Genomic DNA, 72,089 nt, shown 5'->3' with positions numbered 1-72,089 from the left:
TATCTGCCATCATCGTTACTCTCGTAAAGACCGAATGCTAACTAGGAGACTGTAAATGTTGGAGGCAATTTGAAAACCCATTTTCTCCAAACCATTATCTGCAACACTTGCCATAAATGGCGCACTCAAACCTTTCTAATTCAGCACTGTGATCAGAGAGATGTCAAGTTTGAAAAAAAAAAAAAAAGAAACAAGACGATGTCCTCCAGCCAATCAGTAACAAGTGCTTACTCAGGCCTCAGTAATTACACAGATATTTGCATTTCGGTTCAAAAAAACGTATGTAGCCTAACGAGCGACGGGGCCTTTCGCTGACTGGACTGACGGCTGTTGATGCTTTCCTGCCGGAGGACGAGTCTGAGAAGTGCAGCGGTGTCTGACAGACGCCAACGTGTCAATTCCAGGAGTGAAGGAGGAAAGATAAGCAGCGAGAGGACGGTGAAAATGAGCACGCCCATGAAAAGGTAGCGTAATTAGCCTCTCATACAGCACAGGCGTTTTATAACTCAGACAGAGCAGCTGATGCTGGTTTTATTTTTTTATTTTTATGATTAATAACAAAATATGACCTCTTTAATGTTCAACATTTGGGTTTTATAACCACTGATCATTTCTGTGGTTTAACCTCCTTTCAGTGATGATTTTTGTCTGGTTTATGAGACATTCAGTCCACGTTCTCCTTAGGGGTCCAACAAATCCTGATGTCTTGTAAAATATTGTAAAATATTGTCATAATTCTTCAGGTTTGCCTCACGAAGCTTCATTCAGTTGTTGGCGGCTTGTGACTGAGTCTGCTGAAGTAAACCTGGGGTTTCGTTGTGACACTCGGTTCGAAACCGCGTCGTATCTCCATCTGAGACGCGTACGTTGAAAGAAGAAAGGAAGCGAATCCCGATTCGCCCTGTTGTGGTGATAAAACTTTGTTACGTTAGCAATGAAGAAGGCACCGTTTTTGTTTGTTCCTTTTTCGAAGTATTGCGTGGCAAGATTTCACATCCATTGTGCAATTAATTGTAACAGCGCGATAAGAAAAGATGAATAATGACGATTTGTAGGAGCTTCAAATTCCAAACTGTTAGCTGCTAACGAGGCTAAAGTTAGCATCTGTTTCAGTTCCTCACTAATGTGGAATTAAAGGGGCTGCATTTGTTCATCTTTGCTTCAAGATCTCAAAAGGGAGAAGACAATTTCATTCTGTTTGTGCAGAATTATTCATCCTTTTTTTACTACAGTGAAATCAAATGACTTTGGACCCTCAAAGACGCTTTACACGAAGTCAGTCCGTCAGTCAGTCCTTCCCATGAATGCCAAAAATCTTGCAAAAAAAATAAAAAATAAAAATCTTCCTAATTTCCACTTGTGCCTCACCCGAACAGTTGAATTTGTCTTTGCTGAGATCCGTCAGTCAGCTCGGAGCGCCAATCATCAGTTTTGCTGTCAGTATTTGAAAAGGAACCCAAAAGAAATCAATGGCAGCACAGAAAGAAAATGCAACTTGGGACGCAGAAATACCACGGTGCAATTCTACTTGACAGGCTACAGCCAATCGAGGAGCGCCTTTCATTTTCCTTGCCGCTGATTGGCTGTTCCCCTAAGAGCAGAGACGAGGAAGACTGTAGATATGGGCTTATGCCGTAGTGATAAGACAGTTTCCTTGTCCGTATTAAGGCATATTAAGGTATATTTGGTGTGTGAGCTACATTAAAATAGACAGAAGTCTAAATATTTTTAGAGTGGCTCTCAAATACTCATATACTGAACACTGTATGCAGCTGTTTGAATGAAAAAGAAAAACCCTGCTGCCACCGTCCGAGCGCCAGTGACCAGCCTCTATTAGCCCAGTTTGGTTTAATTACGGAAAATGTTACCCCAGAACTAATGTGAAAATATGTAAGCCTTTTCAATAATCAATTGAGAGAAGGCGACCCGCTGTTCATCAAAGGATAATTGAAGGCGCTGTGTAATGTGATAAACGTAATTTGGTAAAACATTTCTATTTATGTAGCGGCTAAGTCGAGCTACACCGGCCGGTGAGGCTCTCCTCCGCGTCGCCTCCTCTCTTTTGATGTCAGCGGGTTTCAGTCATTCTCGAGCGCTGCCTCCCGCTGTCGCTCTGTTCCACCACGAAATAAAAGAACCAATCCTTTAAGTAAAATATACATACCTATTCAGGCTCTGATTTTTCATTTTTTCTCCCCCCCTCTCAGGGTTTGGCGTACTTTTGCTGGAATGCAGCTCTGGTGGAAGCCTCCTCTTCTAAATTAGGATGCAGGGACATTATGTTGCACGCCCCTACCTTTAATTACTCTGGGGGGTTGTCACGATTCTGAGCCAGGTTCAGTCATTTCATTTTTTTGGTGGGTGTGTGTTTACCTCTGGCTACTTTCCGCTGCATGTTTGCACCTCCGCTGTGTCAAATTACCAATCTTTCGCTTCACATGTTCAAGCATACGAGGTATTTCCTGTGTTTTTGGGTTTTTTTCCTTTCCTTCCTGCTGTTTGACCGTCTTCGGGGCCAGGTTTCTCTTTCATCTCATCCTCTATATGCTTGTTATGCTTGAGATGTTTTTGAATTTTTGCGACGTTTCTGCTCTTTTCCATCTGCCTGGTCAATGGCTGCTCTGGTGGCCGTTGTCATGAAACAAACTCTCATTAAACCATCGTAGAATCTGGACTTGTCGTTTAAATACAGAATTTTTAAAGCTATTTTTGTAGTGTATGCTAAAGAGGAAGAATACAGTTTTTTTTTTTTTTTACTTTAATGCAAACAAATAATAGGAGGGAACAACATGGCTATGCATGCTGTTCTTTCATTTTTGTGCTGTGACGATACGTTTTGCCAGTGATGGAAATCAGCCAGTTGTCAACAGGTCAAGATGCTGAAAAATCTGATTTTCTTCCTGTTCATTAAACGTGACACGGTTAAAACCCCGTATTTTGCTCAGATTGCCAGTGCATCAACAAACATCCCCTCCAATGCACTTTATTGTGAGATCAATGATTATATCATTTACTGTAGGATATAAAATTACAGTCCCATTAGTGTCTTGCACCATATTATTATGACTACTGTTTGTTACATTGCATAGATGCATTCAAATCAATTTACAAAAATTACCTATTATATTCCAATTTTCTTTATACAGCTGTGGAAAACCTGAAGAGCCCACTGCACTGAACCATAGAAAACCTCATAATTATTATTCAACCAAACATTGATGTCTGAACTCTTCCTGAGTTAAAATATTAGTTTTGTTGTTTCTAAATGAATATAAACTTGTTTACTCTGCATTATTTGAGTTCTGAAAGCACTACATCTTTTTAGTTATTTCGACCATTTCTCATTTTCTGCAAATAAATACTACATTTTTGGGTAACACTTTATTTGAAGGGGTGTGCATAAGACCAAAATGAGACTGTCGTAAACATGACATGTGAACATGAAGGAGTCTCCATGAATGTTTCTGACTGATGTCATGAAGTTTCATTCAGTAAATAATGACACTTTAAATGCAAAGTTGCTTTAAAAGTCAATAAAAAAAATGCCAACTTTGCATTAAAGTGCCATTATTTACAAAAAGTTGGCACTTTTAATGGACTTTTAACACAAGTTTTAATTGAACTTTATGTGAAAAGTGTCATTAATTAGTGAATAACACAAAGTTTACACTTCTAATGATAATTTACTGCAACTTTTAGAACAACATTGCATTAAAAGAGTCATTATTTACCGAATGACACTTCAGGACAAGAGTCATTCATACTCAGAACAGGTGTTATGTCATGTTTATGACCCTCAAAATAAAGTGTTACCGATTTCTGCTTGGTCAGTAGTTCATAGAATAAAAAAATATTTTACTCAAACATATACCAATAAAAAGTAAAATCTGAGAAACTGATCATTTTAAGTGGTCTCTTAATTTTTTTAATTCTGGTTATTATTCTGGTTATTATATATATATAATATTCTAGTTCTTCAGAGGGGAAAATGGAATCAGGTAAGACAGGAATCATCAGGATATTGACGATGGGCCGTCCTGATCAGTTTCTTATTTGTACTGTCTGGAAAATGAAACATCAAAAAGCCATTTATCCTCTTTGACAGGAAGCTTTATAATAACTTAACACCTGAGTAACACAACTCAGTAGCAGATGAAAAAACAAAAAGGTCCTAAAAATGTAACATATTCTAGCACGGCAGTCTAAGTCTATGAGAAAGAAGTCAAAATCAACCAACTATTATTAATCACCCATTTAAGTTATTGTTTTCAACAGTTTTAAACGTGGAAATAAAACCGCTCGAGTCGTCTGAAGGCGACTTCACACGTCCCTCCGTAGATATTTTCTTAGGCTTTGAAGCTGTGGGACTTCTGGGCAAACATTTGCATTTTTCCCACTTTGCTCTGCTGTTTAAGGTCAGGAACTGTAGCAGATATGAAAAGCAACAGTGTGTATTGCTTTATTAAAGCGAAGTTGCTAATAAGCTGTTGCATATTCATGCGCATAACGCAGCTTATTTAAATCCGCTGTTAATAATCCTTCACTCATATACCTTATTAGTCACAATTCAATGGCCCTTCGCCTCCGGTGGCCCGGCCTCCACACTCGAGGCGAGTTAATCTGTTGAATGTGTTGCGGGTTCGGCGCCTCAAACAGTTTGTTATTTGGCAGCCGTTCTCGGGAGCTCTGTCAGAGCTGTCACACAATTTATTTAAAGTTCTAAAAAATAAAAAAAAAGAATCTGTTTACGGAGAAAAGTCTAAATTACTTTTCCCCCATATACCTGTCAATTTTATTATTACATAGTCATGGGTTTTCTGAGGCCCGGTTTGTATAAACCTGAATTATTTGTCAAAGTGTGTGGATTTTTTTTTGGTCCTTTTTCATCAAAACAAAACAAAATCGTATAGATCAGAAAAGAAAGAGACGTGTAAGATGTTCTTATTTAGCTCAGCTCATATTGCCGTTACTTTGACGATTAGCATTTTCGCCAACTTAAAGAACTTGAGTTTGGTGAACAGTTCTTTGAACAGTCTCAGTCGAGTTGGTGACCCATCAGACGCGACATCTCTTAAACAAGTCTGAGCAATCATCAGAACCCCTGACCTGGACCGTAAATAAAGTGAAACTCGACCCGAGGCACGCATTAAAAGGCTCAGGATTTATGAGTCAAGGTTCTGATAAAAGGTCATCCACCTTTTTCCTATTATTACCCAGAATGCTTCAAGTGAATTACATGGCATTGAGATCAGCATCCGTGGTGTATGTAAATAAAACGGTCTATTGCTGAGTTAATAAAATGTTTAGGGATGTGATATAAACAATGACTGCAGCTACAGCTTCATCTTTCACAGATAGGGAAGGATGAATAAATGGCGACAGGTTGCCGCGTGCATGCTAGCGTATTTAGCTGCTATGAGATGCTAGTATTCTCTAACACAGATAAAGATGTTCCAACTGCTTACGAACAAGGGCCATAATACGTTTTCAACATGTCAATTTCAATGAAATGTAAATAAAAACAAACATTTTCTCAACACCAAGAATAAACAGACAATAAAATCTGTTGTTTATGTTTCATTTCACGTCATAAAGATACTTCTTGGTTAACTTAAAAAAAAATGTAAATCATCCAGCAGTGTGAGCAAATTTGGAGTTGAGATTCTTGGTGCATGTTTTACAGAGGAAAGATCGTCCGTGGTTCACCGCCTCCTACCTCCACCCCCGATATGAATTATCTTTAGCTTTCTTTTTATAAGTCGATGTGATGCAGATGTAGCAACGGTCTAAATGTTGTTAGCACAAACACTGATTTTGTTTTAACATCGAAGTGGTCTTCAGAATGCTAAAATCCACTTTGGTCCTTTTCAGACTAGCAGTTAGCTTTAGCCTCCTGAATACGCGCTAAACGAAGACGCCCAGGTACTTCCTTCCAGATAAGATATTGCTCTTCATCGAAATGATATTTTGCCAATATTTAATGTCTCTTTTTTAAGGTTTTTTTTGGTTCTAGTGGCCTTTATTTGAAAGTAGTCTGACAGGAAAGAGGCTAACAAGAGAGAGGGAAAACATGCGGAAAACGTCGCTAGGCCGGGAACCGAACCTGTGACCAACGCCACAAAAACTAAGGCCTCCATACGTGGGTCAGGCGTCACCACAGCACCCCAATCTCTTTGACTTGAATCTGAGCCACCCTACATCTAGATTCCCATATCTACTCCTGTATAATTTTAGTAGAGTTCATACTTTTTCCCCATCTTCATGTTGCAGCAGCCTTTTTAACTTTAGCTTGAATGTAGATGTAATTTAATTCCTAGTTTTCCTTTACTATAATTATTTGATTTCAGAATCTCTTCAGCACCAGCTGCTCATGGCCGGGTTCTTCTGCCTCAGCGCTCGGCTCTTTAATCTAATCACTTCATTCAGATCTTACCTGGGCTTTTATTAAATCCACACTACATTCACCTCCTACCGCACTTCTTTGTGTGTCTTGGATGCTTTAATCCTCAGACACATTCGGCTCTGAAAATGATACTAATTGCCAAAAAAAAAAAAAAAGTTTGCGGCTCCAGATGGCAGATGTGGCAAAGTCGCCCGTTATGCGAGCGTTACTTGTGACCATGCAGGGCTGTCAGCAGTAAACTCTGGCTGAACTACACTTTATCTTTTTACTGCTACCGCTCCGCTCTGTTCTTACTGTGCGCTGTCATCAGTTCGGCATGTTGATGTTTTCCCGGGTTTGTCAGCAGGTGCGTCTGCTGCTCGAAGATCCCCGCAGCTTCCCCCAAGGGAGGTGTCACAGTTGGACATACAGACGTGCATACACACACACACACACACACACGCACACACACACACACGCACACACACACACACACACACACACACACACACGCGCATACATGCACGCACACCCACAAGGTGTCCAGACACCGTGAAAACGTGGCGCAAACAGATTTTAGGCCTCTTTCATTCTTTCTTAATCTGTTGTGCCCTCTGTCTATTTTTCCCCCACACACCTGCAAACACACGCGTGTGCGTGTGTTTGCAAGTGTGTGTGTGTGTTACACACACACACACACACGCACACAGGTAGCAACTAAATTGACTTGTCAGCTTCAATCAGATGGGGAACAAAAGGATTCCTGCCAATTTGAAGCTGACATCATTAATGGGTTTGGGAGGGGGGGACAAACTCTGAAGACAAAAGGGACAGCGAGGTCGGTCCGACTTAAAATGTGCTTTCATTTTTTGGCAGGGATGCCGGCTTTTTGATTCCAGCCGGCATCTCTTTTTTTTTTTTTTTTTTTTTTTTCCACGAGTGGCTCTAACTTTCATTATCACTGGAAACACAGGGAGCGGGGGGCGTGGGAGACTTTGTTGTGCTGATGGAAAGAAATGTGACATCCATAATGCATTTCCCATTAGAGGACGGCACGCATGGACACACCTGGTCGTGTGTCACAACGAGATGGACAGGAAGAGGATGAGAATGAATAGGCTGGAGAGAGAGAGGGAGAGAAATACAGAACGGCAGTGCAGATGAGGAGAGGTATGCGCTGCTTTGCATAGTATTCAAGCCCCCGTGAAAATTTTGTCATGTTTTGATCACAAACCGCTGCGTTTTTCGTTGGGTTTCTGGGCGATGGGCAGCGGCAGTAGATAATTGTGAAGTAGAGGGAAAATCGAGAAGTGTTTTTTCACAAAATAAGTCTGAAACGTGTCCACTCGAATCGGTGCGTGGCGGTGGGATTACGACAGCATGTATTTCCACGTCTTTTGCCAGGTTTTGCTACAGCAAAAGATAGCAGATTGGATGGAGAGCGCCTGTGGGGAGCAGTTTTCAAACGTTGCCACGGATCCTCAATTAGATTTTTGTATTTTTTTCCAGAGTCGCCCTGTATTTATTTTTATCCATGTTCCAGTCAACTGGAACCAGTTTACCTGTTTCACGAGAAGAAAAGCATTTCCCACAGCAAGCTGCTGCCATGACCGTGCTCTACAGCCGACATGTGTGATGTGCAGTGTTAGTTTTCCCCTAAACAAAGCAACACCAGACTCTCTAGGCCAGGCCTGTCCAAACCTTTTGTCACACAGAAATTGTCAAGTCAAAGGAAAAGAAAAAATAAAACTTAAAAATTAAAAAAAAAAAAAAAAATCAAAAAAATTACGTCAACCAGTTTTTTGTAATATGGGCATGTTAGTTCTTGTAAAAAAAGGTTTTTGTTGTAGCTTTTTAATTCTTTAGAAAATTTTACTCTGACATAGGAATGGGATTTGTGTCGCTCTCTTTCAAAATGCTTTCATGACTTCAACAAAAGCTGATTTGTGTGCAGCAAAGTCAGCTTTTCAGTAAAAGTCTCCAGATCCTCGAGGTTCTGCTTATTGTAAAAGTTTGATTATAAAAAAGACAAACACTTTTTGTCACACGTAACGTTTTCTATTGTAATTTCACCCTAATAAAAAATAAAAAGTCTTCATCTGCATCAAACACCCACCCTGGACCGGTCAGCTTTATGTCACTGTTGAACTGCAGATCAGTCCAGGGGTCACAAATGGGCTCCAGGACATGAGGGACATCAGAATAACCCACTCAAAAGAACAACTTTTTATCTTTTAAAAAAACACCTAAAACACAGACACACCAGTCGTCATAAATATGGGCATTGGTTCGCTTTCCAGGCCTGATCCAATGTGTGAAGTTATCCCTCATACCCAAATAATGATTTAAATTTCTCTACAGTGTTGACCATGACCCGTCTGCTGTGTTCATCGGTTCTTCTGATGCTGTTCGATTAAAAAAAAAAAAAATTCTCAAACAAACCTGTCAGGCCTTCACTAAACAACTACAGCAGAGCGATGAAGGCCGCACTCCAGACCAAACACGTTTTACATTTTTTCTTTTAAACCATGCATTCTTCTTCTTCCACTTTGCTATTATGTACATCTTTGTGATGGTCAATCGCAAAAAAAAAAAAAAAAGAAAAAAAAAAATTCCAGTAAGACACGTAGAAGATTTTGGTGCAAAAGAAAGACAGTGTGAAAAGTTGATAAGAGATGAATCCTTAAGCATGAGGGAGGAGCGCCTCACGAGAACATGTTAAAGTTTGCAGAGCGGTGTGACGTACGTCACGCGACGTATGAAATCCGAGCATAAACCAGCTTTCCTGGTGCACCGTTGCAGAAAAGCCAAGTGCTTTGAACATTCAAATCCCCCTTTTCACTCCTGTCACTTCATCCGTCCCAGTGCAGTTCTCATCTGAACATCCCCCTTCTCTCTCTTTCTCTCTCTCTCTCTCTCTCTCTCTGCCGCTGCTGTCGACATTTTTGGGGCTTTTTCCCTCCGAACCCCCCCGGATGAGGCTGGAGCTCCTCATGCTAAACGGTAATAGCTTTTCTGCATATGCACGCAGCCATCACAAATTGATTAGCACGTAATGCTGCGGGCCCTCCCAGCTCCCTTCACAGTCTCACCTGCCTCACGTCGCTGGATTTTACTTCCAGGCTTACCGCACGTCTGTCCGTCCGGCCTGCCGGTCGTTAAACTGCACCCCCCCCCCGGGGAGAGACACAAACAGACGCATCTTAGAAACCTCTACCTCTTCTCCAGTGTCGGTGTCAGTCTCAGCGCTCTAAATGTCCGTCTTACAGTCGAAGCCAGCTTCTCCTTCACCTGTTTTAACCTCTGCTGCTCATTTTCCTTTATTCTCATTCTAATTATACCATTACATTACCATTTCTATTCTCACATTTGCATTTCTTGCTCTGCCTGTCTCTTATTCTTTCCATCTTTAATTCTCTCTTCTTATTCTTTTTTCCACCCCCCTCCACCTCTCTCTCTCTCTCTCTCTCTCTCTCGTCCTGTGTCACCCCTTTCTCTTCTCAGCGACTGAATTTGTTCCACCTTTTTTGCGGCACATAAACAGACAGTGCCCTTGGGGATGGGTTGGAGAGCTCGGCTTTTGTTTGTGTGCTCCTCTAACTAACTCTCCATCTGCAGGGAGCCCAGCCAAACCCAGCAGCGCACGACAGCTAGCTGGCACCGACCCAGACTCTTCTCTAGTTGGCCCTGCATCGCCATCCCCGCCTCTCAGCTTCTCCTCCTCCTCGCAGGCGATAGTCTTCCCACAGAGGCTGTTGTCAACTGCCCTCAGGCAGCCAGTCAAGCATCATAGCCATGTGACCTCTTCAATTTCTCCTCTTCAGAAGCGGAAAACCAAACTCTGCCCCCTGTTCGCTATGGATATTCTGTCCTTTTTTTTTTTTTTCCTCCCCCTCGAATTACACAATGTAGAAGTCTGCCATTAGACTTTCCCCCGGTCCCGCGGATCACCTCCAAATGCAAGCTCACCAAATAACCTATAGCACATTTTCTGGATTAAGTTACATCAAAGAGCCTTCAAAGAGTGAGCAGTGTGAGCATTAGCATGGGTTCAAAAGCCCAGAGTTTCAATCATGTAATTGCCCAGGGCTGGAACGTAAACCTTTGAAAAAGGTGAAGAGTCATATGTTGTTTTTTGTTACGTTTTTTTTTTTTTTTTGTGTGTGTGTGTGTGTGTGTGTGTGTTGTTGCATTTCCCTTGCAAGAAATTCCATATCGTCATAATGAGACTGCAGGGAATACGAACGACAGAAGTTGTCTGACTCTTTCACAGGCTTCAAACGTCATCCTTCATAAAAACACACTCAGCTCAGGAAAAGAGGCAACATATTGTGAAATATGAGAAATATTGTGCTGCTTCACCGTTGAGGGACCTTGTGGCATCCGATTTTAGCTGCACTCCAAAGGGGAAGAGCGACTGAACATGACATCGGAACCAGTAAACAACTTATTGTATCTGGAATTTATTCCCCGATTCCCACAACAAGACTTTTATACCCATTTTTGTCCCACTGTACCTTCCCCACGATCTTAAGGATGCCTCAGTTACTGGGGTGGCCTTTAAGATAAGCTCAATAGATATTCCAGCCGTGTGTTAAGAGTGATCCGGTCCACGCGGAAGGATGTCAGGACGCCAACCGGCCTAAAATTGGGACTATTCAGCATGCTGGCTTGACCTGGTCCAACGTCGCAGCGTGTGTGGCGTCCCATGAGGACAGCCGAGCACACAGTCTGTTGAACGGCGTGTCCAGCCAATTAGAAAGCGAGGTGACGGAACCACAGAGCGAATCTAAAATAAAAGATAAAGCAACAGCCACGGCGCAGTAGATAATAGACGTTGGGAGCGTCTTTTTGTGTTTGTTTTTTTCTCTTAAATATCATCCACAAGCTAACGCCGTTGCTTCCTCTCAGTCGGCCATGTTTTGTTTACTCTCAGCTCTTCGTCTCGAGACGTCTTGAGAGATCTCCCGAACTTTTTATCATCTCTCGGGTTTCGAAAATCAGCCGATAATTTAAGAAAGCCAGGAATAGTGAGCTTAAGTTGCAGAAATGTTTTGATGCTAAATTTGTATGGGTTTGAAACAATTTTTTTAAATGAGGTCAATGAAATATAGCAGGTCTTTCTCCAGGTTCTAGCAGCTAGCGGTTTGCCAAAGCGGGTCTGTTCACTCTGATTAGAAATCACAACGTGCTCCGAGACAAACTGCAAAACGGTGTTGGTTTCGTCACAATGCCTTTGTTAAAAAGAGCTTTAATAGCAGATGTGTCATCACAACAGGAAACGTCAAGAACTCCTGTGAAGTAAATGTGAGTCTAATCTATAGACACAGCAACAAAGCACTCGCCTTCTTTGCCATAACTTAATATCTTACACTTAATTTAGCAACCTATTTTCTGAGCGGTATTAGAAAGTGATTTTTTTAAGATGGAATTCACGTTGAAGAGAAGTGTAGTGTTTTCATTTTTGCAATATCTCGTCTTATGATATCTTGTTTTCTACCGGTACAACTTACAACTGGTAGAAAACAATTTACAACTGTGTCGTAGCTGTAACTTAAAACTCCGTAAACAAAATGTGACCAAAAACGAAATGATTTAACGTTCCAGGATCGCACATGTATAGATGGGAAAAGGGCAATGCTCTGCAACAATGCTGCACACATCGGCTTTTCCTTTGGCTTCTCAACTGTACCTTTTGTCAGCTTTACACCCAAACTTTTGAAACCCTCGGTATTCCTCTGCATCCTGCTAACCCCCCATCTGCACCGTTGTTTCTAACGCGCTCTGCACTCACCGTTGTCGGGCTCAGACTTCCTGTCGTGCTCCGTGTCGGTGAGGGAGAGGGCCGAGTTGGCGCGGCTGGTCAGGCAGGAGCTCTGCTCGGACTTGAGGCCGCGCATCCACATGTGCTGCAGGCCGTGAGCGGGAGACGGGTCCACCTCCGGCTCTGTGTCCACGTCGGACCCGACGCCGAGCGAGTAGCCGCGACTGTGGACGTGAGCCGCCGGCCCGGTGCACAGTGCTTCCTCCTCCTCTTCCTGATGCTGCCGCGGCTGCTGCTGCGGTTGCTGCTGATGGATGTGGTAGTCGGGGCTCCTTATCTGCCCAGCTTTGCAGAAGTCTAAATCTGGAAGAGACAGAGGGGACATGCAGATTGAGATCAAGCTCTGCTGGCTCTAGCACGGCGTGCGTTTCTATTTGACTTGGCTGCCAGAGTAAGCCGATCATGGTGTCCGTTACTCCAAAGTCATGTGGAGAGACATGATCCTATTTGAGTAGGCATTTATTAAGTTTTTTTTTTTTTTTTTTTTTCCCTTTTTCCTTTTTCTTTTCTTTTGGAGTTGAAATCTCAATCAAAATGCCACCCACAATCTTTCTTAAGCATTTTCAACGGAGCCATATCCTGTTCTGGCTGCCTGATGTGTGTTATTGAGCTTGAGATGTATCGAACCGCTGCTCAAACAGAGCACTGATCTCATCTATATTCTCCTTGGTGGGGTGAAGAGATCAGATAAAGATCAAACCTTATTAATATTGACTCAGACTGAGGGAAAAATTGAGCCTCATACACTTTCAGGTATTAGAACGCCCTCCAATCTCAGGCATCAACCTGTTATCTGAGAACATCAGATATACTGTGTTAGTCCTCTAGTTACACTTCAATTCGATTCAATTCAATTGAGCGGTGACTTCTTCTTTTCTTTTTTTTTTTTTTCCCGTAGAAGCAGTTGAGTAAATTTTCTTCCTTACTCTCTGAGTTTTCTATTTAGAATGCATAAGTGGGAAGTGATGGAACTGATGTGATTTTGAAGAAGGCGATGGATAAATTGAAATCTATACAGATGAAAGCCAACAGGCTCCGGCGCGATCTCCGGAAAGGAGAAAGGTTTCCCGCGGCTAATGCGTGAGTCGGGTCAGGCCCTCGGAAGATGAACCACGGCGTTTCAATAAGGGTCTGCAGTCCCAGTGACCACTCCACTGACCGGTGGTGCTTCCCGCCGCGCGTGTTTGATGGGGTCAAGACCAACTGTAGCTCCCATACTGTTCTGCTGGTATTAAATCGCCTAAGATTGGTCACCGCTACACCTCTGTTTAGCCCAAATTGGCTGCAAGAGGGCACTTCAGGAGCAAATTGGCTATTTCCCAGTAGCAACAAACACGGATGGACTGCAAACTAAAAAAAAAAAAAAAAGTCTTCTCGCCGTTTTGGTGCGAAGCATATTTATAATGTAACAGGATTTTCAGAGGGTGATTAGAGGGGGGAATCGGTCCTTTAAATAACGGCCCATTTCATGCTATTACAACAAGCTGCTACTGGCACTTCAGCAGAAAAAAAAGGAAAAAAAAAGCTATTTATACATTACACTTCTTTTGCTGAGTGTTGTATTTGTTTTAAGTAACTGCCAAAACAATTTGGCTGATATTGTACCCTGTAATAGCGAGGCTGTAATGTGAAAAAGATAAGTGCTCTGAAAAAGGATCTCGAGTTTTACACATAGCAATTTTCCATTTTGGTATGTTAATCTATTCTTAATTAAAGACTAAGTTTGATTAGCTCTCGGAACAGTCTCTTTAACTTTACATTTGCCCAGAATCCAGAAATAAAGAACTTGTAAATGGAACATTCTTTTTTTTTTTTTTAAATAAGTCCACTTTGTAAAATTGCCTCAGTGCAACGTCTGAAGATCTCGGAAAATTTCCACTTGACCTGAGCGAGTTCAAAAAAAGAGTTGAAACAGATGAAAATGAATCGATGTTTACAGCCTAACATACCCACTATAATCTCCTATAATGAATATATCATGAAATGCTGGTGCATTTTATTTTTTACCAACGCGTTAATGTTGCATTCAATTTACTGTGGAGTCCTGAGCTCTGATCTGGGAACGCTGTCCAACCCTATTTAGGCATGTTCCGGTCCCAAGACTGAAAAGCAAAGGGTTTTGCTAAATGCTGCTCCCAGTTTAACAGGCTAACTGCAATACAAACTGATAATAATACACACCATATTACACACCTAAACAGGTAAAGCGAATTCTCATGGAACCTGTTAGTAGATCGATTACATCTAACTAACAATTTTAAAGCTAATGAGTTAGAAACAGGAAAAAGTGGCTAAACGGAAGGACGCTAACAAGTTTGACAATGGCCAGATTGCGATGACTGGCTCACAATCTGGCCCATCAATGCACCTTGGGAGTGAAAGCTTAGCCCATGTGGTTTTCTTCCAACAGATGAGCCACCATAGCTTAAATTATCGAGGAAACCAAAGCTGGCTTTTATTAAAACAGGTTTCCAAATATGCAGTACACAACAGTGTGTTGCGTACGGGCAGCTGAAGAACGGCAGATTAATCGGTGGGTCCATGCTGTCCACCTATCAAAGCATCAGAGCTGGAACACAGAGTGCTGGAAGAAGTTCGCTTGGTTTGATGAATCATGTCTTCTTTTTCATCTTGTGGATGACTGCATGTCATTTTGGAACGCCTGGTACCAGGGTGCATTATGGAGGGGTAAGGGGGGGAATAAACAAAAAGGCGGTACAGGTGGTCTGATGCTTTGGGGAATGAAACGTTGAGTCCTGCCAATAATATGTGTGCTTACTTTGATGCAAACTAGCTACCAAAGAACTGCTGCAGATCATGTGAACTCTTTCTTGGAAATGATATTCACTAATAATTGCGGACTATTTTATAAGAAGGACTATGCTCTGAAAAAAAAAAAAAAAAAAGAAAAGTGGTTCAAAACAGGTTTAGGAAGCTTAACAAGTTTGAGGCGTAAAATTTGGCATCTAAAACCAAAATCATGACCCAGTCCAGCATCTGTGCGTAAGCAAAAGAAAAACATCAATCCAATTTGCAGGACTTAAAGGATCTAGTACTAAAATCTTAGGGTCTGTTTTTTCGCCAACACAACTCCCGCAGTGGTCCAGTTAAAGGCCTGGAGCACTGCAATGGTTGGGCTGTTTTAGCACCAAAAGATGGACCAACACAACATGAATCATGAATGCCTTTCCTCCATTTTATGCATCCAAGCACTAAAGGAACATGTTAATTAATCAGTGCAGTACTGTGCTACCGGTGTGTTTTGGACACACATCCTCAGAGGTCCAATGAAATTGTTTGATTCTGCAACATGTAACAATTCCCAATTTTATAAGTCAGCATTTGAAAAAGATTTCAGATTGAAATAATGGTGCATAATATTGTGTTTAGCATATTTATTGTGTTCATATGTAACCGGGTTGTATTTCTATTTTGCTATAAACACACAACATGTCTTTTTTTGTTGTTATTGCTATTCGGATTGTTCTTTAACCTGACTGTAAACTCCTTAGAAAACGCCGCCATTGTTATAACCGTGTGACTTTAAGATCAGGAGCCCTTTCTCTTTATTTCTTCTTCTGTGGTATTGCTGTTAAATTGTTTGCGCCCCTGAAGCCCTGCCCTTTTGTCAAGTTTGTCCTGTGGGAGAGGACTTGGCGGCCGATAACACGGTTGTTTTCTGTTTTGTTGTTCTCATCAGAATAAACCTGGGAACCACCGATTTCAAGGAAAAACCATGTCCCGGCCTAATTATTCAATAAATCCAGTAGAACGCAGAAAGGATCCAGTTACACATGGATGGATGGATGATTAGTCGTAGAAAAAACTCTTAAGTGGCAAAATGAATTTGTGGTTTTCTCTCGGTTGCTGCTCCACTTCCTTCTCTCTGCAGAGGCTCGGAGGCAAACCCGGCCGCCGGAACCGTTTCCCATGGGATGTTTTGCAGATTCTTGCATGCAGGTACAGCTTTTCATAAGCTTTCATTTTGCTGTTTTAGTTCAGAGTCAGTGAGATGAAGAAATTTGTTTTGTCAATAATGCGTCACTGCAAAGATTGGAGTACAGTGAAAAGTGTGTAACACCTGCGCTCGAAAGCCTGCCTGCTACTTCACACTTACTTAACCATTTGCTCACAGGAAGGTGGCTGATATTTAATTTTTTTATTTTTTGGTGGCAAACCCTGGCCAATGCTTGCTTAGCACCGATCCTTTCTCTTCCCACTTCTTGAATGAGAAATACTTCTATTTTGGCATAAACGTTACGATGGGCCAGAGTTCCTAAAGACCAGAAAGCCATTAAAAAGTTGAGAGCACAATCTGTTTATTCTGGTTTATTCAAAGTGAAACTCCTACAATTCAACTTCTTAAAACGTCAGAGTGGCGCTGTAATAAGACGAGCTCTCTGGGCGACTGGCCATTGTTGCCTTCAAGTTAGTTATTATTGCTTATAGATCAAGTTTGCCACAGAGTGGCCCCAATCTAAAAGTGTGTTTCAAATGTTAACGGATCACAGTTGACAGCCAATTTACATGTTAAAGAAAAGTTTCTTTATTGCAGGTGGTTATTGGAATACCCAGGCTTTTAGTTGGGGATGCTCTGGACATCCAAGGTTGCCAGTGATGTTCTTTAAACCTATGCTGTCCCTCCAAAGCAAGAACTATATCCGCATTCTGGGTATTAGTGTTCCCAGATCCTGTTGGACTCATCTGCGCTGCCTTGTTCCTGATCATTCAGGTGTACTCCAGTAGGGTGTCTGGGGAGAGACCGTCGCCACCTTCGCTTTCTACAGAAGATGTCGCCTGGGTCGACATCAACGGCCAACGTTTTTCGGCATGAGGTTAAACTTAAAGCAAGATGTTTGATGTCTCAACATCATGGACAGTAAACAATACAAATATATCAATGTTGTGAGTTTACAGTGTGACGTAAAGAGTCTTGTTTTAACCTTAAACTTTACTCTTTTGTTCTCTGTGGCTTTGCGGTTTGAACCTTTTCGATGCAGCAGAAGTTTTCCTACAAACCGGACCGTGAGCTACGAAGCGAAAGCTATACATCACAATGTTTACATAATTACTCAAATACAGATAAATTCATATTTGGGAGGAAAATAAGATATTATAAAAATATATTATGCGTTTAGAAACTGCTGATGACCTCTCGATGATTTGAAATAATTGATATTTGTGGACAAAACGTCTCCGATGCGCTGTGGAGTCTGAAGTTAAATGTTGTACAGAGAGCAAGAAACGTTTCTGCAGCATATATCTCTGAGCAGAGCAGAACGTTTTCCTAAACAACAACAAACAGGGTTTTATGCTCCGAAGTAAATGTGTTAATTCACAATTCACCAACATCCCAATAAGTGCTCTATTGGGTTGAGAAAGACAGTAAAAGATTGAGATTAGCTGAGGAGTTATAACAATAAGAAATGATCCATCATAATCAGAGTTTAACCGGGTGATATAATTTCCATACATGCCCAAACGATTAAACCGCTGTATGGCAGCTTATTTTTGAATAATTTAAACATTTAGACTGCAACAGATTCTTGCTTTTGTAGACAGAATATTAAACAGTGCGAATTGATTAATTTATACAGCTAATTAATTTAATAAGCTAACAAAAAACCTCATTATTTTGGCTGGCTCCTCCGAATGCAGCGTGAAACAATCGGGAGGATGTGGATCGAGCTCTTTATCAGTCCATCTATCAACACTATTTCTCTTCTGCAAACAGGCTCAGCAGAGACAGGTGCAATGCAGGAAAGGAAAAGGTGATACGGGGCTGGAGCGAGGGGGAGTGGGGGGGGGATCACCGTGTTCGGAAAAATAAACATCTGGAAAACGAGAGAGGAGGAGAGAACAAGATGTGTCGGTTTAAGAGATGAAGGGAAATATGAAGAGCAGAGGTGGGAAATTAGAGGAGGGAGGATTTGGCTGATCTTTGTCAGGAACACTGTAATCCATTAAAAATGTCACTGGAGGCAACAATCCCCCCCCCCTTAACAGTTGGTTACATGGATATGGTAGACTATATATAACTCCGACGCCCAAAGATGAACAGATGTGCTGCGCAGAACTGCCTGCCATTGACATTTAAAAGGGCTGCTTTGGGGGTCCTTCTACACCTCACCATATGACACTGATAGTTGGAGATGATGTTTGTTATAGAACCGGAAAGGTTGGGAAGGCACCGCAGAAAGCAAGTGCTTTCTGACACCACGGTCCCCTTTTTAGATATTGAAGCACGATGCAAATGGCCTCCACGGAGCTGCCGTGTCACGAGAATCGTGTCAAAATCCCTCGCAGGTGGCATTCAAACCACGGGACCCCGGCGGCGACTTACTACTCGGGAGTTGAGTCTGTTATGAATGTTTATTGCTACTTGTTAGCCAGTTGTTGGGAAGGCTCCTACGAGGTGGCAGGGGGTTGGGGAGAGCACGGGAAAGCGTCTATTGATCACGGCGAGCCGCGCGAGAAAGACAGACTTCTCCCTACAAGGTGCGATTTCTCTCTTAACACCTCGCGTGACCTGCATACAGCCCATCCATCACAACGCGCGCTGGCCTATTTCTCCTCCCGTCAAGCGGCCGGGAGAAATCTTTTGGCGCGCTCGCGTCAGCCGGAGTGTGTGCCTTTTGTCAGGCCGTGTCCATCTGGGAGTGTGCGTGTAATGAAGGGTGGTGTTCCACCCCAGGTGAGGCCAGAGAGGTTCGGGGTTGACCTAGTTTAGCTGTGGGAGAGAAATATCACCTCCGTGGAGAAGAGGTAATTGGCTGCCTCCGACTGTCCTTCTGGCTCATGGTGGACTGTAATAAGTAATTCACACAGGTCCTTTCAGGGACCTCTGAGTGCGGCATGCTACGCGTGTCTGCCAATATGCACCGTATGTCATTAGCCACGGGTCAGCAGGAGGTTGCACCTGTAATATTAATTAAAGTAAAAATAGGTATCGTAATATGATTTTATTTTATATCAAGTGGTTGTTTTCAATACATAACGAATGCAGTTCTGGCTTCTTGTTCTGATAATGTTGATCTAAGGTAGTAAGGTGAGTTCCTCTGGATTCTAAGTTTGTCCTAATTCCTGAAAGAAAACGTCCCTTGGAGTGAGGTATGTAAACTAAATAAACTAAAGTTTATCAATGGAAGTTACTAGACACTATGGCTGTGAAATTAATTGGTATTTTGATGAAGATATACACCGTAATCAATAGTAAAATATTTATTTGCTAGATGAACTGGGCCTTTTTGATCGTCCCAAGTTGACACATAATTTCACATAAAGATTGCAGACACCAAGACAGCAAATGCATCCCCTTAATGGGTGACAACATTTTGCCTTTTATCATAACCATAGTTTTATTAAAGTCTTGAGGACCCAGCCTGGTCGCGTGATTTTCGGATGTTCATTTCCTCACAGACCTTTCAAGGTCCACGAGACACACCTGGCCGAGCTCTCCGTCCCGCTGCGCTGTACGACATGATGTTTTGTATTGTTTGGTTTACAACAGCAATCGCTTCAGAGAGGAATCACTGTTGAGTTCACTAGTTCGTCGTCGTCCATCAGAAATAATGATTGACGGGCTGGAAAACCTCATTTCATTTTTCACACAAAAAAATTAAGAACGGAAGTCACTGGTGAACCATTTCCCGCTGCATCGGACCAGTACTGAGCAGGGGGGAGTTTAATATTTCAGCACATGGTTCTGTGAACAAAATCTGCTCTCTGACTGAAAAACCCATGTTCTGAACATCTGCGCTACCCGACGATACATCCTACCTGGCACAGATAGAACAGCAGCTCTATGGAAGTTAATGAGTGCTGTTTTCCACGTAAAAATACCATCCGTGAAATCAAAAGTTCCCCATGGGGGTTGTGACATAACACGACATAAGGCCAAGAACAAAATGGCGTGATTTTTGGACTATGAGAACTGATTTCGTCTGTTCGGCTCGACCACGCGCAGCCCTCCAGTGTTCCTTGATACTGGTAACAAAACTCTGCTGAGATTTTGTTCACAATTTGTCAACTACCTGGTTGGGGTTGGCTGTAGTTGCTCTGTCTGTCACGGTGAGACCCAAGGGTGAGGCGAAGCTCGTGTGTGTAGTCTGGCAGAGTTTCTCGCGAAGTGTAGGAGCGATGATGAGTACGGCCATCCTCGCTCTCGTCGGACGAGCTGGTGTAGGACATCTCCATTTCATGACGGCCCTTAGACAGTGGCTGGTAGGGTTTGCTGTCCATCTCCTCCATGGCTCATAGGGCTCCACTTAGTCACTCAGCAAAGCCACGGCGCAGAGAGCACACTCTGAAAAGGCAAGAATGGTGGATGAGAAGGAAAGGAAAGGAAACAGACACAGAAAATACAACACTGGCTTTTATGAAAAGCATAAGGATGTCCACAAAAAAAGCGTAGATCGGCTAAAAGGAGACCAAATTGGCTAACCAAGTGTCTTTGTTAAATTTAGACATGATCTACTGGCTGAAAATGTCAAATATTCAGCCTGATTTTTTTGTCTCTCTAAAGTAAGACTTCAACAGTGATGAAAACGACCATAGACATCCAGTGTTTGGAAATTAGGATCAAGAAAGATTGGGTAAGAAAACGAAGTGCAGAGGATTGTACAGACAGAAAGAAAAAAAATAGCACAGTAATTCTGTTATTGAACACATGGGAACAGCACCTGTAGACTCCAATTACCGCAAGCATTTATACGCTGTATGTATCTCCTTTCATACTTCACACCAAAGGTTACCACCTAATCAATGCGCAAACGGGAGGAACGGCAGCCTCTCTACCTTCATGTGTTCAAAGGAAAACCGGCTTAAATCAAACGAGGTTTAGTGTTCTGCCAGTCGCGGCCACCGCTTGCACTAATAACTCTAAGCTTTATCTCTCTCTTACAGGCAACCATTCACAGGCCGCAGATAAATCATCGAATTTGTCACCGAGCTCCAGGTCTGTCACTCTCATTAAACACTGCAGTTCACCATCGCCGTGAAGTGGTGATGGAATACTTTTTGACAACAGTCTTTTCAGTGTCATTGGTCTCCCAAAATGAAGGCTGATAAATCAACTCTTTTACTGTACCGCTCACATTCGCCCGTGCGCCTCTCAATCACGTCAAAATCTACTTCTGATAATGTCCACCATCGTGCTCTTATAACGCCGTAACTAATGATTGATTGGGACTATGATTAGGGCATAGAAGGAGTGATTAGAAAATACTTCATTCATATTAGTTCCCTTTCACCGTGCCCCATTCGAGGCCTTTCCAGCCTATTTCCTGCAGTTATAAAGCTTCTAAATGGAGCTTGAGAGGGTCATTGCTCATAGAGACAAAGTGCTATGGTATTGACCTCTTCAGGGAGTCCTGTAGTCCATATATCAAAGCCATTAGAGCGTGCCTGCTCAATACCTCAGAGATCTGCAGCACAGGGTGATCACCACTAGTCTGATACAAGTTTACAGCTGACCTTTCTACCACTGCAGTAATGCTTTTATTCCACCTGAAGGGCTCCTTCCCCTGGCCTTGCGCTCACCCTCCTCCTCCTCTTGCACCTGCGCACACGTCCAGACCGCCCACTGACCCTCGACAGCAAACTGTCAGAATATGGACCAAATCGTTTGCATCTTCATCTCAGCCCCGCCCGGCCGCAGGCCTCGTCATGGCATGAATAATCTGTAAATGTTCCACACTTGTCTGCCTGCTCCATTCAGTGTTTGGCCTTGATTTTAATGACAGCACGAAGCACAACAAAAGACTGCAAACACAAAAGCGAATTTAGCGGGGCAATTATGTTAGCCCCACACTGTAACGGATACAGTACAGCCTTTTACGACGGACACTTGTGGTTTCCCTGCAATCACGATGCCTTTCATTTTGATTGGCAGGAGTTATTGCAAGGAATCAAAGCCAGCTATTATCTCAGCTGCCCTGTCAAAACGGGATTGACTGGTGTCACCTTCTCTCTGGTACGGCGTGGTGCAAGTATACATTAGCCTGTGAGCTCTGAGCTTGCTGCAGGCACTGACTGCTGTCTGTCTCCACAGAGGCCCTCTTTCTTTTTTTGTCTGCCACCCTCTTACACGCAAGAATGAAAGCGTGCAACGCTGCACAAGGACACACAGTCTCCCCTCCACCACCACATCATCACAGGCGCTCATATGCCGAGCGTAATCAGAACACGTCGCTTGCATGTCGTTTTGTTTGCATAAAGACGTGTGCTATACCAAAACAAACCATCTCCTTTCTTTTGTTCAATTTCACATTTGCTCTGCGTGCCCTTCCTAGCCTCAACACTTTCCACCCTCCATCTCCTCCTCAGAGACCCGTGCATTTAGAGAAGTAAGCCTCCTAGCAGGGGTTATTCCACCTAATTCTTGCCCACAGTGGGGTGCCCATTAGGGGGCTTGATTCTTGGGTTTGATGTCAAAATCTGGCGATTGTGTTTCTTTTTTTTTTTTTTAGAGCCAAGCTCACTTCAAACAAGTCACATGAGCGTTCTCTGGGACAAAGTCAGCATGCGCCACCTGAGCAAAACACCCCAGCCCAGACCGGAGCGTGCAGAGGGTGACGGAGCTCGGATTTGGCTCGCCTCGCAATAGAAAACAAACGGGAACGGAACTGGAAACATCGGAGGATGTTGGAAAAATCAGCACTGTTTCAGAATAAATTTTTAATACAGGGAAGCTCAAAACCCTCCTGTATTATGTCACTCATCCTTTTTTTATGTGCATGTTAAGCAATGGAGTACATGGTGTACGGGGAGTTGACTTGGGGGAAGATGAGCAAGAGCCTTGCTGCTTGTGTCGAGACATCACCAGCAGCAGCTAACAATTGTTTTGTCAAAATCATTAAAAAAAAAAATTGTATGTACAATAAATATCGTCAAGATTGATTCTACACCACTGTATTGATGAAAAGGTTGTTGAGTTTGAACTAAATGTTTGCTGCTTGAACTTGGACGCTGCTGTAGGATCCAGCGACTCGACTGTGAATTTACATTTCACAAAAAATATACTCAACAGTGACTTTCATTTACTAAATGTATTTTCTGTTGGAGAAAAACAACAATACAATCTCACTTGTAATCCATTCAATGCATTTAATTCGACTTTATGCATTCCTATGAAATATCCATCTGTCCATGTAAAAGACTGACGATACCGACTTATCCGTTTACGGTCGCAGGTCTGCCGGTGGCTATTTTCCACATTCACTGGCTGAGCGGCGGGGTACACCTTGGAAAGGTTGTCAATCCATCACAGGGCAACAGACACAGACACACACACGCACACACACACACAGACACACACACACACACACACACACACACACACACACACCTGTACCTAAGGCAACTTCCAGCAGTCAATTAAGCCGACATGGATATTTTTGGACAGCGCAAAAAGCCAGATAAGACGACTGCAGGAAAACAATGCAAACCATCAGGAAGTCCTAAATCGATTTTAATATAGTTTATATATGATTTAAAACCTAAATTAGCTCTGATTCTGTTTTTTGATTATGTACTGCCAAATAACAATTTACAAAATAACAGTTTTTAAGTATATAATTACGTCTATTGTTTATGGTGAAAATCTGATTATTTTTTGCCATTTTTTTATTTCCTTAAAGATCTTTAGGAAATGCAAGTGCAGGATTTGTGAGAATCTACACTTGCTGCTCCCACTGGGATTCCAACCATAAACCAGACAAAAAGATAAAAAAAAATGTCAATCATAATTGGATGCACAAGTTTCTGTGCAAAAAATCTTGTCCAAATTTGGGTGACCCCCGGAGTAGAAACCATTTCTTAGAGAAATACCTCACATACCGGCTATCAACGATGCTGTCGATTAGCTACAGCTGAAGAAGCAGAACCAGTTAAGCACTTAATTAACAAACATTACCAGAACCGAAATTAAATTCATCATGATCATGATAATTCAAATCTAAATAGTTTTCACTTGATTCTGGACGTCCAGCTGTTTGTTCAGGTTCATACTGCTGTGGTTGTATATCAGTTACTCCAATAAAGTCTTCTTCCATTTCCTTCAGACACTAAAAATGCTTCTTCTTCCATTTCCACAAACAACTGGACTGGACTTCTCCAACAGCACTTTAGGCCAGAAATCCATCTGGAACTTCCAGATGGATTGATCATTGAAATACCTTCACCTCCAAGTCTGACCCTGGACATTTTCAATCTTTAAGAGCTATAAAACCTATTCTGAGAACCTCTGTTGCTACAAAAAGAATTGGGACACTTTACCCTTTAGAAACTTGGAGGTAAAAGCTACATATAAAGGGTAAATGTTGACTTGTCTCGTTTTCACACATTAATGTTCATATATAGCTTGGTATTTACTGCTGAATTTTCCCACAGCGCCCCCGTGGGAACCCACCTGCCTCTGCTTCCAAATACAATGTAGGCACATCTCATGGTTATAAACCTAAACAAATGAGTGGGACTTTATTTGTGCTACAAATGGATTAACAGTAAGCGCTTGTGTGCATTGACAATGTACGTACATGCCATTGCGGGTTTTCATTCCTAATTCATTTCTAATCAATAATTAATCACTGTGTAATGAACTCTTCAGCACTCAGTTTAACATTAATACAGAGTGACAACACTGAGTGCAACACATGCATCGCATTACATCGTGATCCCCTTCCTCGTCTCCAACTAACCCTTTTTGTTTCGTTTCTAAACCTTCCCTCACTCTTTTTCTCTCTTCCACACACACACACACACACACACACACACACACACACACACACACACACACACACACACACACACACACACACACATTCAGCCAAACACACAACAGGATGGGAGTGATAATCCATGGCTACACAGATGCAATAATATCTAATGGGACCCTTCACCCGCTTGATCCCCCCATTTCCTATCCATTTATTTATTCAAACTGTGCAACTCTGGGCCAAGGCGCTATTTTTTCTTTTTTCTTTTTTTTTTTTGTGCAAATCTGCTTAGAGGAAGCGATGAAGACTCACATACACAGTTGCCTTTAAACAGGATTTGCACTCCGAGTCATCTCCAGAGGGGCGGGGCCCCTCAGATATCCACCATAAACACAAACAACTCAGCAGAGATCGTTGCGCGCATCCGCCGAGAACCACAAGGACGAGTCAAAACCGATTTCCATTCCCCAATATCTCATGCGATTGAGCTCAAATCATGACGAACAAGAGGAGAGAGAGAAAAAGGAACAGAGAGAGAGGGAGAGAGGGAGAGAGAGAGAGAGAGAGAGGAGGCGGAGAGGGGAGGGAAAAGAGCGAGGCACAGAGAGGATTGGAGCCAGACAGAGGCAGAGAAATTGAGTTTCACATGGGTAAATAAACAAGGCGGATGGGGAGAGCGGAATGCCATCCGACAATATTAGCTTCTCAGATTATTGATACAGTATAGTTCAAGGATTACAAATGCATTTCCACCATGCAGGGAGCATCTTATTTTCATAAGAGCCAAGAGAGACACCAGCAAAATGGGAGACACTTTCTTTGTTAGCTCCGGCCTTTTACGCTCCTTTCCCCCCTCGGAGCTTGTTTGCGCAGAGATGAGGAAAAAAAATTCCACTTTCTAAAGACGCGGCGCGAGCTGGCAGAATGACGATGAGACCCCTAAAGAAACGCGTTCACGTCGCAGCTCAAACTTATCACAGCAGATACTTCGAAAGTCAAATCGTGACAATCCCCATTGTAGCTCGCAGGTTTCATTCGTTTTTGTTTTTTGTCTTTTTGTCTCCTGGAGCAATGGCTTAATCATCGGATGAGAACAGCAGCACAGTTTCCAGCTACAGATGCAGATCCAGGCTACAGGTCCTACGGGAGTAAACAATGAGCTGTCAGAGGAAGACGCCTGTCCTGGAGTGAGAGTGTGTATGGTGTGTGTGGGGGTGTGTGTGTGTGTGTGTGTGTGTACAGCACGGGAGAGACAGGGCTTAAGAAACTTCCACTTCCACTCGTTAGCACTGCCGTGACTCCTCAGGCATGTGACAGGGACTACTGTGACGAAAAGGCCCTGAAGGACCCACAGGACCCTGTTATGCCTACGAACACCCGAAACGCTATGAAACACAACGCCACCTACTGGCACCCCGCAGCGACTGCCGAGAAACAGGGAGGCCTGAACGCCAACCGGGGATGCGGAGAGTGATGGATAGATAATGAGAGGTGGAGGGATCTCGGAGAGAAAATTGGGGGAATTGAAGGATGGAGAGATTGCCAAGTGAGACATGGAGTGATAGAGAGTTTTAATTAGTGGATAAGGGCGCGCTATATCTGTGGGCGGCGGCGGAGGCACTCTTGTCACGTAGTTGTGCTTTCATAGCTGACCAAGCCTGAAATCTCTTGTTGCTAATACCGAGTTTACCAGCAGAACACGTACTGTTGCGTGTTACCCCCCCCACACACGCACACACACTTTAAAACACGCCGGCCTGGAGCACAACGCTGCATACCGGCGAGGCTTCAGAGACGAAACGCTGACAATCAGCCGCAGACCGACACACAGGCACTGCCCTTGCGCCTACACATACTTATAGCGTTTCACAGTTCCTGAAAAAAAAACAAAAAACAAAAAAAAACAACACACTTGAACGCCCACACGCCGCGGAGAATCAACAGCCTTTACTGGCCCTCGCAGCGGAGACAATATTGCACCAACGTTTGCTTTCCTGCGCTCCTCCTGCCGCGTCCTCGCCGCACTTCATCCTTTCACTCGGCAGGTTAATGCGCGTTTGCAGCGCGAGCCGCAGAGAGGTGGCACAATGAGCAGTCCTCATTGTGTCCTCGCTCCCTTCAGAGCGAGAGCATGACTGAGAAGCAGGAAATGGAGTCTGTGTGTCCCTTCACAGAGCAGATCAGGTCCTGTCAGGGAGCTGTCAGCGGGCCGGGAAGCCATCCTGGACCATTTGACTATTTATAGTGGACACGGCTCAAATCCCACATCGGCACTGCATGCCTGAGTGGCGTGGAGAAATCCATAAGGTCCTACAGTATTCATGGCCTCTGAGTGTGGCCCGAGAGCGAAGGAATCGCTCGCCTTAAACTTTTCAAAGGACATTTTTTTATATATATATATAAATATATATGTCTTAACTGCAGGTAAAACTTACTTTCTGTCAGACCTTGACTACACGGTACGGCCCTTTTCCTGCTGCGTCTTAGCAGAATACCACTTTCTATTCATGATATCCACCTCTGCTGCTCTGTGATCTAAATCCCTCTGCCGATTCCCCAGTAGGCCGAGGAATAAACAACAACAACAGGAAAAAAAAACACACACACACGTACACACATACACACACACACACACACACACACACACACGGAATGGTCCAACTTGAGATTCCCTCAGTGTTATACTCTTACATAAACACCATGACATAACGCTATAAGTTAGAGGCATAGCAACAAATGTAGTACACAAAGCATGACCAAACTAGATTATAGGGATATTTTTGGAAAAACACCCGCTCTGCCTGGGATATTTACAGTTTTTTTTTACAGATACAAGTTTCACAAATCTCATGAAATGTGCTTTAAAAATTCTAAGTACTGCTGAATAATCTAAACCTAGTCTTTACTCCACACATGATGCTATTCAGTTAGTCAATTTGTGTGTTTTGACACTTACATAAATGTTTCAGTGACCTCAAAATGCTTTTTAGATCATTTCTGTTTAGTGAGGAATTACCCAGATTATGTTTGATCAGCTGAAGCATTATGAGTTTAGCTTAGCATCAATAGGGAGTTTGAATGCAGAGGCCATCTTTACAGCTGTTAGCAGCTAACAGCGGAGACCAGCTGTGGCGTTCTCACAAATCATAAATCTTTTGCCATCAGACTGTCAGGACTGGGGGTTTTTTCTCTACAGCTCACCAAACAAGCTCCTTTAACACTTTAGTAACCCAGCAACATCTTTATTAGCCTACTCATTTCCTTATAGTTTTGACTACAGTCAAAGCTACAAAAGAAACCAACTTGAGAGCTAACTGATTAACTGGATGGTCAGAAAAAGATTTTTATTTTTTATTTACTGACCAAATTTAGTTTAAACAAAGAAAATCAGGCGATATATTTGAGAGATGTTGTCTGTATTTTGTTCCATATTGTCACCCTCCTATATTAATGGCTTATGTCTTTTTTTTTTTTTTTTTGCCAAAAGATGATTTTGGCAAAAAACAAAAAAGGACTTAAGCATATTGTGACCTTTCTGAAATAATAGCTCGTGTAGTATATTGCTGTTCAGATAACAGTGTTGGACTTATATCTTCATCTATTAATTTAAAACCTAACCCTTATCAGACTGTTTTCTGAAAACCAAGTGTTGGCCTGACTTAGTCATTTTGACTCAAGAACCTAGCTTTATTAATAATTAATAACGTTGTTAAGCAATTATTAAGTGTTAGTCATATATTCAAACCTAGACAACCTACAAACACAACCCTAGCGCTGCTGACCAAATGGCTGAAAGGCAGCTTATCAAGCATTTTTCCACGAATCTCATATAAAGGACTTTAAGTCAAAGCAGCAGCATTACTATAACTTTTAATCTTTTTACCAGTAATGGCAGAAACACAAACCTCCAAAGAGGTCCTGTCTTTACATCCGACGCCCCAAACGTCAACCTGCAGGGATGTGCGGACATTTGATCACACAAAACACGAGGCTCAAAGCTGCTTAATCAATATTCTTGACAAGGCAAAGCCTCGTTCAACACAACTGATATTCCCGCTCTCCTGTAAAATAAACAGACGTCGGCCCTCACACTGCAGGACCGGAAGGCTGCTCACACTAACTAGCTCCGCAAATAAAGCTTAACTCCATGAGTGACAGCCTCCTAAGCTCTCTGCATCAGCCACTTCTTGGTAAAAAGCCTCTCTCAATAATGCATTCGACCACTAAAACCCTTCCAAAATACCCAAAGCAGAGCTGGCTGCATTGTGGATGCTAAATTAATTGACTAATCAATGCCATTGATTCCAGAAATTGGATTTGGCGATTAGCGATTCAGACAGTTACTTCCTTCCTGCGCGTCCCTCCTTTATGAAGTTGTTGATTACAGTGAAATGAGTGAGGAAAGAACATTAGCCCTGCAGAGGAGCGCCTGAAAAGATCCACAAGGAGCGCCTGAGCTGCATGGCGGATTGATTTCTGAGAGTTAAGTGGGCTAATCTTCCATCTACGCCGTCGCAAAGAGATGCTTGTCATCTTTGACGGAAGCCAAAACAGCGTTTAACGTTCAAGGACGGGGACTTTTTGTTATAGTCCAATAAAAAAAACAACAACAAAGAAAACCTATCCCATACTTCACCTTATTTCTCACTCGTGCCTCAATGAACCGAAAGACACTGAGGCACGCAGCCGCCTGAACGCATCACGTTCACGCGCCTGTCCGAGGCGCATGCGCCTCCGGGCGGTGACACGCGGGTTGGCCGCGCTCTCTGATAAGAACTCTGAAGTGTGGCGAAGATCTAATATGGAGCCGCTGGATATCTGAGCATTGTTTCTCGTAGCCCGAAGGCTTTCCACTCAGGTATCGGTGAAAAGAGCCGTAGCAATTTTCAAGATAAACAAATCATATAAGCTTGAAATCAATAGCGCCCATTGTAAAACGTATTTGTTGTTAGGAAGTAGCAGAGAGTCATTTTAGGCACTTTTCTCCTTTCAGCATCACATATATATATATTTACCTTGCATTGTTTCTCTATTTATCCAGTACCCTATTTTCCACTGGAAGCTTTGCTTTTTTTTTTTTTTTTTTTAACCTTTCAAAGAAAATTTGTTAAGCAAAACGGCAATGTGCACGTCCCTTAGAAAATTTGCATCCCTCATTTTGTTGCATCTCAGGCGAATCATTGTGTCCTGTAACAACATTAAAATAAAAACAATATGTGAGCATATTGAGAACGACTCCTCCTGGGAGCACATCGGCTCGGCTCGACACGCGGTGCAGCAGCTGTAACGTTTGGGATTTCAGGATCGCTACATCTGCAGCAGACTTGTATTACCTCAGCTTTATTCGAAAATTGGTTGCACTGTGCTGTCATGATTTTTTCTAAGGGAAGTAGATATGGTAGGGAGTTCTTCTTCTTCTGTTCTCCCATCTTTGTTCTCTGTGTTGTTTTGGCATGGCATCCTGGCTGGCAATCAGCAGAGGATATAAAGTTCTTCTTGTCAGGCCACAACCAAAAATGTCAAAAGTATTATTGTGCAATTTTGTGTAGCTGACCAACAAAAATCACATGCCTGTTTGCTAAAGTGGAAGGAAACTGACATGTGCTTTTCAAACTACTTTACAAACAGAAACAAATTAATACTTTGTAGACATTTATACCGTTTGCCACAGTGACAGCTGGAAATCTTTTTTTGTCTCAACCAGCTTTTTAGAAATTGACATTTCTTTGCAAAATAGCTTGGAGAGCTGGAAGGTCAACATTTGTCCAAGGCTCTTTTTTTATGGGAAGATTTCAACATACCAAGATTGCTCCATGTTTAGCTCTATGAACCCTCACTGCATTTATGGAGAGCCCAACGAGTGTTTGACCTTGTGACAGATCCTACCATCTAAAGTGTTGATTGTTGCAGCTCCTCCAAAGCTGCCGTGGGTTTCTCGGCCACTTTCCTGGTTAAATCTCTCCCTTCTTGGCCTCTCAGTTTAGGTGGACAGCCATGTCTTGATTGATTTACTGTTGTCTCATACATTTTCAATGTTTAACTGATGCACTGAATCGTGCACCATCGTACCGTACATTCAAAACTCGAGGCATTGAGACAGGCGCTGCCCTAAACTTCACTGTTTGCCGAGTCGCTCGACATTCATAACTCCGTTTAATCTCAAATCTTCTATAGCAAACCTCTTGCATTGACTTCTGGTTGAATGCAGTGACCCGACAACCATCTTTATTTGTCAAGATTTCCAAAGGTGTGAATTATTTTCCAATCTGTGTCAGTTTCATCGCATGAAACTGTAATTGCACAGAAAATACAGTGGCATTTTGAGGGTGTAAAAAGTTCATGAGGACTAAACACGAAGGCATGTCTTCATAACATGAAGTTAATTTGGTCAGTGGTGCACATGCTTGATGTAGTCCCCAAAGTTCATGGCTGAATCAAGCTCCGGTATTAAATTTTAAAACACTAAGCGTCCCGAGCGGTGCGGTGAAACACATTTTGAACTTTTGAACATTAACGCACTCCATTGTGTAACACACGGCTTCTAGCAGAGATGCATCAACAACCATTTTGAAGCAATTCATCTTTTCTGAGAGTTAATAATTCATGATCGTCTGGAGAAAGTAGAGCTATGAATATTACTGATGATACACATGAGGCTATTTACCAGTCAGCAGGAAATAGATGAACTCGTTTAGTGCCGGGATCTACAGTGTAAATTTTGTGAGTTTTGTGTTACTAAATAAATCATTTCATTGGCTGATTAAAAAAAAAAAAGGAAAAAAGAAAGAAACCTGAATGTAACTTATTCATAAAGACATATTGGACATGATCATAAAAAGTCAAGCGTGTTTTTTTGTGTGCAGGCGCTTTGTTGTGTCACAAAATACACCAAATATATTTATTTACCAACTTTTCAAAAGTGAAAAAGGGTTTAAAGTTATTCACTTTGCAGAACACCAAAACCTTTTTGACGTCAAAGTTTGTTCTGTACCACAAAAAGAAAAACATTATTGCCATTACAATAATTATTCTTTCTCTGATGAAAACAATAGGAACTTTTATTGATCGTGTTTGCAAACCATCAAATATTACGATTGGAATACTTTTGCTACTGTACTATTTTATCTCTTTTGAAAGCATCCAGGGATGTTAACATTTTAAAATAGAATGAAGACCGCACTAGTTAATTTAATTTGTAAAGTGAAGTAGGCTTATCTTTCTCTTTGTAAGGATATTACTGTATGCAATTATTAATTTGTAGCCAAAGAGAGAAAAACTGATTACTTTACAATTTTTCTAAATGCTGCAATAAATTTTTGTTTCTATTTCGTCTACTCCTAGTGGGTAAGTAAAGCCAGGTTTTCCTATGTTACAAAATGCTACTTGCGTGGCAAGGCACTTCATTATCAGGCACCACTTGCCTGTTGCGTAAAGAAATATATTAGCATCATCCACCAGAATGCACATGGAAGGTGAGCGACAGCATTATTACTGCCATTTCTGGCAGAAAACACATTTTAAATTAACACCATTTGTCTTCATAACACTCACATTTCATTTCATTTTATTACACAAATCTGATTTATATCCAGTTTGGTTTTTCGGGGGGGGGGGTTTTGTCGCACTGCATTCACTCACAGAAGTAAGATCTACTGCTGTAGCTAAATACAACTTTCAGTTAATATGTAGGATATTACCACTGGGAGGGAACAAACTGTTTAATTTCTCATACCGAAAAGTTGTATTTTAGAGCTGCAGCTTTTTTCGTGATGCAATTTATTTATATTCTGAAATCATCTCCACTACCTACTGACTAAAACAAGAAGGAGAACTATTATGCTTCCTTGAACAACATAGGACATGTTTCTGGACTATGCAAAACATGTTCATTACATTCTCTGCAAAAATTTTTTAAAAATCATTCACAGATTCTGGTCAGTTTTGCCTAATTTGAGCTTCGTCTAGGACAAGCAGTTTTAGGGCTTTATACATGTGAAAATGGCTGCAGACACATGCACAGTAGTAACCCTAAAACTTAACCGCCAAGGATGCAAGAAGGGCTTTCTTAAAGGTAAGTCAACCCACCCACAGTCCCAGAAGGCGTCCAGACAAAAAAGGGGTCAGTCCAACCCATCCAGGTTGGACTGACCCCTGGTGCGCCTTTACTAGTTTCAGAAACTGACAGGACATCCCTGTTATGCGACATCATCCTCGCTCTTCCTAGGTGTCCAGCTAAGAATGGGAGAAAGTTTTAATCTGCTGATTCAGCAGGGACAGAACTTTCTTCCACTCAAAGTCTGGTGGTAAACCCTGCCGTTAATATTCCACGTATTAACTTTCCAGATAATAAGTTTGCACAATTTGTGCAAACTAGAATTATCTATGGCAATGTGGTTGGGTCACTGTCTGACATTAAAAAGTAAATTGAAGCTAAGCAGCTGTGTTCACCTTGATTTGGAGTATGTGCATGGACATTTCTTGCAGCCAACAACAAAACACTTCTCATTTCCAGCAGCCATTGTACAGCAGCAAAACCAGTTTCAAAGAATGAAATGAGCAGAGCTCCAGTTGGGTCGCTATTAGGTGATGGGCTGGGCTCAGCTGGCGCTGCTAGGTGAGGTGTGGTTCCCACTAATTGCAACTTAATGATAGCAAGTTTTGTCCAGACACCAATAACACTTTTATTTATTTTATTTTATTTTTTTACAAAAAACAAACAAAACAGGCTGGGTATTTTTTTTGTTTTAGTGCTTTAACTGTGTCATTTAGACAACTATCTGACATCAGCGTTAGCATGCTAACATTAGCATTAATTTTATGATTAGTATGCTGCATTATGCTATGCATCAACTCATACAGTGTTTTCTTCCAAGTTATTAGCTAAGTTTATAGAGACACCGCTACAAAGTCGCTTAAAGGTGGATAAGAGAACATTTTGAACTCTGATGTTGACCTCAAGTTAACTAAAAATATCATTTCTGAATATTTTCCAGATCTGTTTTTGATCATTCTCGTGTACCGCAGCTGGAAAAAAAAAAGAGCTGCAGGTTTTGTCTTGGCAAGAAAAGCAGGACAAAATACAACTGATGTCAACCTACTTATTTCGACACTAACTAAAGAGATGTGCTCTTTGAAGTGGAGGACAGAGCATGTTATAAAAAATTGGTGGGAGAGGCAGAAATTGATTTTTTTTTTCTCTCCTCAATCGCTGTCTCCACCGACTCAATTAATAAAAGTTTACCTGCTGGAAACGTGTGTGTGTGTGTGTGTGTGTGTGTGTGTGTGTGTGTGTGTGTGTGTGTGTGGAGGTGAGCCTGCCTTTAAATGTGAGTGAAGGCGACAGTTTCCCAAAAAGTTTGTTTACTTTCTCGGAGTTGGCAGCTGCAGTCACATTTATTTGAGCTTCAGGTTAGTAAAACCCGAAGTCTACGCTGTCTTTATAAAGTAAAGAAAATACAACTGCACAGTAAGAGGATCTTTGCTAATAGTTCAATAATCATTACCTCCAGGATCCTTTCTTCAAGATTATTAATGAACTCCTTAATTTGTAAGCATATAAACATATAACAAACATATTTTGGACTCTGTAATTACTTTTTGATCTACAGCAACAAAAAAGGATTATTACTAAAAAAAATAAAATAAAATGTCTCCTTTATTTGACGAGGGTGCATAAGACTGACATAACACCTGTCATGAACATGAAGGACTCTTTATGACTGTTGTCATGAAGTGTCATTTGGTAAATAATGACACTTTTAATGCAAATTTGCATTAAAATCCATTCAAAGTGCCAACTTTGCATTAAAGTGTCATTATTTACCAAATAACGCAAAGTTGGCACTTTTAATGGACTTTTAATGCAACTTTTAGAGCAACTTTGCATTAAAAGTGTCATTATTTACCAAATGACACTTCATGACAACAGTCAGACATTCATAAAAACTCCTTCATGTTCATGACAGGTGTTATGTCATGTTTATGACGGTGTCATATTAGTCTTATGCACAATCAAAGTGTTACCAATGTTTGTTTTATTTAAAGATTCATTACAACTGATGTTCTCACACAGTTACATCAACAGCAGTCCTCCACCTAAACTCTTCAGCTAGCTGCACTACAGTAACAAACCTCCAGTGAAACACAAGACTCATTTATTTTTCAAAAAGTATACATTTGTACAGATAATTAGTTATCTGGTGTTTCATCCTCCTGGCTAAAATTTGAAAGGAGGATCACTTTTTGGAAGGTGGGATGCGATTGCACTTTCACAATCTAAAATCTCACCTAACACTCATCATTTTTTGTCTTTTGGTTGTTTTTTTTTTTCTCTCTAAGGTTTTGACTCTTGCCCGTAGCCCAACAATAGGAACAACAGACTCCAGAGGAGACGCCGGCTGAGACACACCCAGGATGCTTCACAGCAGACCCCCTCCGGCCTGTGAGTGCGGGTGTGCGCATGTGAACCTGCCTTAGTGTGTGTGGTTTTGGCGCTACGGTAGCCGAAGTTGGTTCTGGTTGGGACGCCGCTGGTGTTGCCTTCTAAGTCGCTCCCAGCATAAAGAGAGAATAACATTTGGTTGAGGAGCAAACAGATAAAGAAGGTATCGTACCAAAGAAAGCAATCTAGAAGGCTTGAAATTAATAAATTAATTAATGAATTAATTTATTCCGCTTTTGCCAATAGGTGATGAAATAAATGAGAATTGGCAGCAGGAAAGTCATTAGTACTAAGATATTTCTTCCAAAACGCAATTTGTCACTTGGCGAATAGAGGAAAAAAAAAAAAAAATCTGTAAGCAATTTCTTAGACATATCTCATAATTACCAATTTAGAACGATAAATAGAAGGTTAATATATCTTTAAAAGACATGTTTGCCATGTTTATTTTTTGATGAACATTGTGTTTTTGGTGGTGGACAGACAGGGCCCACACATAATCTGGTTCTAATCTCATAATAACTTCATGCTAATATAGAGTTTAAGGGGGTTAAGAGCAGGGGATGGGCGTCAGACGTTTATCACTGCAAAGAACAAATAAAGAAATAAAACACAAACCTCCATATAAATGAATAAACCAAAATTCTCCAGTTTTTTCTATTAGGTTTTGAAATAAACAAAAACTGGCAGCAAATTAGCGCCAAGAGTTTTTTGTTGTTTTTTTTTCACCCCAAAACGCAATATGTCACGTTAAAACACGACTTAAAGTAAAAAAAAATTAAAGCCTCATCTATTGATTAGGTCATCTGTTGAAGACCTAATTCCTACATTAAAACCATAATTTTTTGGAGCTTTATAACTTGCTTACTTTTTTAATAGAGGAGGACTATGAGCAAGGACTGAATGGGGAGGACAGGGTCAACCAGAGGGCGTAGGAACCAAATTTATAGAGCTAAACATTGGAAGACCCAACCTGAAGCCCACGTAAAGGTGGAGGGTGTAGGAGATTAGTTCCAACTATTTAAAGTGATGAAGCTACAGCCAGAAAAGACTGATGGAGTAACACTTTTCATTTCCTTTCTTTTTGTTATCGCAATAAATACTTTAAAACACTGCGGTAAAATCTGAAGCCCAGATCCATCCACGACTCTGATATCCTCAGTGCATATATATTTGGTAAACACTGGGACATCTCCAGGAACATTTTTTTACTGGGGTAATTTGACGATATATTTTTAATGTCACAGTGCTGGCAGTTTGCTTTTCGTGGCGTTCAACTCCCATCATCCCCGCGGGATGTGTGGAGGGAGCAGGTGAACGCTCGGAGGTGAACAGTGGCGCCACGTCTCAGCGTTTGTGTTTCAGTGATTCTTGAGAGTAGGGACAAAATGGGTTTAAATTTTCCCATTTCTTTTTTTTATCATTATTTCTCAACCTTATGTATGTATGTAAATATGACAAATAATGTTTTGGAAATGTAAAGATGCTAAGGTGCAGGCTCCCTACATTTTTAATAGACCTGACCCAGAACTTTGTCATCACCATCTGACAAAAATAAATATAAAATGATTTTTTAATGACCCTATTAGTGATATTTTTACTCAGTTTTACAGACAAATGCTTCTCAGGAAACAATAGAAATATTATTTAAAACAAATAACAAAAAGTCCATCTGACGGAGTTGACACAGAACTGAAGATGGTGACAAACTAGTGAGTAAAAAGAAAAACTTGATACATGTGAAGTAATGCAATTTATGTAAAACACATTAAAATTAATTAATTGCACATTTAAGTGAGATTTGACAACAATTTCACTGAAAGAGTCAGAAAAACTCTGACGGAGTTGACGAAATGCCAAACTACCTCAATTTATATGATGTTATTCTGAAGGAGGTCATATTGTAGCTCGTCAGGTCCATGAAATCTTTACATTATACCAAAATTAAGTTTTTATTTCACAAAATTTCATCAAAGTTTTGTAAATTGTCAGTTATGGTGTTGACACATCATGGTTGTGACAAACAACTTAGGAATAAAAACAAGAAAAAACTAAAGAATAACTTAAGCTAACCGGAGCTAACTAGCCCTCTTAGCAAAGGAAGAGAAAGGAAGAGATCGTGGGGTCCTCAGAAGTTCTGGTGCCCCCCAATAATGCCTGATTTTTTTACATTCTTTTCATTTCTGACGGTGTTGACAAAAACTAGGGACAAATTTCAACAAAGTTGGAAAATATATAAAAATGATTTTAAATTCAATTTATTGATACTTTTATAATTATTTATATCAATACTTATACTTCATTGTATAATATATTATCGTAGTATTCCTTTAATTGTTTTAAACTATTATAATGTACTGAGTTCTGCTCCTGCACAAGGGCTTTTACAGGCATGATCCACCAACTACAATGTTTAAAATAAAAAAAAATATTCAGCAAACACCTGGAAAACATTCATTGTTGTGCTCACATGACCCAGGTTAGTTTAGTCAGATATTTGAAAAAAATGATATTTTGTGTATATTTTATTCAAATCTGGTGCTTTATCCATAGGACCTGTTTTATCCCTATTCTCAAGAATCACTGGTTTGCAAAAAGTCCAGCTTTCCAATCGTTCGCCTTTTCGCTTTGAAACGACCAGCAGGGTGGCAGACACTCGAACGCGTTTCGGTGCTTTCGAAGCAACTGAATTTCTCTTGTGCGACGGACATTGAGACGGGGGGGAGGTGGGTTGGGGCGGGAGCAATATGGGCCTCATATTGGCTGCCAGTTCAAGCTCTGACTGCAGAATTAAGTATCATACGCTCTCGGATGAATTTTCTCCCTTCTAATTCGTGACCCCAGATTTTGTTGAAGAGGTTTTTTTTTTTCTATCATTTTGCTGGGAACTTCTCGGTCAGAAAAGAGAAGCGTGTGTGAGCGATTCCATGCGAGAGGGGAAGCATTACAGTGCCAGCGGCTACTGCATTCCTGGAATGAAAATTCATAAATAATGCAGGGATGGATAACAACAAAAAAAAAACTCCCCCGCTGTCTCACACAGCTATGCACTATCCAAAAGGCCATGTGATATCGCTCACATTTCTGAAAAATACAAATTATTAGGAGGTAAAGAAAGATGTTGCAGTAAGAGGTGTTTTTGTTCTTTTTTAACTGGGGACAATGGGACCTGCACACCAGCTGGGGCAACATGCCAGTAGCCCTAACAATCGGCACTCCGGGGCTAAATTTGCAGGAAGTTGCACTGAAATAATGATGTGACTCCAAGGCAAGAAGCACAGAGTAAGCCACTTTGAATTTCCAAAATGCACATATGCACCTTCCCCACTAAAAACAAACTAACAACCAAAAAAAAAAAAAAAAAAAACAGAAGGGAAGAAAAAAAACACAACAACCTCAAAACAATTAAAAGAGGAGAAGGGGAAGACCTCCAGATCTGAAAACATGACTGACAGGCCGGTGGTCGGGTGGCTTACTGACAGAAACGCCTCCTCTGTGGCGTGTGACATGATTGCTGACGTGACGCTTCAGCTCTAAAGCCTGCCCCTCTAATTGTTGAGGTGTGCTACGGGAAAACATGCAGTTAATCTGCGTGCGGCAGCCCTGCAGGGCCTCAAAAGCAAAAGCAAAATCCAGGAACAGCAGAGAGCTACGAGGCCCAGATATGACAGACTTAAACGTAACGCTACAATCATCCACCGCCGCTGCCTCCATACATCTAAATCATCTCCCTATGCAGAGAGCAGATGTTTGTGTGAATGGGGTGAAACCCACAGAAAAGAAGTGTGTGTGTGTGTGTGTGTGCGTGCGTGCGTGCGTGTGTGTGTGTGTAAGCCAACATCCTCTATGTGCATTTTATTAATCACACACATCATCACAACATCAACAGTGCAAAGGACTGCCCTGACGCAACATCTGCTAAGCTGTTACGCTTCAAGAGCAACAGTGACATGCTCAGCTCAGAGATCGCACCGATCGCATCGCGAGAGGTGGAATCGGACGATATGTATATTTTTTCCCCCTCACCGATCTGCGAGCGTCAGGCTGAACTCGCGATTCGTTTCGCTTCAAAATGAATCGGAAACGAAGCACTGGCATCGTTTTCTGTTTGTAAACACATCCGGCAACAGCACATGCGTTTTTTTTTTTGTTTTTTTTTTCTTCACACAACTCACTTGAGTGTGGTAACGAAAAAAAAAAAAGAAAGAAGATCAAATGAAGGTTATTAACATATGCTTTGATGTAGAAATTGGGATATTCTTGTAATTGCCTCATTTATTCATCACTTGCAGCACATTTGTCTACCATTTTTCTGCGTTAAAGACTTTCTAGGATTGAGAAATCTAGATAACTGGAATTGGCAGATCTGACCTTAAAAAAAAAATAAAATAAAAAATAAATAAATAAATAAAAATCTGGACCAGTCAAGAAGGCCCTGATAAGTGCATCTGTATATTAGAGTTTAACGGGCCTTGATGCCCAAACCTGACTTTGATTTTTGTTTTTTAACAAACGTCATGCTAACGCGTAGGAAGAGTAGCGAGGACACTCTGATGGCAGAAGACAATTTTCAGGAAATCGTCCCTCAAATGTCTTTTTCTTCTTTTTTAAATCAGAAACTCAGGCTACTCTAAATTGCTCAAACAAATCAGATTTTATTTCTTCATTTATTTATTGCCTTTATGGCTTTCCATAAACATACACACCCTGGAAGAGTCAGATGCAAAGTGCCTCGTCGCCCAACCTGAGCCAGAAGATGGAGGAGGAATAATCCAGGGTTGATTTCTATGTTCAGATCCTACAGGTTCAAACGTAGATCTAACCGATCCAGAACAAGCAGTGGCTGCAGGAGAAGCAGGCCGTCTCATCCCTGAGGACGATTTGCATCTTTTCAAATCTAATAGCTCATAGTAAAATAAGGCTTAGCTAACAAAATCCCTCACTTCAGAATCCTTCAGATTTCTTTTCTTCCCCCCAATCTATGATCCATTTTTCCATCTTTTGCACAAGCATAATGTATTATTTATTTGTATTTTTTCCCCCTCCCTTACTATAGTTTACTCAAAGCAATTATTCATAATCCACTGTGAAGGAGAGCAGCAGTGAGCAGGTCTAATTCAGGTCTAACAGAGCATGTCCATCCTTGGTGCAATTTGTGCACATTAATTAGAATTTATCAACAACAACAATATATATATATATATATATATATATATATATATATATATATATATATATATATATATATATATATATCCATTTGGGTTTTAATTATTGTTGCCCCCACGCACTTTCTAATAAAATATTAATAAATATGTTTTTGTAGTCTTTTTTTCCTCCTTCTTCTGCAGCATCGTTCAGTGCTGGAAGAAGTTGCAGGGGGAAAAAAAGGGATTAAAAAAAAAAAGAAAGAAAAGAAAACAGACGCTCGGCTGCGGATCAGATCGGCGCACACGGTGTTCAAATGTGTCCTGACGTGCCTGCTGGAGCCGCGCTGGTGCTCATGTCTGTAACCACACACAGCCCGGGCCAATCGAGCGAAGGCTGCTGATGCTGGCGGGGTGTGTGTGTGTGTGTGTGTGGGTGTGTGTGTGTGTGTGTGTGTGTGTGTGTGTGTGTGTGTGTGTGTGTGTGTGTGAGAGGATGGTGAGGAGGGGGATTTGAGATCTGCACCCCGTCTGGTTCTGAGCGCTTTAGATAGGAGAGTCAGAAGTGGAGGCGAAAACAACTCAAGGCGAAGCGAGCAGTTTGCAGAGAGGAGGCGAGAGGAAGAGGAGGAAGAGGAGGAGGAGGGGGTACGGAGGAGGTGGAGGGACACATGAAGCAGGCATGCCCGGCTGCTGATCCGCACTCTCCCCGCCACCCCCCATGAACTGTCATCGTTCAGACCGCTGGAAACAAAGTCACTCCGTGTCCCCCACTCTTCCAAATAAACCAGGAGGGGGGTGTTGATGATTTATATAGAAAAGGAGCAGCACGTACACACGCGCGCGCATTCACGTACCCCGTCTTTTCCCTTACATTCTGCTTCATATGCAAACACATTCACACACAGTGGGTCATACAGCACCGCAGAACAGCTGATAATAAGCATTTCCTGCATCGCAGCCGAGACGCACTACAGCCAGCCATCCCCCGTACAGACAAAAATATATAATAATAATAAAAGGCCAAAACTAAAGACGTCGCTCACCTTTCCGACGTAAAGCCATTCCTTTAGTCCGACTCTATGCTTGCAGATGCTGAAAGACTTGAGCAAACCAACCTTCCCCTCTTCCTCCCTCCTCCTCCTTCTTGTTGGAAATGTGCTCCTGTTTAAAAAATGTGATGGTCTGGCTCGGAGGTGGCAGTGCTGATGCTGATGATGCTGCTGCTCGCTCCCGAATGCCGACAGAGAGGACGACGAAACGATTTGCGCGGAATAGGAAGGGATCTCCTTGCAGAGGCTGTGCGCCAGCAAACAAACCAGTCAGTCAGTCAGTCAGTCGTGCTGTGCTGCACTGTGAGAGAGAGAGACAGAGAGAGAGAGAGCGCGTGTGTGTGTGTGTGTGTGTGCGTGTATATGTATGTAAAGGAGGGAGTATAGTGTATGGAGTCCGGCGCGGTGCGTTTAGCCGCGGTTGAACCCAAATGAGGCTGATGCTGCTGGAGCTGCCGGTGAGAGGCTCGGTGCTGCTAGAGCACTTTGCCTGGATCGTACCACCGCTCCGATTGGAAAGGGGGTGTGGCACAGACACGGGCACTAAAATAAAATAAATAAAAGAAAAAGAAAATAACGCGCACTGGCGTCAGGAGGTCGTCTGGACCGCCGGTTCGGGTCGTTCAGGTGCTGCCGTATGGCCGCGCCGCGGGCCCGCAGAGTGCTGACTCACCATCACAAAGTTCACTGTGTTTCTGCCTGGAAGCGGAGCAGCGGAAGCAGGCAGCTAGGAAAGTGACAAACAGAAAAAAAAAAACTGTTCCAGTGATCAACAGGCCAGAGAGCTGCTGTGGTGAGAGGAGAAATATCTCATCCGGAGGCACCTCGATAAGTTAGGAACTGATAGAATTATTCATTAAGTCTCATTCCAGGCGTTTGCTGTCGTTTATTAAGAGTCAAAAGGGAAATAAACGTCATTTTTAACGCAGATGTCAGGCACATGGTTTTGCAGCTCCACACAGAGAAAGAATTACATGTTTCTTGCTAAAGAAGCTGGATGTTTCCAGGGTGCTACAAATAAATGGGAGGTTGAGTGGAAGAAAAAAGGTGAGAAAGAAATTGTGTTATTTAATTACATTTTGGGGGAAACAGCAACACATTTTGGGAGTTTTGTCAGTTCTAAGCCACAACCATCCAGCTAACATCAATAAATATGTGCTCAGTTTGTAATCATACTAGGTAATATATGGACTTAACGTTTTTTTTTGTTGAATTACTGCAGAAGATTAACTTTTCGATGATATTCTCGCTTAGCGTAGGACACTTAAACCGTCTTCATGGATTTAGGGAGGTAAAACTTCTTTTTATTTTTCAAAGACCTTTTTCAGTGGTTATTTTTTTTTGTACAGTAAACCTACAGTAGAGTAAGTGTGGATTTCTTCTGCAGGATTTTCCAAAATACAAAGTTTTAAAAAAATTAAAAAATAACTCACCTTACCTCAGTTCTGCTTTGTGCGTATTTGGGAAGATATTAAGAACCACCAGAAGCCAAATCAATTCCTGGCATCACTTTCCCATGGACACCAAATCATTTCCTTTGCATTCGATGGGGAAACGGATTCAACCTTGCATGTCTGAACCAGAGTTAGACTTGGATGTCCCTCCGTGCCACGATGGATTGAGGCAGAAGCTAAAATAAGCAGCGACAATGATCCGCCTTACAAGTTGAACTGGTATAAATATGTCTAAATGTTTACACCTTGTTGGTTTAATTGCATTTTTGAGACACGGGAAGTGATTAAAAGCTATTTTATGATTCCGTCACCTTACATAGTGCAGCACAGTAAGGCCTGGATTTAGTCTGAACTTGCATTTCTTTAACTTCTTCGTTCTGAATCTGGAGTGAGAGAGTTTTTTTTTTTTTTCTGTACTAAAACATACCAATGCAGAAAAAAATACAGAATAACCAGAAAATGTACATCTGACCTTCTGCCTTCTGAGATGTCACCGGAGACATGAACAAACTATTTTTGGGAGGCTAGATTTGAGCTAAATTAAATACCGATTCAAAAGCAAGACAGAAAGAAACCCAAAATTGTTTTAGATGCAAACTGTATCTAAAGGGAGCGTGATTGATTCCTCGGAGAAGTCTGCCTCGTAGCTTTAACGCGGAGAACGTGACACTAATTTATAGCTCCGCTGGGCGCCGGTGTGCGTTTGCACCTGCACATCATCCCATAAAAGCTGTTTTTCTCTGCTAAATGAGCCACCTAACGAGTCTAACCCGTGCTCTCTGTGTGATGCCTTGGTGTGGGTTTTTCCAGCCACTTCTTATGCATACTCCTGGTGAATGACAGGCGTTCTAATGATGCAGTTTATTATTTCCCCAAAGCACCATACGCACGGGGCTACAAACAACCACTATGACAGCTGCTTCAGTCTATCTGCCTCTCAGCCTGTCTTGCCGTATCCCCAGCACAACACGGCGGTATGCATCTTTTATCACCAATGGGTTTTGGCACTTTCTGTCACTTCCATCACCGGGCCTGCTCTAAATGGAGTCCGCGAGTCCGGCAGCTCCGCACGCGGAGGGGGAAGTGATCTAATGGATGGAAGACGTTTTAATAAAAGCCTCCGTCTCCGACGTGGAGGTCACCTGTGCGTTTCTCGTTTTTGACGGCGGACGGAGAGGAAGTTGGATGCGTCGCCCAAGCAGTAGCCAAGGATTGGCAACTAGGAGCAATCAAACCTATTGTTGTGTGTGAGACTGATAGCCATTGTGGGATTATTGATGCTTACAGGCACATTGTGGCAGCAGCATGGATGAGCAGCTGCTTAAACAACTGGAATGCACAGTTTATAATTTATGTATGACTCACAGGGAAACTAGACTGGAGAGCTGTTAGTTGACCAAGACTTTTGGATTTATTTTTTTCCCCCTCTAATCTCACTTCCTGTAACGTTTCGCCGCACAATGCTGACAAATGTTAACGGGTTTTATTCGAGATATCAACACAAAGTATGGTGCATTTGTGAAATTGAAGAAAAATCAATGCGTTTTGAATGTTTTAAAGCTAAAAATGAGAAAATGTTCATTTGTATCCCTGAACAGGATCCAATAGAGATGTGGGATGATGCGCGTTCTTCTTTCGATTTGTTACCAAGTAAATACAGGGCCAGTATCGCCAATACGATACTGATATTGATACTGATACTTTTTAAGTTGAACATAAAACCAAACTTCTGACCTTTACATGATTTTTTTTGTTTGTTTTCTTGTTTTTTGTTTCACTCATTTTGTTCAAACCTATGACAAAGTTTACATCTACAAAACAGGTTAACATATAAACATGACAAACAGCAACAATAAGAAGCAAAAAAATCTTCAAAGAGCAGAAATTAGTCATTTGACAGCAAATCAAAACACAGAAACTGATACAAAAACAAAAGAGGGTTAGTATTGATAGAACCACGCTAGTATTGATCCGATACTGATATCGGATATTTTGGTATCGATATTTTGGATCAACTTCCTTTATTATCCTACCACTTTGGCCACTATGAATGACAAAAATATAACTCAGTACATCATTATCAAGTTTACACTATTATCATGTTACAGGGACAGGTTAGGCTGGAAAAGGCTGTGTGTGAAAGTGGGTGGAGCTTAATACAGAGCAAATTGTGGGGGAAAAAACCCCTAGAAGACATTTCGAAAAGACTTCAAACTTGAGCAAAGGTTCACCAACAACCCTGAAGACAAAACCAGAGCTATAACGGAGTAACTGTGAGCAAAGCACAGCCAAATGTTACGGCGGTCCAGTTAAAGAATATAACAAATATTTTATTGAGAATATTTGGCATAACTTGAAAACAAATATGTACAGATGCTCTCCACTAAATTTGATTGAGGAGAACAAGAAACAGTGTCGGCCTTTGGATGTGCAAGAGAACAGATGTGAGCAGTAAAAGGAGCTTAAAGTGAAATAGGCATGTTGGCTCTGACCGGGCTGCACACAACACCATCATTTCTGTTTCAGCTTACAGTCATACAGTGGACTGTATGTTGGTTTATTATAGAAAATCCCAATAAAGTCATCGTCGGCTTGTGGCTGTTCTTTGTTTTTCTTTCTTTTTTTGTACAACACTAAAGAAAAAGTTCAAGGTGTATCAAGGTTTTTGCAAGGTACTTGTAAGACGCAGAGAGAAAAGACAATACATTTTAGCTTTTTTTTTCTTTTTTACATGAGGTGACGGTGAGGAAGCGCCGTTTTCACAAAGTAACGAATTAAAGACAACTTACTGAAGTATTTGCTGCATTTTCGACATCTGTTATATGCACACAACCCCTTATAACAGAAAAGAAAAATAAAATGGGCAATTTGAAACTATGGAAGCCAAAAAAAAAAAATTGAAGAAGGAAAATGGAAATTCTCAGATGCAGCTCAAGTACCTCAAACAGGAACTGCTCCTCGTTCCTCCGCCGCAGCCGCCGGCGGGAAACAATCTCGGATTTTGATTAGGAATCCAGCGTCTTCAAGAGCCCTGTGAAGGAGCTGCCGGCTCGCGCTGGAAAGCCCGCGCGTTTCAGAAACTCCATGTTTGCCTGCAGAGTCCTAATGGCAGCCTCATTACACCTCCAGTGGCTGGGTAAACGCTCTCTTAAAAGAGCACTTCCCCGTTTTTTTTTTCTTTCCCTCCGACACATCTCACCAAGGTATCTCCTTGACAACCGGGGCTCAATGCAGAAATTTGAAATGTCACAGTGTTTTACTGTGATTCCTTTTCTACCATTACGGCCTACAGAGGCGAGATAATGGACGCGGGAAGGAGCGGTTATGGTCTGGCCTTGCATAGTCTCCCGGAAAACACGTCTGGAGAAAAGTTCAGGGGGAGGATTTTTGCATCCTCGACGCGGTTGGAGTTCGGATAGGCTCTGCGTCCGAATCTGTCACAAGCCTTCAGGCTAAGTAAAGTTAAGGAAGTGAAACCGGCCGACATTTTATTTGATAATAAGCATCATTAGGGCCACAGATGCTCTAGTAGTGCCTATTAGAGTGCATTTCAGACATAATGTCAGTTACATTAAATTTGATGTCATCTTATTATGGTGTAAATCACATTAAACGTTATAACCTCATTAAGTACCATCTCATTGGGCAAAAAAAAAAAAGACAAGAAGAATGTCGGTGGAAACAAAAGGAAAGCAGCTCCATGAGATAATGTTTGCAGATCCAATTATTCCTGCCCCATTTGGAGAAAGTGGAAAGCACAGCTGAGGGAGAGGACCAGGAGAGTTTTGTTGCAACGTGAGAAAACAGGAGGAATGCCAAAACGCAGGAGCGCAGGAAAGAGGGATCCAATGGAGAGGTGTCCGTCATTCACCTGGTTTCTCACACTTTTCTTTGCCGGGTTATGAGCCGCGGGGCGGTTATTTCTGCACAGCCCTCCTCCGAAAAGCGGCTGGGATGTGAGGTCACGCGCCGTCGTGAAACAAGGAGGTAGCTCCGTTACGCAATCCCTGCCTTAATGCTGCCAGAAGCCGCAGCGCTAATATCGGATTTTAGGTACACATGCACTACTTCGCTTCACAGCTGGAGTCCGGCTCCGGGAGCAGGTTCCTCATTCCTTGTGCTTTCAGAAAGCAAAGCCGGCTGAGTATTTTCTTACTTTTTTTTTCTCCCTCCCCTCTCTTCTTCTCAGAACTCCGTGTACTTTGTGATCGATTGGACGGTGATCAATTTAGGAGGGTTGTTGCACACTGTAACTACAAACTAACAATTATTCACTCAACCGTTTACAGCAAAGCTCTTTGACGATCTTCCTTTTATTTCCTCCTGCTCTGTCCGTTCGTTTTGAGTTTCCTTCTAGAATATTCTCCCGGTTTGCCCCACGTTTCCCCTCCCCCCCCTTTTTTTTCTCGATTTTCCTCCTCGTTTCTTTCCTCCCCTCTCGCTCTCAATCCCCTTGTCTAACTCCATCGCTCTCCAGGGTGACGTTGCTGAAGGGGTTTCTCTCATTCCATAATGAGGAATCCTGGATAAATGCTGTCAACAATGCTCACCAGCTCCACTGGAGAGACCGTTTTCTTTTCTTTTTTTTTTTTTTTTAACCCTTCTTGAGTGTATGCTTGATCTCCAGGGGTATTAGAGTTAACTAGGGCAATTTTTTTCCTCCTCTCCTCAGCTCGATACAGCGTCCTCTTGGAAATTATTTATTCACACCTTTAATGTATCACGTTACATTAAAAGAAATGGTCTTTATTCCACTGGCATTCGATATGAAAGGCCAACACATTATGAGGTCTCTTCTACAATACCGAACTTCTCATGTAAGCACCATTGTGAATTGACATTTTTCTCTTGAAATTTCATAGAAATAAAAATCTCAAGAGGACTGAAGTACTTACGTTACTCTGATGCCCCTAAATTAAATCCCAGTGTAGCATGAGAAGTTTCCAAATTGTCCCCATTAACTAAACACCTTCTGCCTTTTTCTTTTATGCAAGTCCAGATGAAAGCCTTGTGAAGTGCGTTTCCACCAAAAGACTGAATTCCCAGTCAGCTCTAGCTCAGGCTGCGAACATCTATAGTCGAGTCCTGCCCGCATTTTCACAAATACATCTAGGTCTGAGCATTAGCTAGGTTATTGTAACGCATGAATATGCTCCGCAGACTAAAGTGTTTTGCGGCCAGTAGCAGGTTTTCTTCCAGCCTTGCTGTTTAGCTCCCATCTGTCTCACCAACAACTCTGACCGGCTACTCTGGGCCTGCCCGGAGGAAAGAATGACTCTGCCACCACAGCGTTTTACATCAGCCTAAAATGTTCAGGGCGATGTGAGGTTTCCAACTAAATTGGTGTTTTGCAGGGAGGACAGACGTTTATTAGTAGACCAATGTGTTTCCACTTGTGGCATTTATTAGGGCCATCAGTCAGGATCATTAAAGACGGCCAGAAGCTGAAACGTGTCGGCCTGCTAAATAAGGTTGTTTCTTAGCACTTCGGATGTTGCTGAAGTCTTTGCCACGTCACATCTCTGACCCTTCTCCTTTGGAAGTTGGTGAAGTTGTACAAGAAACCTTTTGGATTTGCATGAATAGAGGTTTTGGTCTTGTTAGTACAAAGCGACTTCTTCCACATGTTTCATATCCGCAGTAATTGCTTTTAAATGCAGCTTTTTATGACAATTTTAACAATTACTTTCTTCTCTCTCCCAATTGAGTTGTGTATCTCTGCAGCTGCTCCATAGTTACCATGGGGCCTCTCTGGCTAATGTTTTTCTTGCCCGGCTACATTTGAGAAGGTTTAGCGGTGGGTTACGCTCTTTCAGCTTCAGATAATTGAACGATGCTCCTGCTGTATTTAAACCCTCACAGAGCAGCTGGATTTATACTGAGGACAAGTTAGAGTAAAGCAGACCCGCATTGACCCGTTAATGCATTGTACTTATAATGTACAATGCATTAACAATCTGCTGTTGTTGTATCAACCCTCCAGACCTCTCAGGTCTTCTGGTTCTGCTCTGCATCCACAGAACCAGAACCAAACACAAAGAAACAGCGTTCAGCTTCTATGCACCACGTATCTGGAACAAACTTCCAGAAAACTGCAAAACAGCTGAAACACTGAGTTCCTTTAAATCTAGACTGTCTAGATCACAGTCTAGACTGAAACTTCGGCAGTTTAGAGTTGTTTTCGAACCACGATAATAAATGAAACACTGACCAACATTTTGATGTGTAATGGTGGCACTTGGCAAACCTTATAATGTTTACTGGTTTTCTTATTGTTGACCGTCTGTTGTCTTCTATGACTTTGTATTTTTACAATGTAAAGCACTTCGAACTGCCTTGTTGCTGAAAAGTAACAAGACGGTTACAAATAAACCCAACCTATTGATTGATTGATTGATGTGACTTATGCTTTCAATGGATTTTATTTTGATGTGAATTCGAAAAGTAAAAAAAAATCTCACCACAGTTGCTTGACAACTCTGTCTTATTATTTTCACTACTGTGTACTACTTTGTGTTGTTCGGCCTATTTAAATCCCAAAAATGTACGTAAATGTTTGCGGTTACGGTGCGACTGTTGTATATCTGACAAATCCAAAGATCAGAAGGAGCCATGTCAGCTATTCAAATGAACTTTTGAGAATAAAAAGGGCAAATGAATCACAATCGTAATGATTTACGACTGAGTGTGGGAACTCAGAAACATTTCTCTCTCCGCCATCTTTCTTGTCTGGCTAAAGTCTTCTTCCCCTACTTCTGAGGCATCATGGGATATGTTGCCTTCTATTAAAAGTCAACAAATGCATAGATGAAACAACAATAAAAACTTAAAGCAGTAGCTTATATTAAATTATAACGTCCAAATCCTGGTTAAACCCAAAACAAAACCTCAACAATTACTACAAAACGTGAACGAGTTCAAGCGGTGCGATTCACTTCCACCCCCCTCCGGTTCTCCATCAGCGTTCCCCTCCACACAGCTGGAGTGTCTCTCTGGAGATAGGGCCAAGCCTTTTATTGAAATCTCCTCTTAAATGACAGAGCTATGACCTTTCGGATGCACGCTCCGGCACAGCCATAAATTCTCAGAGATTTCATTTTACATTTCCTCCATGTATTCTCGGCCAAATTATACCTCTCAAGCAAGCAAACCCACGGGCAAAGATTCAGCAGTTTCATCCTCTTATTACTTTCTTACTTTCAAATGGTGGTTTAGCACTTCTGCTTGAAGATAGGTGTTTTGGCAGCTCTTAAAAAAAAAAAAGGGGGGGTGGGGAGTAAAAGCTGGCTGTAATCTGTCGTGGGAAAACATAGACATCCTGACATCAGTTTCAAAGGCTGTCCTTTTCTGTGTCTGTCATCAATTCCCCATCTGGAGGAAGAAGGAGAAGAAAAGAGGGCCGGCGCTGGAGAGGTGTCTATTGATTAATCACCAACAGTAAGAGCCCAAATGTGCAAGCAGCGCGAGGCGGTTTCAAAGTGTTGACAGATGAAACAGCTATGTAAGTTCACTCCGGTGACATATTCTCCTTTAAGCCGTTCTCTCATAATTAGTCACATCCCCCCGAAAGGGCATGACATTAATAAATTCAACGTTAAACCCACATATATAAACTGAGCGGGATTTGAACGAAAGCGATATTTTTTAAACCAGCGCCCGCCGTGGCACCCGGTGGCTCGTGAAGAGTGGGCGGAGACTCCTCGGTGGAGGACGCGCGGCGATACGGGTGGGAGGACGTCGCCTCGCCAATAGACGGGCACTTGATGCGAGAGTTATTGATTTATAAAAGGCATATCTTTATCCTTACAGTATGCATGAAAGCAAGGAGAACATCAAGAGCATCTCTCGATCACCTTGAGCGTTGAAGTCAAGTCTTTGTTCTGGGCTTAAACAAAGCAACCCCCACGCACTCTTTTGGTTCTAAAATGAAAAGAAAAAAAGAAGAAGGCCTTTTTAAATTTTTTTTTTTTTTTCACTTTGGTCCTCCCAAAATCTGAGGGCTTTTTTCCCAAAAAGGATCAAAGCGGTCATGTATGTTTCGGCGGCTTTTGTGTTTTTGGCGTGTGCGCCGTTGAGTGCTTTCCTCAGCCCCCTGCAAAAAGCCCTCAGATACCAAATGCCACCCCTAAAGCACGGGCACTTCTCCTCTCCTCCTTTTATCACCGTACACTTCTTGCTCTCGCTACTCTGCTTTACCTGTGACAGGAGCTCCTTTCAAAAGCACCTCATTGCATTTCAAACACCAGTGACTCCCCACTCCACTATCCAAGGCTCGCACATAGGCGTACACGCAACGCAGCTGTCAGCTGTCCAAATACTGTATGCCTCCCCCCCCCCAAAAAAAAGAAAACCTCCCCGGCCTCCCTTTCCCTCCCCCATCCCAAACTAACTCCTCCACAACCTCTGGTTGTTGAGGAAAATAATATTTTATGCATTCCACAGCAGCCCACACACAGCAAAAGGCTTATGAAAGATATACCAAACGTGCCTCGCTGCCAAGCGTTTGCGCGCGCGGGCCGTGTGCGTCTGCATTCAAATGCACTTTCATGCGCAGCATGCTTTATACGCTTAATTAAGATAAACCTGAGTGACGTGCCGCTTTAAAGATGCGCAGGCCGCAGAGTCTGCGGCGGGTTTCGCAGTGATCAACGTACAATACGTGTTCTTCGCCACGAAACGCAGAGGTGCAAATGGCTTGTAGGTGTATACCTTTGGCTCGGGGCTCGGCGTTTTGGGAGAGGAATAATTAAAGCAACAGAGTCAGGTAGGGTTTTCTTGGATACCTGAGCATTTGTCGGAGTGAGAGAAGACACAGCGCAATGAATTTGCATCTGTTTGAAGTGCTATTATTAATTCATGCCAATGGGCATAAAGGAGAGGGGGCTGGAGTTTGAAAGAAGGGGTGGGAGGTTCCTGTAAGCAAGGATGGCTTGATGAAGGCGCAGGGTTTAACGAAAGTATTCACACCTGAAGTGGAAAAGCACATATGTTCTTTTTATCTTTTTTTGTTTGTTTTTTTTTACAAATATAAATCTAAAAAGTGGGACAGGTTCTTTTATGTTGCTCCATTTTCTCTGATATCCCTAAATAGAATCGAGTCCACCCAACTGTCTTGAATGGTAACCAGATGATTGTCAGCATAAATTTTGCTCTGTTTGTTGGATGTTGTGGAACGTCATCGAACTGCATCTGGAGATTTTTCAGTCCACCTGTCTGGCTTTTACAGAAGAGACGCGATGAAGGAAGCAGCGGAGAGAAATCCATCTTTTTCCAATATGCAAGTCACCGTACGCCACAAAATGGATCAGATCAAATCAGATTTTGATCATGTTGATTTTATTTAGAAAGATCTCTCCAAACCAACCAGGCCCTTACCAAAACTTAAACTCGCTCCTTTACCACAATTTTTGCACAGTTAATTTCAAGTTTGCTCACCACACCCAGGGCCGATCACATCCTGACCTGCAAATTCAAGACACCACAACAGTAGACCGTCAGACAAATTATCCTCCAATATTCAGAAATTTAGGAACAGAGGCAAAACAGAGTCACTGATATCCGTCTACTGAACCACATTTAGAGCCACTGTCAACTAACAGAGAGAACATGAAACAGTGAACAATCCCAGGAGATTTTTATTTTTAAAGAAAGACACCAAAGTATGACTAACGAGCTGTAGAAATATGTAAAGGAACAAATAAGCATGAAAAAAGTAAAAAAAAAAAAAAAAATGAGTGGATGTGAATATCTCTGTAAGGTCTCGCATATGTTTGCTCATTTAATCTGCAGCTTTGTTTGTCCAAGTATCTTTATGCTGCCAGCATCGGTGCTGCACCCTCCGCTCCCTGCGAACACTGGGGTGATGTACGCATGGGGCCTATCTTATTTAATCAGCATGTGTTGAGCTAAATGACAAGCTATTATCACCGGCCACCCATCGACTTCTGCTCGGTTCCTCAAACAGCCAAAGCAAAAGGTCAATCACTGATAATGGGAAGATGGAATGAGCTATCCCTAATTAGACACGACTGTAGAATTTGAATGTGAAATTAGGCAGGAGATACAGACACATGGCGGTTGTTATTTTCATTGTACTTATTACGCCCCTCCTTCATATATATAAATGTATGTTTTTGTTGCTGTTTGCTTCGTAACATGCGCCTGCAGGTCTACGTGTGTGCAGCAGAGCATAATACCAGCACATCCACAGGGTGCACTTGTTGCTCTAAATGCACAAGTATAAGGTCACAAGTACATGCAGTGCCTCAGATGCTCACATGTGGGACCGGCGCCTATCGCTGGCACAGTTATTTCCCCTCGGAGGGGCGACGAGTGCGCTCCCGGTGCATTATCGGGAGCAGCACAAACACTGGCTGGCACTTCCCCAGCTGTAGAAATGGGAAATGGGGAGTGAAAGGGGGGTGGGGGAGGGGGTCTTTATTTGTTGTGTGTTTGAATTATAAGGCAAGAGGAGCAGGGTGGGGGGGGGAAAGGGTGGTGCCAAGCAGGGAGGGTCTTTTGCCTGGAGGGAGAAGGGTAATTACATGAGAGCCGACTGAAGATAAAAAAAATCTTAATGGTATTACTGGTCAGCGGGGTTCTGTCCTTGGAGATTACCGGAGAGAGAGAGAGAGGGAGATCAAGTGTGTTCCTGCAACGCTGTTGATCTGAATCTATTCCTTAACAAACTCCGATTTGACACGCAGTTTTCCTCCTGCTTTTACATAATCCAGTCATTATTGTGACTTTGCAATCTTTCAACCGGTGGAACTCAGGTCAAGCCCCAGTGACGGCAAGCATTTACCCTGCTTAAGTGTTTTTGAGGATTTTTACTTAATCCCAACTCACTTAAGGGGCCAACTTGTGCAGAACTCAGAGCCTCCACACTCACTCACATGCACACGCACACACACACACACACCGTGCTGAAATCTAACTCTGTCCGTTGTGCTGAAATCTACCAGCAGCAACCAGGACATATGCTGCATCCTTCCGTTTTTAAACGACGCGGTAATTGGAACCAATTTTCCATATGCAGAGCATCCACGCTGGGGGAAAGTGCTAAAATTAAGCAAAGATTACAGTATGCATGGTATGTGTGCTGGTATTTGAGAGTGCTGTTGATGGGAGCTATTATCACGAAATGCAGCAGAAGAGCCTTTTGCAGCTGGGGGGGAAGAGGGAGGGTAAAGATTAAAGCAATTTGTGGATGGCAATGAGATTACCTCGGCAATATTCCTAAAAAACAAACAAAAAACACAAAACAAGAACACATATGTAAACACGGCGCGCACAAACACATTTAGCGTTTCACTTTATTAACCAGGATGAGCTGCATGCACACATAACGGGAGGGGAAAAAAATAAAAAAGGCGTATGCCTTTCACATTTTTGTTTTTTGGTTTTTAATGCAGACATGTAATCAGAGAAATCAGGTACCACAGCAGAAATGCAGGGCAAGAGCTGCTAAAGTTTAAGCTGGATTAGGTTATTGAACAATATGCTGAGATTTCAACACACGATGTCTCCGTCTGCGAAAGCAGGAAAGCAGGAGAGCAGAGAATCAGGTCACTTTGGAAGTGTTGCAGACATCCACCGCTCAGGTGTGGAAAACTTTCAGTCTTGCACTCTCACATTTTTTTTTTCTTTATGCAATTTTACTTGGAGAGTTCTTGCAAAAAGAGACTCACAATAATCTAAATTTAATGTGCTTTATGTGCCAAAAGTTTACTGGGTCCATGAAGTTGAATGCATCTGGTCTGTTTTGAAAGACGGTGATGGCAGCATCATACTCCGGGGATGCAGTGAAGTTTATGACTGATGAGGCACAAATATATGGAACCCAATACAGAAGCTTATGTTTCAATTTTGACCTTGGCTGACATGCTTTGCTACTTTAAAAGCTTAATTATGCTTTAACAAATTCCATGCTATTTAACAATATGGTGGCACGACAAATTAAATAAGATTTCATACAAGGTCAATCTTTCTCTACAAATATTTCCACGACTCTGTTACAAACGTCGTCCATCTTTAAAAGTTACGTAGCTTTCATGGAGGAGAGTTCGTCCTCGATCTGTTCAATTCTGACTTTAAGGTTTAAGAAAGCAGAACACCTGTCGTCCCCATTGCGCCTACGGAGCTCAGCGCTGCCCCCTGTCGGTGCGGCACGGTACTCTCCGCCTCCCTCAGGGTGTTTTCACCGATCGGAGATACTCGATACGTCACACGCATCCATTAGAAACATCAGAGAAACTGGAACGCCAGCAGGTGCAAATAATGCTGAAGTGAAGACGCAGCTCATCAATTGCAGTTCTTGAATGTATTTGAATACGCAAAACTCAGCATTTTCCAATGTAAAGATGTTGAAATCCTGCAGAAAACCAATGTATTAACTATTCATGGTGGATAATTTGATTTTCTCCTCTTACCGACTCGTCATGATGTCTCACCTCACTGCATGTCACAGGCTGATGTTCAGCAGGAAATTGTAAAGTTGGTCAGAGTAGATAAAAAAAATTAAAAAAAAACCTATTGACTGGTTGATCCCGAAAGAGAACCTTTTGGCAGATGGAAACAGGACAATACCGCCAAACATATAATAAAATGGTTTACATCCCTGTGTTGGAATGGTCCACTCAGTCCATGCCTATGTCCTAATTATGTGTCCTTTTCTTTCCTCTTCACAATGATTTATTACTTTGCATTTGTCCATCACAAAAATCCTCTGATGTTTATGGTTGTAGCATAAAAAATAAAAAGGAGCGGACCTTATTCCAATGCAAATCTCTAGTTTTCACTTTTAAATCTTCAAAATTGGAATTATTATCAAATTCAATTATTCCTGGAGTATGTATCCATACAATGAGTGAGAATGGCACCTAAAAAGCTATTAGCACCTCTTTTTTTTTTGACATATGCAGGCAGATTCATAACCTCCCTAAAATGAGCCCAGACTAAATTTAGCCGAAAACTGAAAATTTAAACATTGTGACCTGCCCCCACATGCAGGATGTACATTTTCATTGCCATTAACACTCATTATTTCTCCCTGAAAAGTAGGCGAACTGCTGAAAGGTGGGAGAGAAAAAGTGGTAGGTAAAAAAAAAAAAAAAGTGGCGGGGGGGAAAGAAGGAAGCAGAAATCAATCTGTCAGAGTCAGCGTGTTCTTTCCTGAACTAGTCAACAAGTACAGAAAGTACAAAGTGCCAAGAACTCACACAAATCCCAAAATTTTAAAAAAGAAGAAGAAAAAAAAAGGAGCATAAGGAATACCAAAAGCGACTTTTTTAAATTATCTTTACGGGCACGTGATGAGAGAAACTGTTGATAAGACAGATGGCTGGACCAGTAATGAACAAGGTGCACTGGTGGAGGAGAGGTACCGTAATTGGCTGCTGCCATAAATGATGAGCCAGCTGAACAGAATGTGAATATCTCTGAAACTCGGGCCGGCATCTTTGAACGGCGGCCGAGGCAGGAAGCCTCCGGCTCCGCTGGAAGGAGCCGGCCGACGGCTGAAAGATGACCAACTGCTGATGCGGACCTCATCCTTATCTGACCACGCTTTGACCTAATGCATCCTTTTAAAGTTGGGCAGAAGACAACACAGATCGATGAGCGGCACTGCCAGACGCGCTCGCTGCTTCGGTAGAAGTTGATTACGCCTGCATGGAGAAACCCACAAAATCCATGGATGACTGTGCGTTGCTTATGGAATTCCCTGACGAGGGCTTTTCCCCTGAAAAGTATTCAACTTCTGGGGTTAATTAGCTTCCTTAATTGACTAGGAGAGGTTTATCTGCTCGTTGTTAAAAGTACGGCACCATTACTGCAGCATGGGAATCGCTAGAATGCTTTAAAAATGTCTTAATGGTAGATACAGGAGCGTGCAGGAAATCACGTGAGGTGCTATAAATACAGCCGGTCTGTAAAGGCTTTGATCAGGAATTGGCGAGATGATATAAAATAACATACAAACTTTTAAACGTTACACAGAGCAAACTGCACAAACAAAACAAAAAAATCTTACCGAGCATTTTAGTCTAGTTTCTAGGGCAAGTATCCTACAACACTTGTAACTTTTTAAGCAAAATTTAAGAGCTTATTTGAAGTTAATAGTTCCTTAATATTGATATTTTTCTAATAAAAAGTACTAATTCCAGTGGAGCATTGCTTCACGAGACATTTTCCCCTGTGATATAAGTGGAAAAAAAGTCACCCAGTGGAAGTTGCACATTTCATCAATACTAAGCAAATGTCGACTTAAGACAATCTCCTATAGCTTGTAAGTTAGTTTGGTCTGATTTCAACCATCATTTGAAAATGAAAAGAGCCTGCCAGGCCGTGACCAACTTCTATTCCTCAATACAGCATTAAAATGAAAAGCAGCTTAGAGGTCTAAAGCTTATGAATGGAGGACAGGCAGAGATTCAAGGCTCAGGTTGGAAGATCCATTCACAGGCAACTTTTATCAAACATGGCTGAGAGAGGAAGTCAACGTCTGCAGTTTGGCACAAGTCAATCTGGGGAAACAGAGTAAAACTGCACAACGTTATGGTTTTGACTGAAGCACATTCATGCGATTCGGCTGTAGTTAAAGACTCATCTTAAAATGTGTTGGATACATAATTAATTTGCAGAATTGTGACTATTTTTGCATTAGTTATTCCAGAACTCTGCATCTAAACTATGACCCTGCTGCGAAGGTAATACATCATTTTTCTTGTCGCCTCAGAGGAGCGCAGACTCTGCCACCCGAGATAAAGGCGTATATGAATAACCTTATCGTGACTAAACATCCAACACAAAGGAAACCAGACCCGTTGTCTAACCGAAGCCACCGTCAAACCATTTCCATTGTCATTTTCTAAAGCAATTGATTGTAAAACAAGAAACATTTTCAAACTGCGGCAAACGGTACCTTGAGATTAACACGAGGAAGCTGGTTACGAAAGTGTCTCGAGACTTGAGAACAGTCAGACGGGGGAAAAAAAAAAGTTAACTTCCAGCTGTAATAGCAAAGTTTACTGCTGGCAGTTTTAACTAAAAAGGGATTTTCAGCGTTATCAGATGAAGCTCAGAGCTTTGAGTGAAGTTTCACAAATCAAACCAAAATGCGCTCATGGACATTCCTTCTGAGGGATTAAAATGGTTTAAGAAGATTAATAATGTATCAACCAAGAAGTTCTGAAATCATCAAGCTATTCACCAGTCTGTAGGCTCTAAGCCCACAAATATCACCAGGCTTTCGATAAGCTCATTCTACAACCATTTTGTATTTCAGTGTATCACAATGATGATTCAGCGGTGACTGCCCTTGGCTCCAAATTACTCCGAGGCAGACTGCGCTACGTGAATGGGTTAGGGAACAACAGGAGCACAACTTATCGGGCCAGCTGTGAATGATTGTGCTCCTGCTGTTTCTCTGTTTAAGACATTTTCTTTTCTCTGGATTTGCCCACCACCCCGTTCTGTTCCATTAAAGAGGGAGCGGCAACATGAGCCGGAGCCAATTTAAATGCTTTCATTCCTTTGACAAAGACGTGAATGAGCCAAAACATTTTCGTTATCAATCTGATCTAACTCAGTTATAAATCTAACTTAATTTTCTGGAGAGAAAAAAAATAAGAAAGTCCTCATTTCTGTGCCAGATTTTGACTCGGTGGGATGCCATTTTCATCAAACATTAGCTTTACAGCTGGTATTATTGACTTTTTGGATGTGAATCTTTTTGTTTTAGAACTACATTACAACTGGAAAGACAATTGTGTTGGATGACGGTTGACATTATGAGCAAAACAAATGCAGTACAGTTTCAGTTATTGGGTGTCATGCTAAACAGAATTTGCATATTTATCAACATTTTTGGTAACACTTTATTTGAAGGGGTGTGCATAAGACTGACATGACACTGTCATAAACATGACATAACACCTGTCATGAACATGAATAAGCCTTCATGAATATTTATGACTGTTGTCATAAAGCGTCATTCGGTAAATTATGACACTTTTAATACAAAGTTGACATTATTCAAAATGTCTTTGTTATGACAACTTGACATTAACCAAGAAATCATTACTGATATAAATTTGTTATAAAAGAATTACTGATTGCACTTTAAAAATTAGGCAACTTTATGTTATTAAAGGTAAATTTAAACAGTAATGATTTCTTGGTAATGTCAAGTTGTCATAACAAAGACATTTTGAATAATGTCAACTTTGTATTAAAAGTGTCATAATTTACCGAATGACGCTTTATGACAACAGTCATAAATATTCATGAAGGCTTATTCATGTTCATGACAGGAGTTATGTCATGTTTATGAAAGTGTCATGACAGTCTTATTCAACCCCCTTCAAATAAAGTGTTACCACATTTTTTTTCTCCTGAACCACCCCTATGTGAGGCAATATATCAGACTATTTACCCTCCTTGTTACTGGAGTAAAGAGTAATGGTGTACTTGTCTCCATTCCATTAATTCATGCACTAAAGTCACATGCTTCCAAACACAGACTGTACAATAACAAATGAGTCGCGACGTTCCCTGCTTTTCTGATCACAGCAGTTCCTGCTGGAAGGAAATGACTTGGTCTGGGGTCCCGAGTTGCATTAATTCAGTTAAGATAAATTCAGTTCATTTGAGTGTAATTCACTTCCACGTGACTCGGTTTCGGTTCGTTTTAGTCGATTTTCTTTGGAGTTTCCATTTATCCGAGTAGATTTGATTTCGTTTAGGTCGGCGTTCCTGTTTTAGTGCTTGATTATTTGTTGAAATATATTTTTGTGATTAAGCAATAGGACAATTGTTGATTGTATTTAACTTGATACGGTAACAGTTTTCAATCGAAACATTCTTATTGTGATTGTGAGAAGAAATGTTTACTGAATGGAGAAAGTCGATGTAAATCGACATGCCGGTGATACCAGACGTGTTACTGACAACATTTAAGCTAACCTTAGCATTATGGGTCATTTTAGTGTAACCAGGTGAGAAATGGGTACCTGTAAATAGGTATTTTGCAAAACCGTGTTTTGCTTTTATTTCACGTACTGGTTGTAATTCTTGTTTTTGTCAGCAGGTGGTGCTGTTGTAATAAAGAGGTCTAAATGTGCCAGATATTGGAAAAAAAACAAACAAAAAAACTCTTGTTTACATACTCTGACTGGCAAAGCGTTAGAGAAGGACATTTTTGAGTCAACACCTGTCAGAGAAGACGGCGAAGAATTCAGATTTTCGAGGTGCCACTGCCGTTTGTTACAAACTTTTTTTTATATACTTATTTTTTATTGAACATTTCTGAACACATACAGTGGAGAGGCATCAATACATTCATCTTCATATACAAAGTTGGACATCCATGTCCATATTTAACTGGGTACAAAAGTGGCATCCTCCTTACATCCATCACTCCATTTTTCCAATTTAACAACAAAATGGTCCTCCTGTAATCTTAGTCTATGTGAGTTTCTCCATCACAAAGATCTCCTCTACAACGCTCAGCCACCGCTCCACCGTAGGCGAATCTTGTCTATACCATAATTTTGTGATGGGTTTTTTTTGTTGCTGAAAGTAATATTTTTAACAGATATTCATCATCCTTTTGAATTACGTCATGTGTGAGGCATCCCAGGTAGAGTGTTTTACATGATCTGGGTATTCCATAGCCCAATATGTTTTTCAAAATCAGACAAACATTATGCCAGTTTGTGGTTAGCTTTTGACCGGACCAGAATATGTGCGTGTGACCTACATCAGACTGGCCACAAAGACTCCAGCATGGCTGTGAACTGGATACCATCCTGGTCCTGATCTTTGGTCCCAAGCAAACCAGCTCAAACTCCTTGTTTCTTTCTCTAACTTGTAATTATCAATTACTGTGTTCCATATTTCAATTGTAGTCTTAGTTATTGAATTTACAAACTGTTTTTTTTTAACTTCAGTTTTCTTTCTGTTACTCACGTGCCCATGTTACTCAACATATTAGCAACACCCCACATGTTTTTAACTACATTTTAGCTAACCTTGGCTAATTGTTGCTAATTTTCAGTCAGAAAGCTGGACAACAACCGACACGCACACTGTGGCAGGCCGCTTTTAAACTTCTTCAGAAAATTTCAGATTACAATCTGTTGTTTTCATTGCCTTTGACATAGCGTAAATATGTAAACAGTGCTCCACTGTTTACAAGCCGATATACTTGATGGTGGACAGAACCACTTCGGCAATCTGCGTTTGGGGTTTAGGGTAGAGAGGACAGCAAGGACAAAGACAGAAAACCCTGGCAACAACAACAACAGAGAGAAAGAAGAAATGCTAAGTTAGCAGTGATGCATATTTGTATCAAGAAGTGATCTATATCTGTGTGTGACTGTGGATGGGAGTTTTTTTTTTCCAGACTGGAACCGAATCCCTAGTCAGCATTCAGGCTGATCCCAAAGGCCTGGGTGAGACCACAGGCGTGAGAGAACACTGCTGTTGATCTGGTGATGGGGCATTAGTTCGAGAGGCGTTAAACACCCCTCCGTTAACACTTTCACACACAGTCTGTCAGCGTAATAAAAGCCTGCAGCTCTCGACGCACGCGCACACCCATTCGGTTAACTCTTCCATCACTTTGATTTAACCTTGCTGAGTCGTTTGGAGACATTTTTCTGAGTGAAGATGGATTTTTCTTTTTTTTTTTCCTTTTAACTTGACATGTGACAGGCGAGTTAATTAAGACAGTGACATTATTAAAGCTAAGAGTGACTGCGGCGTGTTTTTATTAATTCACCATCTGACCTTTTCCTCTGGATTCAAGCTTCAGTAACACCTGATACCTTGCAATTACTGGATGATCGTCTGAAAGCAGAGGAGAAATAGAGCAGGTTTTTTTTCCCCGCCTCGGTTTAACTGGTAGAAATCTCACGCAGAAGCTGCTTTTGGGTTTTTCTGATTTCTCTGGATATAGGACAGAGAACAGACTGTGGTTTTAAAACTAGGAGAGGATTTCAGCACTTTGGACACAAATGCTAAGTATTTTTTTTTCTTCCCTACGATCTGCAAGATGTCTGTAATAAAGTCAGCTGTGCGAGGTATAAAAACAGCATTCCCTCGAATATTACTTCTCAGAAAAGGTCAGAACTTTAAATGGAAAAAATCTGACATTTACATAAATACAAAAAAGTAATTTCCAAAACCAATTTCCCACATGTACTGATCAGCTTAAAGTGCTCACACTCTTTAATACTAGACCAACGGAATTATTCATTGATTTAGAAAAAGTCACAGTATTACACAATTTGCACTCGGTTTCAAGCAACCGATGATACTCGGAGAGAAAGTTCAGATTTGTTGTTTTTTTTTTCTTTAGTGGGATTCGGTTGGGAGATTATGAGTAGTCAATGTCTTACCTTAGCACTATACTTTGATTAAACAAAGGTATTTGTGCGTGTCCTGTCCAGACAGCTTAGGCAAAAAGCAGGTTGACAACATGGAAGATAGCCGCGTTCCTCCTGGTGTAGATGCAGCCGGCCAGCAGCGTTACGAATGTTTTCATACGAAATGAAGACGAAAAGAGAAGAGATGTAATGAGATCCTGTAACCTGCTAGCCTGCATCATAATAACATTATAGCCTGCATTTTGCCGAGCACACTTCATGTCATTATGTAACTTTACTGCCTCCTTTTTTTTTAAAAGCATGAAAGGAAGAAGTCCTTGAATTGTTGCCCTGTTGTGTTGATGAGATTGACTAAAAGGATATTGTTGCTCTGGCTGACAACACTTAGTTGCATAGGCACTAAAGAAGCTCAGAATCACTTATAAATCATTTATCTGGAAGCATTTTGTATACTCCTTATGAAAAAGAAATGACGACTGGAGGATATGAAAGTATTTAAGCACTGTAAAAAAGGCTGCATGTCTTGTGCAAGTCTGTTACAGACAGTTCTACCAAAAAATAAAAGCTCTCCACCATCAGCGTGAAAATGTAACCGACTTTGGAGTCTTCTGGATGAGATAAAGCACTATATAAGTACCGGCCATTCACTACATTCAACTAGCTAACAATGCTAAAGGCGACATGCGTTTTGTAGCTTCCAGCTGATACGAAACTGTAGCGGTATTTCACTGTTTTTAATGAGGCTGCACCAACAGCTAAAAGATTGACTACTCAGAGCATCACAGCTTGGTATCACTGCACTCTTCTGATGGCTTCGCCTTTAGCCAGAAGTCAGGAAATTACAGTTTGTTATCTGGAGTTTTTCAACCAAAGTTTAGACAGCTGCCCAGCTGAGAGGTGGCATTATTACATTTATCTCAACCTCAGACAGTTTGTATTACCTAATCATCTCTTCACCGAAGTTAACAAAACTAAACTGGGAAGCTTTGACTTTTTCTTTTTTTTGGCTTCCTGTGTTTAAAATCATTTTCATGTCAAAGTAGTATGCTTCAGAGAGAAAGTATGGGGATACTACACAATCAGTGCTAGAGCCAGAAAATCTGATAATAGTTTTTTTTTGTCTATGCAAGTTGTGATGGCTTCAGCTGCACATCAGTGAAATGACTCCACACACTCACCTCATCTCATCGGCTTATATTGTTTTGGAGTTGAACATATATTTTAGTTATGCATTTGATTGAAATGATCTCAGGAAGTGCTCACATAATGACACTGTAAGGTGTTTCAGAATGTGCTCTAATATATTAGTTATGGTTCTCTGTTGTTGGTTTTTTTTTTTTTTTTTGAGTTACCTGGAGTTGGCTGCTTCCTGTTTGGAAGGAGGTGTTTAAACGCCCTATGGCAGCCCAGTAGGACCAATAATGTGCTCATCAGCAAGGGGGGCGCTTTAGCTTGGATTATTTAGTTCTTGGGTTGTGTCGATGCTTCATTCTGTTATCCTCATTGTGTGCAAATGATCTGGTTAAATATCTACATAAAAACTACCATTCTGTGTGGCTGTGTTGTGTATACTTTGTGCAGTTAACTAGCAGAGTTATGTTTTGTTAACCTCCTTATGGGCCAAATAATTAAATCTTGAACATTGACATTTTTGGAGTTAAAACAAAACAAACTGAAGACTCATTTTATTGCTGCGTTCTCTATAACGTCAGTGCTGGCGGAGCGGAGACATTGTTCAAGTGCCTGATGACTAAACCCACAATCAGCACAAAGATGTACAGGCCCAATGATCTGAGTTAAAGTAGCTTCACTGTCCTCCCACACAGCACTAACACTAAACAGTGCAAAATTACATGCAAAGCTACAATAAATAGTAAACCACGAGGAATGATTTTTGCCTGCTATGATAATGTTACTTCATGACACCATAATGAGCAAAAACAAATCATCTGAAACCTGCTTCTAAGCTTCTCTGTTGTTACTAAGCAATCAGGGTCAATTACTTTCTACATCCCTGCTCCTTCTTTTACTGATGGGATGTTTTTACTGCTTCGTGTTAAACTACGAAACGGTGGAGTTGCTGAAATAAAAACTACTGGTACTTTGAGACTGTAGCTCTGCATCAAGATGACGGAAATTATTAAAATTGAAGAAAAAAAAGAAGAAGAAACTCCTCAACTTTGGGATTCTGATAATAGGACAAAATAAACTATAGCACTAAAAGATGCATCAAGACACACAACATGTTGAGCAACTTTCTCTGTAGGGAGATAATATCGAGCAGTAATAACTTCAAGTCAGGAGAATCGTGTAATCGTGATATATTTTTTCATTTTGTTGGAAGGCTTTTTGGTAAATAACAGCTGCTTCTCTTATTGGAATATTCCTAAAAGCAAAAATACAGAGACTAAGAGGAAGAATGAAGAGTGATGTGGAAAAAAAAGAGAATATAGAAGCAGCAAGAGACATGTAGTGATACACAAATACAAGAAGAAGAGTAGGGTATAGGTTTTTATTAATGCTTTGTATAAAATTCTTAGAAAAACTCAATAAGATTGTGAAGTTTTCCTTCTGTTTAAAAATAAAAATCTGATTTTTTTTTTTAGCTACCTGAGTCAATACTTTTATACATTTTGTAACTGCAGATGCAAAGCTTTAAGCGTGAGTCATACTTGCATGGAGAGAGTTTTTTTCCTCAAATTCTCAGTTGAATTAAGTTGTGAACTTTGACTAGGCAATTTTACACAATATGCTTTGTTTCAAGCCAATCCATTGTTCCTCCACGTTTAAGCTCATTCTTCTGGACGGGGAACCTCTACCGCAGTCTTATGTCTTTCGCAGCCTCTAAAGGTTTTCATTTCAGGATTTTTCTGATATTCAGTCCGTTTAATTAACTTTGATCAGTTTCCCAGTCTCGTCCATCCAGCCTGATTCCGTCGCCATCATATTTTTACCAGTGGGATGATGCGTTAGAGAGCGTGCAGACAGATCGCTTTCCACCGATGTCAAACAGTTTAAATGTCTTTTATTTGATCAGATAATGCTTGGTGTGTCCTCATGGGTTAATGTTCATTACAACTTGAATTTCTTGTGGCTCTCAACATTGGCTTTCTTCTTCGCCATCAGCTTGGCAGAGTTGACAACTAATGGTTGTACTTTTCCAATATTCTCCCACTTGAGCTTTAAATCTCCTCCAAAGTCACCATGGGCCTCTTTGATTCTTATTAATGCTCTCTTTTTACAGCCTGCGAGTTTAATTAGACCGCCGCCAAGTCTTTGTGTCTTTGAATTTTGCAGATTTTAAATGTCAAAATTTCAAATACATGTGTAATTTCCTTCCCCATCTGGTTTTTAAACGGTAGCTTTTGCTTCGTGATTCTCCGCTTCTCAGTCTGCGAGCAGGATAAACATCCAGCTCTTTTTTTTTTTCTCGTCTTGCTCTCAGAGGAGCTTTCTCCCATTGCTCTGACGACCACTCTGAGTTGCTCAAAGGAATGGGAGGATGGAGCAGGTGTCTGTCTGACAGACTTATGTTTGGATGAAGTGAGTCTTTCATATCCAAGCCAGTATCCCTTCTCTCTTGTAACAGCAGATGAAAGAAAACAACGGCGAGGCGTCGAGTTAAGCGATGTTGGGTTCCCGGCGCGCGATGGGAGAACATTTTCTCACAAGTTACACTGGAAGCAAAGTAAACGCTCAGGAAGGCGTGTTTGAGGAAAACGTCTCAGGACATCGCAAGGGAACTATTACTGTCGTGTCAAAGACTTTGCTCCATTAAGAAAGACGTATAGATGGAAGATGGTATATAGAGGATCAGCTCCCATTCACTGTTACAAGCTGGCAGGGGGTGGGAAACCCTTTGGTGGTAACAGTTACCTTAAAGAGGCAGTATTATGTATTTTCCAGGCACACAGTGCCGTTTTATAGCACACTCAAGCAAGCACGTTACCTTCAGTTGTTATGAAAATGGAAATATGACTTAAAAGAATTTCGACTTCATAATTTAACAGCAACAGTCCAGGTGTGTTTTTGGTGATTGAATATAACATATAACATGACGTAAACACAATACTGCCCCTTTAAGCATGAAAAATGTCACTGCAGCCACATGGAAATTCAAACTCATTCTAAACATGTAATTCATTATCACTGTCAGAGAGCATAATCCTTCAAAAAAAATGGACACATTCTCTATTAGTTCTTCCAGAGGCAAAATAATGCACAAAAATGGTCGTTCATGTAGAAACCCAGACAATTTCCTGCAGGTCTTATTTGCGGTGCTCAAAGTCTCATCACACTGAACGGTGAACAGTAACACTCGCCCTTTCACACCAGAACTAAAGACGACCTGAGGAGAAAATCAAACCTCAAAAATGTCACGCATTTCATTTCTGCGTGAAGCTAAAAACGACTCAATCCACTACACCCGTCCCACCGGCATGAGTGCTGCAAGGTGCCAGCGTAGCTTGACGTCTGATAGGAAATCTATTTTTGCCCCAAATAGGAGAGAAAGGACGTCATTCATCATCTATAGAGGTAATGGAGTGCAGGAAGCGTCGCCAGCCCCCGTTTGAAAACAAAAGTTCTGCCAAGATTTTGAGGTGGTACCACGAAGCAAAACAGAAGCCAGTGGATGATGAAAAAACGTTTTAAAACAAGTAAAATCCAGGAGATGTTTAAAGTTTTACAGAATGACCTGAATGCAACTCGATGAGGATTGAAGCTCGTAACTTCCTGCTGCCTAATGCCGTGACAAAAACTAAGTGCCTCAGACATTTTCCTTTGATTAATTCATTCCTCTTTTGTGACAAAACTGCTGCATGCAGAGGCAGACGGCCCTAGAATGACCTTACAAGCTGGGAGATAGCTTCACTGAGGCAGTAGAAGACAAGGCAGCAGCAAAGGGACTCTTCCTGGCAACCCTGTGCCAGCAGTGCTGACTAGAGAAAAAAACGGAAATGGATGAGGGAGAGATGGATGCAAAATTTGCAAACTGTGCCGTATCATGTTCATAAACGCTATATATCAGCACTTACCGGATCCGTGGTTCATTCTGCGATACTCTTTGAGAAACAGGTTAGCCGTGTGTTTTGGAGGAATGGGGCTGCGAGAAACCAGAGCACATTACCATTACGCCTGGGGATAAAGAACAAAGTGCTGATTTCAATGCAGTGAACTTCATGAAATCTTGGTAAGCTTTCAAACAAAAAGAGAAAAAAAAAAAAGCCACTGAGAGGAATTAGAGAGAACCAAATATCCCAGTACCGGAGATCTGAGTCATACCTGACAGGAGGACGAAACGGAGAGAACGGGTGACGTTCCAGTGGAAATCGTGAGAAACTGTGGAAATAAGGGAACCGACGTCAGAGAAGTCAACAGGGAAAAGTGGCGAAGATCAAGGAGATAAAAGAGAAACTGGACTTTTGGCAACAGAAGACGTGACCCGAAAGTTGTGAGGCATCTGTGCAAACAAAGAAAGCAGCACCTGGTACCAATGACTGTGAAAGGTTGACAAGGGGTTTAGGTTGAGCAGGAACAGGCACAAGACTCAAATCCAAAGATTTAGAGGAGCCCTGAAAGAGCAGATCCTTACTTCGAGTGAGTTGCGTCCTAAAGCACCAGCATCACACAGAAATGCGGTCAGTCACTCTCCTGGCGGGCACGGGGAAAAGAAGCTTGCAACTTGATGCCAAAATAGCAACGGAATATTGTCAAAGTGAGTGAAAGAAGAGAATGAAACTGACATTGTAGTTCCAGGAATGTGAACTGAACAAGGCAGGATGAAAAGAGACACACACAAAAAAAAGAAAGAAAAGAAAAGAAACGGGTCTCCTATTGCACAGAAATGCAAGCAGAAAATTGTTTAAATGAAGCATGGAATGGCAAGAAGCTTGAGCAGTGGCTGCATCAAAAAGGCAACTGAGTGAACAAATGATTAAAAGAGCGCCTGACCGGCAACCGGGTGCCACAAATAGCACCGGAGTGTTGCAAAAATATGGAACGAGTGGGAAAGAACACTTCAGGGACCGCAATGAAAGCAAAACACGGGGCAATGCAGGTATGAATGTTTGATTCTGGATATAGAAACAAAAACATAAATAGATGTAGCAATAAATGTCGAAACAGAGAGTAAATTAGGATGAAGGCAATTTGGAAGCATGTAAAAATACATCAATTAATGCAGGAAATCTAGTCATCGGTCACATTTCTATGTCTGGTGGATCTTTGCAGGATCCTAGTGGGAGATGGAGTCCTGAGAGGAACATGGGGACAGAGAGGTCAAGCAGCTATGGCCTCACTGATAACATTGTGGAAACTAGATTTGGAATTTATTTATTTTTTTATTTTTATTTATTTTTTTAACAGAACTTAATTTTGCACCTTAACCCTTGTATTTACAAATGGAAGTACAAAAACGTGCAAAATGCAAATTTTGCATAATTAACACTGTTGCAGCAATCAAAACTACTGCAAAAGTAGTTCCTACAAAGAGGTGTTCAAACAGTGTTTGATATTTACTATTATTAATATTCTTTAGCAATAAAACATTTCACTCAGTTCTGTGTTGTATAAAATCTTCAGAAACTGCTAAACTCCTGGGATTTTCACGTACGTCAATCTCTTAGATTTACAGAGAAGGGTCTGAAAAGAGATAATATCCGGTGAGTGGGAGATGTGTGCAAGGCAATCCAGAGGGTCAGAGGGGCATTGGTGGACCGGTTTGAAAATGTTCAAGAGCATCAGCAGCTTAGCTAACCACTCGTTACATCCAATGTCATCTCTGAAAACACGACTTGTCAAACCTTAAAGCAGATGGTCTATAACGGCACTAGACCTCAGCGGTTCCTGTCAAGTAAGAACAAGAAACTGAGGCTGCAATCAACACGTGCTTACCAATATTGGACAAAACAGGTTGGAATAATGCTGTCTAGTGCAATGAGTCTCAATTTGAGTAGTAAGCTTTAGGTGACCGGGTCAGAATATTAAAGAGCAAGAAAATCTCATCGTATCAAAGAAATGTTGCTCTGTTTTATCGTTTTCAGTAGGAAACATCCAGTTCCATGTAGTATTGCTGTCTGCCTTTATACGCGATGCTAAAGACGGTTAAGAATGCGAACTCGAGAATAATTCCTCTGCGCTTTTGAAACAGTGAAGCTCTGTTGGTTTAATGCCGGGAGAAATGTAAATGAGAAAATGAACCGGAGCTAGGACCTCAAAACTGGCCAGAAAACGGGACTCTGCCAAGGCATTTTATCTGTTGATTTTTTAATTTTTATTACAACTCTTCTGCATGTAGTCTTCACTAAATTGCAGTATGACTTAAACAGTAAAAACTTAGTCCAGAGGGGCCTTCGTTTCCCCCGGCTCACTTTGAACCGCCCGTTGAAAGTCCTGAAATTGCAAATGAAAGGGCTGACCTGGAAGAGAACTCTGCTGTGGGTGTTACATCCACCATCTCCTTTAAGTCCTGTGTTTGAGCCTTATTGTTGTTGAGGATCACTCAAAGATTTAAGCATTTCTTAAAGCAGAATGTATAAAACGCCACGAAAGGCTGTGAAATATTTTGAGTTTGGGAAGTGGGGAATTTAAGATTGAAGTTTTACACAACGAAATCTACGTAATGAACTCTTCGTGAACACTTAGCAAGTATTTTGTGAAAAATGTGCAAAAAGAAGCTTCAGAAACTGAGACGAAAAGCTCAATGAAACACTTAAGAAACATTTGTGCTGCTCTCTCAGGGTAGCAGTAGCATTAGCACTGCCTGCGTTTTTCTTTTAGATGAGCCCACAGGCAGCTGGTAATAGCGTTACTGATTGCAAAGATAAAAGACATTTTGTGTTGTTTTATGGCCTAACCAGCTGGTTCTGACAATGCCACAACATTGCACATTATCTTCTGTGAAAGTAGCAGGTTACGAAACAGGCTGAATCATTTGGCAAAGACACAAAAATAGCACAGCTCGACTATTTGACATGACTATTTTTTTCCTCCGTTGTTTCAGTAGACATGCAGGATAAAAAAAAAAAGGAAAGAAAGGGGAAAAAAAGGCTAAGAATGACTCAAGTTGATTCATGACAGCGTTAGCAGTGTTATGATGCATATTCTGTTATACAATTTCAGGGAGCAGCAGTTATTTATGCCTCTGTGATATGATTCGAGTGAAGGATTTAGCACGCTTAAGAAACGGATCGAAAGGCAGAAAAACAAGTAAATACACTTATATGAGTCACAGACAACGGCAGGTTTCACATATATTGCCCTGGGCGAGCCCCCGTTTCTGCCAATTAATTAAATTACAGTTAATCACCTAATTTCGTGGGAAGGACACAATGCAGAGCCTCCTGCACGCCGCATCTTATGTAATTTCGCTATTGTCAGAAATCAGTAGAGGGCGCCAACTCCCCGTGGACTGCACATTTGTAAAAGCCATAGAAAACTTACTTAAGGTGCAGGTGACAGGTCAACTCTGCATACATGTCCTTTTTCTTTTTTTATCTTGTGCTTATTCACACTCCTCTCCCTTTTAATGCCGCCCTGAGCAACTGCCCATCCGTAGGGCGGTGCGACAAAGTGGTTTGTGTTTATTTACCATTTGTCCCTTAAAGGGATCCATGATTAGTTTAACACGCTGGGCTAAAAATGTTGCAATTTTCCCATTCTGCTGTTTGTGATACGTCAGCGCTCATAATTACCTTAAAAATTTTTTTATCTCTTTTGTTCATCCATGGTTTTCGCCATTATTTCACCTGCGCAATGCATGCTGGGATGTTGACGTGGTTTGGTTCGTTCTGTATTGAGATCGACAGAGTAAACACAAGAGGACTGACTTTACCCGAGTAAGTTTTCTTTTTTTATATTGCTTGTTTTCTTTACAGTAACCTCTTGAGCTGCCCTGTATTACATGTTTTATTTTGCAGACCATTTAGTTACCTAGATTAGTTTGTAAATTAGATTACTAATTTTACTGCTGTTTCTGTTTGTTGCTCGGTTTGACCTGTTTTCTCACGGTATAGGATAAAGATGTGCAGGGATGTTGCCAATTCTCTGTAAAACCAGCAGTAAGATTATGGCAACTTGAGATAAATGAGAAAGAAAGATGTTAAAAAAATAAAATCCCAACAGAAGAAGTTGAAACTGGCTGGTGCTGTAACCGTTTATCTGTGTGGAAACGGACACAGCTTGTCTGAGTGAGGAGGACACAGTTGTAGATTTCACTCAGAAGAACGCTGAAGGTGAAAGGTCAGCTTAAGAGTCGTGGGACCGATAAGGACAGACGGATCAGGTGGCGTTTGTGATGTTTTGAGGAGCGAGTTTGTCCTTTTTGTGACTTACAGCATTTTGTCTGTAGTTGTACAATATATATTTTTTTCATATGTTTGGTTAATTGTAGGTTTTTGCTTCCATTTTCTTTGATTGCAGCATTCATTGTGTGAAGTGTTTTTCAGTCACATTTGTTGTTTTGTGTGTGTGTTTTGGAGTTCACATCGTTCCTGCACCTGTGGCCAATATCAAAAGCCAAGTTAGCTAAAGTACCTTGCAAGATTATTTTTCTTCTTATTACCTTTTTATTCATTTATTGAGGCTTTATTGAAGTAGATGGAAAAGGTTTCTTAAAAAAAAAAAAATCTAAATCTGAACTTTCATGCAAATATATTCAGCCCCTTTACTGGGACACTCCTAA

The sequence above is a fragment of the Poecilia mexicana genome, unplaced genomic scaffold (assembly GCF_051168715.1).
Source record: "Poecilia mexicana isolate PSO_F unplaced genomic scaffold, ASM5116871v1 scaffold_10, whole genome shotgun sequence".
NCBI classification, from domain to species: Eukaryota; Metazoa; Chordata; class Actinopteri; order Cyprinodontiformes; family Poeciliidae; genus Poecilia; species Poecilia mexicana.
This window is presented reverse-complemented; position numbering follows the sequence as displayed.